Genomic DNA, 72089 nt, shown 5'->3' with positions numbered 1-72089 from the left:
AACATGGATTTCCAGAAGATAGCATACAAGAAATTGTGCGGAAGATTATAAGTCATGGTACAATAGGCACGGGCAACATGGATACAACATTAACTGAGTGATAGGAAAGAGAGAGGTAATGGTCAGTGGATATTTTTCTGGCTGGAGGAAGATTTGGAGTGGAGTTCCCAATGGGTCAATATTGGGACCGGCATGTTCTAGTAAGGAGAAAGAATAAGGATAGCAAGGTAAGGGAACCTTGGATAAAGAGGGAGGTTGTGAATTTACTCAAAAAGAAAAAAAGCAAATGGAGGGTTTAGGAAGCTAAAATTGGACAAGGACTGTAAAGAATATAAAGAAAGCAAGAAAGAATTCAAGCAGGGAATTAGTAGACCAAGACATTTGTATCTTCACTAGCCACTGGAGAGGTACTGGAGGACTGGCAAGAACCTAATGTTGTTCCTCTGTTCAAGACTGCAATTAGGGATAATCCAGGAAGTAATAAACTGGTGAGTCTTTCATCAGTTGTTGGGAAGCTATTGATAGAATTCTCCAGGATCGGGTTGAAGCACATTTGGAAAAGCACTGCCTAATTAGGGGCAGTGAGCATGGCTTTGTGTAGGGCAGGTCATGTCGTACTAACTTGGTTGAATTGTTTGAGGAGGTGATCGATGAGGGTAGAGCAGGTGGATATTGTCTCCATGGATTTTAATAAGGTTTTTGACAAGGTCCCTCATGGTCGGCTCATCCAGAAGAGTATAATGCATGGGATCCACAGTAACGTGGCCACATGGATTCAGAATTGGTTTGCCCATAGAAGGCAGAAAGTAGTTGTGGAAGGGTGTTTTTCTGGCTGGAGAATGGTGACTACTGGTGTTCCGCAGGGAATCATACTGGGACCTCTGCTTTTGTAACAGATATAAATGACTTGGATGAAGTTGTAGATGGGTGGGTTAGTGAGTTTGTAGATGATGCAACGATCAGTAGAGTTGTGGATATTGTAGAAGGTTGTGAGAGGATGCAGCGGCATATAGATCAGTTGCAGATATGGGCGGAGAAATGGCAGATGGCGTTTAATCTGTCTAAGTGTGAGGTGCTCCTCTTTAGGAGATCAAATGTTAAGGAAAAATATATAGTTAAGGGCAGAACCCTGAACATATCAATGTACAGCGGGATATTAGGGTTCAAGTTTGTAGCTCCCTGAAAGTGGCCACGCATGTAGATAGCGTGTTAAGAAGGTGTGTGTCGTACTTTCAGTATTGGTCAGGACATTGAGTCCAAGAGTCAGGAAGTCATGTTGCAGTTTTATATTATGTTGGTTAAGCATACTTAGAATATTGCATTCGGTTTGAAGTTAAAAATCACACAACACCAGGTTATAGTCCAACAGGTTTACTTAGAAGCACTAGCCTTCGCAGTGCTTTTGATGGTCATAGAATATAAGATCGTAAGACACAGAATTTATAGCAAAAGTTTACAGTGCAATGTAACTGAAATGATATATTAAAAAAGACCTGTGTCTTATAATCTTATACTCCACAACCACCTGATGAAGGAGCAGCACTCCAAAAGCTAGTGCTTCCAAATAAACCTGGTGTTGTCTGATTTTTAACTTTCTCTTCCATCATTGTATAATTTGCTCTAGAAATAGACTTGCCTTACCTATGAGATAGTATGCTTTCTCGCATGACTCATGAACTGCCTTATCTGGAGACTGTCGCTAATCAGCATTTGAATACAGAGTATTGACACAAATCCTGAGAACAATGCACCATTAATACCCACTCTTGGCAAGGTCTCAACTCTGCTGCATGCAAGTGTAAATCAGCTATCTAGTGGCTAATTGTGGTACTGAGTCTAGTTAAGCAAATTGTCATTGGGCCATTTATAAATCCCCACTGAACCGGAGCTTTTCGACGCAGTCACGATCCATTTGTTTTATGGGCTGGCTGCTACCCATGACATATTATGAGATGTAATAAACTTGGTCAATTCCCAAAGTCTGCATGTGAGATTTTCTTCAACACCGTCCGATGAAGGAAAGCATGCCGTACGCCTTCTTGATCACTCGGTTGACCTGCATTGCCACCTTCAGGGCCTGAACACTCTATACGTCAATTTTCCCAAGGGCATTTCCATTTACCGTGTAGTTCGCTCACAAATTGGATCTTCCAAAATGCATCATCTCACATTTGCCCGGATTGAACTACATCTGCCATTTCTCTGCCCAACTCTCCAATCTGTTTATATCCTGCTGCATTCTCTGACAGTCCCTTTCATCATCTGCTAACCCACCAATCTCAATGTCATCTGCAAATCAGACCACCTGTACATCACTCCAGATCATTGATGTATATAACAAACAATAGTGGTCTCAACACAGATCCCTGTGGAGCACCACTAGTCACAGTTCTCCATTTTGAGAAACTCCCTTCATTGCTATTCTCTGTGTCCTGTTGCCAAGCCAGATCTCCATCCATCTCGCTAGTCCACCCTGGAGCCCCAACAACTTCACTTTCTCCATCAGCCTACCATGGGGAACCTTATCAAATGGGAAAAAGTGAGGACTGCAGATGCTGGAGATCAGAGCTGAAAATGTGTTGTTGGAAAAGCACAGCAGGTCAGGCAGCATCCAAGGAGCAGGAGAATCGACGTTCCGGGCATGAGCCCGAAGATTCCTGAAGAAGGGCTCATGCCCGAAACGTCGATTCTCCTGCTCCTTTGATGCTGCCTGACCTGCTGCGTTTTTCCAGCAACACATTTTCAGCTCGAACATTATCAAATGCCTTACTGAAGTCCATGAGTATGACATCTACAGCCCTTCCCTCATCAATCAGCTTTGTCACTTTATTTTTAGATTAGATTAGATTTCTCAAAGAATTGTCTTCAGTTTTAAAAAAAAGCCAAGTATTAAAATCCCTGTCACTCTTTCTTTCGTCAAAGCTTCCAATGGAAGTATTTCAAAATACGAACTATATTGCACCACTGTTACTTTAACTTGAAGTAGTTAAAACTCTCTTTGCTCAAAGTTTTTTGAAAAGGAACAAGCATTTGGAAAGGCCTTGGACATAAAGATGCAGGTTAGATGAAGATCTAAATGAAGACAGAATATACTCAAAATGAATTTCACTTCTGGTGAGAATCCAGAACTCATTCAAGAAGGGCACTGCAAAACATCATTTTTTTTTCCCAATCACTGCATAGTCAGTTGCTCAAAACAGAAGAGACCTTTGAGATGATATTGTAAAATCAGGCAGTCAGTGGAATGAAGAAGGGCTCATACCCGAAACATCGATTCTCCTGCTCCTTGGATGCTGCCTGACCTGCTGCGCTTTTCCAGCAACACATTTTCAGCATTTTTACATCATCCTCAGCTGCAAAGTGCAGTCCAATTACTGAGCATGGGGAGAAGGCAGAAAGGTTTCATATTTAGTATGATTTTTATTGCTTTTGTAGGATGTTTCAGACAAGCTGACCAACCAATTTAGTTTTAAAACCTGTTGTGTCTTATGAAAAGTTGTCGGAGTTGTAAGATGTTTACCTGTTTTAACGACGTTCCCAGAACAGCTCCAATTATCATGCTCTGCTCCCAAAGCAAAACGTTTATTTCCCTCTACAGGAACTAAATAGCGCATTTACAGACTGAGTTATAACATAGATTAGACAATCAATCCAAAATTGCACCTCATAAATCCATAATTTGAAGGTCTCTTATGGTAAAATCCGTGTGTCTTGTCAAGGAGGCCTAGGATCAAATCCCACCTGCTCCAGAGATGTGCAATAACTTTGAACATCGAACATATCTACAAACAATGCACCTGAAATGGAGCTCCATTTGTGTTGAGAGGTTATGGATACATGATTTTCCAGCAATCTTGTTTTTAACTTACAGTTTAGCAACAGGGCCAACACTAGCAAGGCTTGTCATTCCCTTCCATTGAGACAGTGCTGGTGAGTTGCTGACTTGAACAACTGGTCTATCCGGTGAAGATGTATCTATACTGATGTTAGGCAGGGACTTCCATGACTTTGATTCAGTGACAATGCAGGAATACCAATCTAGTTCCAAATTAAGGTAGGACACGAATGTGAATGCACCTGTCAACTTTATCTTTTTCAGTGATGGAGATTCCAGAATTGGAAGCAACAGCTTGACAAGTGGCTCCAGGATACAGTAAGGACAGGAGCTGCACATGGTGCTTAACATTGTACGGTCATCAGTAAATATTCTCACCTCTGACATTATGAAGGAGCAAATAGATGCAAAGATTACAATAAAGCAAAAGAGTTTCTCTCAATTTTGAAAAATCATTGGTTAAGTCCCAGTCCCACTGGGGTGGAAGCTGCTTGGAGGTTTCGCTACCATCGATCCCCTAAACGTTCTGTAATCAAAGCCTCCATTGGGACTTCGGGAAACCTCAGTGTTTCAGCAAATCGCAATGCCCCTCGGTCACTCAGCATCACATGATTGGTCTGGAACAGCAGCAGCTTCCAATCAGCATTTAATTAAACAAATCACAACATATCACCTACAAAAACAGAATTTGCTGGAAGACTTTAGCAAGTCTGGCAGTGGCTGTGGAGAGAAATCAAGATTTAACATTTTGGGTCCAGTGACTCTTCCACAGAGCTGCTAGTCACTAGGAAAGCGTTTTTTTATGCAGAAGATAGAGTGGGTTGGGGGTGGGGTAGGGAAGGAGTAAAGTGGAGATGGAGCCCAGAGAGAGAGATAAACAGTTGGGCAGACGGAGAAGTGGAGCAGCCTGGGAAATCAAATAGCTAATTGGGGGATAAATTAATGGCTAATAATGAGTTGTATGTAATACCAGACCATGCAAGGACAAGGCTTGGGGTTGGGGCAAGGAATGGGAGAAGGAGTTTCAAGTTCTAAAATTGTTGAACTCAGAGTCTAGAAGGCTCTAGAGCTCTCAAATAGAAAATGAGGCACTGTTCTGGAACAATGCAGCAAGCCTGACACAGTGATGTAGGCCAGAGAGCAAGATGGGATGCTGAAGTTTCAAGCAACTGGAAGCTCAGGGACATTTTTTTGCACACAGAACATGGATGTTCTGCAAAGCAGTCACTCAGTCTATGCTTTGTTTCCCCAGTGTAGTAGAGACCACATTTTGAGCAGGGATTGCAGTAAACAAAATCGAGTGAAGTATAGATTAAGCATGACTTCATCTAGAAGGTGTGTTTAGCCGCTGAGATATTGATGATGGAGGAGGTAAATGGGCAGATATTCCACCTTCTGGGGTTGCAGAATGAAGGAGGAGTGCACCAGAGTCTCCCAGAGAGAATGGTCCTTGCAGAAGGCTGACACGGGAGGAGAGGAGATGGGAGGACATATTTGTTGATGACATTTGGAGGTGGCAGAATTGGGGCTTATGGAGTGTAGAGAGACCTAACTCAGTTCTGCTTTTCTTCCCTTGTCCACATTCCCCACAAAGAGACAACATAACTGGGCTCTATGTGGGTATCCATGGCCACCTCTCTGACCTGAAGAAGGTGAGTGCCATTAAGAGAAGCTGTTCAGGTGAGGATAAGCTCAGCGAGGTGGAGGAGGGTGGAGGTGGGTAGGGCCCATCGGGCCATTTTTCCAGGAAGAAGCAGAGAGCCCTGAGACCACCCTGATGGGGAGGGATGGGGAAAGGGTTGCTTGTCCACGGTAAAGGGGAGGTGGCTAGAGCCTGCAAACTGAAAATTCTGAAACTGACGTAAAATATCAGAGAAATTATAGATGTAAGTGGGAAGGGACTGGTCAATGGAAGAAAACCAGAATTGAGTTAGGTATCTCTACACTGCATAAGCTCCATTTCTGCCACCTCCAAACGCCATCAACAAACTGTTCCGTAACTGTTTGTGTGGATTTTGCACGTTCTCCTTGTGTCTGTGTGGGTTTCTTCAGAATGCTCCAGTTTCCTCCCACATTCCAAAGATGTGCAGGTTCGGTGAACTGGCCAAGCCTCCCATGAGAGGAAACATTCTCCCTGCATTTTCCCTGTCAAAGCCTATGTTTCAATGAGATCACGTCTCATTCTTCTGAATCCCAGTGAGTACAGTCCCAAACTGTTTAATGTTTGTTCAATAGACAATCCATCCATTCTCGGGACCATCCAAGCGAATCTTTACTGAACTGCCTGCAATGGAATGATGCCTTTCCTGAAATAAAGGGACTGAAACTGTTCACAGTACTCCAGATGTAGTCTCACCAGCACCTTGTACAGTTACAGGAAGACTTCCCTACTCTTATACTCCAACCTCCTTGAAATAAGGGCCAACAATCACAATTGCCTTTTTTTTCCAGAATCCCTACAATGTGGAAACAAAACCTTCAGCCCAACAAGTCCACACTAAACCTCTGAAGAGTAACCCATCCAGACCCATTCCCCTACCCTACTACTCTCCATTTACCCCAGTCTAATGCACCTAACTTGCACAGCCCTGAACACTATGAGGTTTAGCTCAGTTGGCAGGGCAGCTGGCTTGTAATACTAATAGCAGAATTCAAATGGCACCCTAGCTGAGGTTACCAAGAAGGGCTCTCCTTCTCAACCTTTCCCTTTGTCTGAGATGTCATGATCTTCAGGTTAAACCACCACCTGTGACCTCTGTCTAGATCAGGACTATGGTCACTTTGCCTTTTCTGTTCTATATGATTTGAAATGGACTTTAATGGAATGTATTGCACATATTATTTCATAAAATGCTGCATACTTTTGCAACAAAAAAAAATCATTGATTCACATAAATTATCCAATTGTATTACTTAACAATTCAGTATCATCATATTCTACCTCATCAGTGTTCTGACGTGGATAGCTGCCAGAATTTGTTTACCCAAACTGTACACAAAATCTTTGAAAATGCTACAATCTGAATGTCTCTGTGGAGATTTCCAGAGAATATAGATAATTGGCTTCATTGACTCCAAGTTTAATTAAGTCGGGTTGTTCGAGGCAGAGTAATGCATTCAGAAAATGCACGGAATTATTCGCAATGTCAACAAAATATATGACACGATCCTGGCCATCATTGGTATTCCGGGTAAGTGGGTTTGTACAGAAACTGTGTAAATATGCTGGTTTTACTGTGGGACTGATAGTGGCTGACCGTCTTTCTGCAGATACCAGGTCACTTTTTATCATATATTTTCAAACTTGTCGGTTGGTATCAATTAACTCTGGAGTTTTGATTTCCTGCCTCGGATACAAGTGAGGTTCTGATTGTAGTTGGCATGACTTTAGTACAGTGATATCTAAACCAGCGATGCCTGTAAAAGAAAAATTGATATTATCAAATCAGAAACAGAAATTGCTGGAGAAACTCTGCAGGTTTGGCAGCATCTGTGTAGAGAAAACAAAGTCAACGTTTTGAGCCTGGTGACCCTTCTACAGAATTGAATCTGTTCCAAAAGCTTTGGTTTTGTTTCTATTTGCTTCATTGTCCCAGCTCATCTTGCTCTCCTGCTCCCACCCCTACCCAAATGGGGAATCCAGAGCAAACTGAGGTCCAGCTGCATTTGGTCCACTTTGGTGACTGAGGTCACTGCTCATGATATGATTCTTTGGCAACGTGTTTAAACTTTGGTCAGAAGACAACTCTTCCATACAGGGCTTCATCCTCGTATTTGGACCTGCTGTTACTCATCTGCAAGAGGCCACTCAACTCATCATCCAGAGGTGTGATGGGAAATGGGGTAACATGGTGGAATCTGGAGTGGAATTCTGGTCCAGGTAATGTCTAAAATTAGGAATGTCTGACCAAACTTAGATTGACCAAATCCCAGTACGATCTGAAGATACAACCGGAATGGGATCCGATCTTCAACATTGTGCAGCTTTAGCTTCTCGTGACTCTAAGTCAAAGAAAACCATTCCCATTTGTCCAGCCTGATAAGAAGTGTGCTTACATTTTCATTGATTCTGGGTTTGCCTCCCTTCAGCTTCCTGATTTCCCACACCAGGCTGGGAAATGCTCAAACTGTAAAGTCAGTTAAATCAAGGTTCAAAAATCTCATTAGAAACTTACAAAGATGTCAATCAGCTTTCAGGAAGTGGACGAAAGTTTATCCCATAAACTCTGTGTATTAAACCTTGGAATAGGCATGTCTGAGATTAAATGAGATCACAGTTGTGATGTTTAACCTTATGCTTAATTCAAAGTCCATGTCTTTTTGTATCAAAATACAGATATGACAGCCTGGACTCGGACAGTATACTTGCTTCAAACTATTTTAGTCTATTTTCTTTTCTCTCCCTAGCAACAGTTAATTTAGTTGCACTTAATATTTTATCTCTGTAAAGAGTGGCCTGTCTTCCTGCACCTCTTGCTACCTGGTGGCCATGGCAGCAACTGATCTGATGGTTGTTATCACTGAGGTCATACTGAGGCAGATCAATGTTTATTATTTCCCTTTATCTTTCTTGGATAAAACTCCTGTGTGAAGCATAAACTATGTCCTGTCAATAATAGCCACTTCTTGCTCTGTCTGGTTCATTGTCATTTTCAGCTTTGATCGTTTTGTCACTATTTGCTTCCAGAAAATGAAAAACTAAATATTGCACAAAGAGAAATGCTGTTGTAGTTCTAACAACAACCTACCGTGGTTTTGTATTTCAAAGCCGAGCTACTATAGTGAATCCCAGCTGGGTGGGATTTAAATGGTTCCTTACAGTTATTAATGCATTGTTGCCATTTGATCTAATTCTGCTGCACAACGCTCTGACAGTCAGAAACATATGAGTAACCAGTCGAGTCCGTAAGGGAGAGGGGTCAGAACAAAGAAGAGAATCACAGTGATCCAGAGATGGAGAGCAGAAGGAGGTCTATAATATTACTCTCTACCATTTCTGGCAGCTTTGTTATTTTGTGATCCATATATGTGATAAATTTCATTTACAATACAATTCCTCGAACTGATCCCATCGATGGAAATCATTTTTTTTTATTTCAAAATAAACTTTATTCATGTAAATAAATCTTTGGTACTTGTACAATTTTCCATGTTGTTCATAGTTATATACATTGCATGTCTTAACATTACAAAGAACAAATTGAATTAATCGAATTCACAGTTATCCTATTAACAGTTACCTTTATTAACTATCCAGTCTCTTGGTATTTGGCTGTGGCTTCAGCGGAACCCACCTACTGAGTGGGTGCCCTGTTATATGAAAGCAAAGGAAACTTCTTTAACCCCCAGTTTATGGGGTTACCATTGTCCATATGACTGTCCTGTCTCTGGGGTAGCTTGTCTACATCCCCAAGGTAAGCACGAACTGCTGGACCTTCGCTGAGCTGAGGTAGCTGTCCAGCTCCTCACTGGGGTCATTTACCCACTCTGGTGTCATTGAGCCAAGGCAAGGGTCCTCACTGTCCAGTTCTGTGTCTGACAATGGGACTGTCAGAGGATCACAGCTCTCGGTTGCCTGTAGTTGTGGGGCAGTGGGTACCTCCTGGTTCTCACTGGGTGGAGGGTGGACTTCGGGGGGTCCGTTGTTTCCTGGTTGGGAGGAAATGCCTTCCTCTTTACTGATGGCGATCTGTCTCTTCTTCTGGTGGTGATGGCCTTCTGTGCGCCCATCTTCCCCCTCCGAAGAGCTGGCCGTTCCTCCCTCGTGCAGCTGTCTTTTCCCCCTTTGCTGGGAGGCTTTGGGGGCCTGGCAAGATTTCCTCTTCCTGTTTTTAACAGGTATCCACTCCTCTGCCTGCTTAATTACCTCCTCCTCCATTTCTTCCATCTGCTCGGCTCGAGCTAGGATCAGCTGCTGAGTCTCCCCACTGGCTGCCGCCTCCTCCACTCCAGCCTGTTCTTCTTTCTGGGTGCCACCAGACTCCATTTCCCTGCTGTCCGGGTGGACCTTACTGGTCTTTGGGGGTCCACGGCTCACATTTCCACCTCCAGCCATCTGTGCGTAAGTGGGGCCCCCCCGTCTTGGGCAGGTCTTATACATATGGCCCGCCTCTCCGCACAGGTTGCAGCTCTTTTCTTCCTGACAGTCCTTAGTCAAGTGACCCACCTGTTTGCAGTTCCTGCAGATGGTCACCTTGCAATCCGCCGCCATGTGTCCCGACTTCCCGCAGGTTCGGCATACTTTCGGCTGCCCTGCAGATGTCAGGTAGCCTCTGCTCCCTCCAATTGCGAAGCTCGAGGGTGGGTGGAGGATGTTCCCACTATCATCGCCCCTCAGAGTTACCCTGACCTGCCACTTATTGGTCCAGGTCCCAAAGGGTTCGATCACATCAGTGGCTTCTCCCTCAACTTGGACGTACCTTCCCAGGAAGGTCAGGACATCAGCCGCTGGAACGTAGGGGTTGTACATATGGATTGTAACAACCCGATTCCTCTGTGTAGGAAGCACACACAATGGGGTCGCCGACAAGATGGAAAACAGCGGCTCCCCTTCCTTCTCCTTGAAGGCCTTCAGGAGCTGTTCGCACTGCTTCACGCTTCTGAAGGTCACATCAAAGTAGCCTGCCCCAGGGAAATCCTGCAGGCAGTACACGTCCTTTTTTTTTATTTCAAAAATATACTTTATTCATAAAATGATTTGATGATCTGTACATTTGGTCATGCCATACATATGTCCACATTTACAAACACAGATTCGAATTTATCCTTGTCATATACAGGTATGTGCATTTTTCAATCTTGTATATATACATATATTTGGCTGAGGCATCAGCAGAGCCCAAAAAAACATCCGCATGGGCCCCCTGTTCTTCTTTAGGCAGGCCGATCTTACACGGTGGTCTTTCCCCACCGCGCCTTGGCGGCAGCTGCCCCAAGCTTCAGCGCGTCCCTCAACACGTAGTCTTGGACCTTGGAATGTGCCAGTCTGCAACACTCGGTCGGGGTCAACTCCTTCAGCTGGAAGATCAACAGGTTTTGGACCGTCCAGAGAGCGTCCTTCACCGAGTTGATGATCCTCCAGGCGCAGTTAATGTTCGTCTCGGTGTGAGTCCCGGGGAACAGGCCGTAGAGCACGGAGTCCCGCGTCACGGCACTGCTCGGGACGAACCTCGACAAGCACCACTGCATTCCTCTCCAGACTTCCTCTGCGTAGGCACATTCCAGAAGGAGGTGTGTGACAGTCTCGTCCTCCCCGCAGCCACTTCGAGGGCAGCGTGCGGTGCGGCAGAGAGTCCTGGCGTGCATGAAGGATCTCACAGGCAGAGCCCTTCTCACCACCAGCCAAGCCACATCTTGGTGCTTGTTGGAAAGTTCTGGCGATGAGGCATTCTGCCAAATGGCTTTGACAGTCTGCTCAGGGAACCGCTCGACAGGATCCGCCCTCTCCTTTTCCCGAAGGGTCTCAAGGACGCTACGTGCTGACCACTTCCTGATGGACTTGTGGTCAAAGGTGTTTTTCCTCATAAATTTCTCCACGAAGGACAGGTGATACAGAACGGTCCAACTACTCGGAGCGTTCCGCGGCAGCGAGGCCAGGCCCATCCTTCGCAACACCGGGGACAGGTAGAACCTCAGTACGTAGTGACACTTGGTGTTTGCGTACCGGGGATCCACGCACAGCTTGATGCAGCCACACACAAAGGTGGCCATCAGGGTGAGGGTGGCATTGGGCGTGTTTTTTCCCCCATTGCACCGGTCTTTGTACATTGAGTCTCTTCGGACCCGGTCCATCTTTGCTCTCCAAATGAACTGGAAGATGGCCCGGGTGACTGCAGTGGCACAGGTCCTGGGGATAGGCCAGACCTGTGCCACATATAGCAATACTGAGAGTACCTCACACCTGATGACCAGGTTTTTTCCCGTGATGGAGAGCGACCGTTGCCCCCATCTGCCTAGTTTCTGTCTCATCTTCCTGATCCGCTCCTCCCAGGTCTTGGCGCACGCCCCAGCCCCCCCGAACCAAATGGTCAGTCCTGACGGTGAAGGGGATAGAGGATTGGTCGGCCCAGTTCCCGAAGAGCGTGGCCTCGCTCTTGCCTCGGTTTACCTTGGCCCCCGAGGCCCGTTCGAACTGGTCACAGATGCACACGAGTCTGTGCACGGACAGCGGATCCGAGCAGAAAACAGCGACGTCATCCATGTACAGGGAGGCCTTAACCTGCAGGCCCCCGCTGCCAGGAATAGTCACCCCTCTCAGGCTCGCATCCTTCCTGATGGATTCGGCAAATGGCTCTATGCAACACACAAACAAGGCGGGTGAGAGGGGGCATCCCTGCCTGACTCCAGATCTTACAGGGAAGCTATCTGATTCCCACCCATTGATTGAGACTGCACTGACAATGTTGGTGTAGAACAGTCTGATCCAATTTCCGATTCCCTCCCCAAAGCCCATTTTGGAGAGGACATCCCTCATATATGTATGCGATATCCTGTCAAAGGCTTTCTCCTGGTCCAGGCTGATGAGGCAGGTGTCCACCCCCCTGTCCTGCACGTAGGCGATCGCATCCCTGAGGAGTGCGAGACTCTCAGAGATCTTCCTGCCCGGTACAGCACAGGTTTGGTCCGGGTGGATCACCGATCCCAGAGCAGACCTGACCCGGTTGGCGATGACATTTGACAAGATTTTGTAGTCTGCATTTAACAGTGAGATCGGTCTCCAATTTCTAATTTCCTCCCTCTCCCCCTTCCGCTTGTAGATGAGGGTGATGATGCCTTTCCTCATGGATTCACTCATGGTACCTGCCCGAAGCATACTGACATACACCTCCAGCAGGTCCTGGCCGATCAAGTCCCAAAGAGCGGAATAAATCTCGACCAGTAAGCCGTCACTTCCGGGAGTTTTATTCTTTTCAAAGGACTCGAGGGCCTTGGTCAGTTCATCCAGAGATAGCGACTGGTCCAGCCTCTCTCGTGTTCCGTCATTTAGGACCTCCGTGATAGAGGACAGGAACGACTGGGAGGCCGCGCTGTCGGTTGGCTTCGAGTCATACAGGCTGGCGTAGAAGGATTTGCTGATCCTCATGACGTCAGCCTGAGATGACGTTACCGAGCCATCTTCTTTCTTCAGGCTGCTGTTTGTGCACCTTCTGGAAGAAGAAACGTGTGCACGTCTCGTCCTGCTCCACCGAGCGGACCCTGGACCGGAAGATTATCCTGGAGGCCTCCGAGGCAAAGAGCGAGGCTTGCTGGCCCTTCACCTCCTTGAGGTCCTCCGTGACATCGAGCCCCATCGTCTGCAGCAGGAGCAGGTTCTGCATACTTTCCTGGAGCTGGGACAGTTTTCCCCGCCTCTCTCTCGCCTCCTGGACAGCTTTGAGGATAAAGAACCTCTTGATGTTCCCTTTTACCGTTTCCCACCAGTCTGCTGGAGACTCAAAGAGAGGCTTCACGGTTCTCCAACCTGCGTAATCCCTCTTGAGCTCTTCGATGTTTCCCGGGGTCAACAGCTTAGTGTTCAGTTTCCACGTTCCCTTGCCCGCCCGCTGTTCGTCCTGTAGGTGACAGTCGGCCAGCAGGAAGCAGTGGTCAGAGAAGAACACTGGCTTGACGTCGGTGGATCTGACCGAGAGCGTTCGGGACACAAATCTATCCTTGAGCGGATAGACCTGTCTGCCCGTGACCAGGTGTATCTACGCTGCGCTCCATCTGCAGGGATGCTGAAGATGTCGTGCAGCTTGGCGTCTTTGACCGTTTCCATCAGGGCTCTGGACATAGCGTCTGGTTTACTGTCCCCCCCGCCGGATCGTCCATCTGCATCAATGATGCAGTTGAAGTCTCCGGCCAGAATGACCGGCCTGGACGTAGCCAGCAGCAGTGGAAGCTGTTGCAGGACGGCCAACCGTTCACTCTTACCCACTGGGCCGTACACATTGATTAGTCTCACGGGAGCATTTCTGTATTTAACGTCCAGGCAGTATACATCCGCAGCAGCAAACCCACACCATCCCAACACTACCTTCTTAATAAACAAGGTGTGGTCGAGTGGTGTATGATCCTCAATCTTCTTCACAGTCACCCTGACTGTATTTCGAACCCCCTGCCCAGGGCTGCGGGCAAATGTCGAGGCCATAGCTCTGATGTTGGCTGGTCCCTGAATTGGCGTTAGGCTGAAGCCAGCATGAAGATCCACGAAGAGCAGGTCAGCACAACCAAACGATCCTCCAGCGTCCAATCACGATCCAGCGATGATCTCTTCACTAGCTCTGAAGATTCGCAACTCGACACCTGTCCTGATAAGAACAGATACTTGATCCTAGATGATCTCTTCACTAGCTCTGATAATTCGCAACCTGTTCTGATAAGAACAGATACTTGATCCTAACCTCGTCCTGGGAGAACCACCTTGGTGATCATGGTATCTCCCCTGCCAGGTAAGTATGGAAATCATTCTTTACACGTATTTGAACAAGTCGGGGTTATTTTGCTGAATTGAAGTGGTTGCACAAATGCATTTATTTGTGGGGCAACACAGTCCAAATTCAGGCACCAGATCAAGAAAGCAGTGAAATGTTCTTTTACATAAATCAGCATTGTAATGAACAAATAGAACAGCATAGAGTGTCCAAATACCGTTCCTAGTGTTTACAAAGCATGGAAGGTTTATTAATATCTTAACTTGACATTTGCATATCTCTAGTGGCTGATTTTGTGGGTGGATGAATGAGATGCTGCTGGGGAACGGTGTGTGGGGGGATGCAGGTAGTGTTGTAGATGGTAAAATAATTGTGATTCTGAAAAAAACTGCACAGAGCTGGTATCCCATTATCAGGTCACCTTTTATCTACATGTGCACAGTACACTGGCTGTGGGTAGCCAGCTCAGAATCAATCCCTGAAGTGAGGAGACCGAATTTCCTATTTTTTTTTCTTTTCTCTTAAACTATTTCAGATGGTGGTAATTCTGTGTGAAATTGTGCTCTGTTATTATCCTTATGCAGCCTGTTTTGGAAGTCAATTGCTCATTCATTCTCTTTGCCCAATCTGTCTAAATCATAGAAACCCTACAATGCAGAAGGTGGTGATTTGGACCATTGGGTCTGCCCTAACCCTTCAAACAGCATCCCACCTAAACTCAGTGCATCACCTTAACACTGTAACCCCAATTTACCATGGTCAATTCACCTAGCATTGCACATCCCTGGACACTACTGCATAGTGAATCCACCTAACCTGTACACCTTTGGACTGAAGGAGGAAACCCATATGGACACAGGGAGAACATGCAAACTCTACTCAGACAGGGGGCGGAATTGAACCCAGGTCCCTGACACTGTGAAGCAGAGATGCTAATCACTGAGCCACCATGCCAACTTTCCCACAGATGGAAGAAACTGGAACCAAATCAATGAAAACAGAGGAGTAGTTGTGGCTATATCTTCACCCCAATATTGTATAATGTTGCAGAACCATTGGCATTACCTCAGTGTTCCTTAGCTTGTTGTCAAGGAAGAGCTGAATCTCATGGTCATTTTTACAATGAACAGACTTGTATAACAAATCTGTGTAATCACTGGATGGCTGTCTGTGAAAAGGATTGATGTTTACCCTCAGAAACTCAATCAAAAAGTAAAACTTGCTGACTTTACAGGTTCATGTCAGTCTCATTCATACCTTGTGTTGATCCCGTGGGAATTGTGTGAAATAATTGCTGGAATAGGGAAAGTTCCAGCAATTCCTTTCCCTCCAGCTCAGTCTGAACAGCATCAAGAAGCTGTGACTCTGGGACTGGAACAGATCTGCAGCAATCTCGGTTGGTTCTAACAAGTCAGTCTGACAGAGAGAGAGAGGTTTATGTGTGGATGTGGGGATGTCACGGGCTGGATCCTGGTCACTGGATATCCCACACTTAGTCTAGGTTCAACCCTCCCTGTTCCACTAAACTGCCATCACCTGACTGGTCGCACTGTATACTGCAAAGATTGTGCATCCTGACAACATCAGTCTCTAAAAATTGTCACATGCCTAATAAAGGTGTGCCAGTACAGCTACAGTGCTGGCGTGGAATACAATGTCTACAGTATGAGATAACTGATGTATGGACAGTCCACAGTGTGCAACATATGTAATGTCTACAGTAATACAATATCTACAGGAATGCAACATCTATAATTTTTGATAACTAATATACGGACACTCTGTAGTGTGCAAAGTGTGAACTTCCAACAGTGATTGCTGTCTACTGTGTGTGACAATGACATGTGGACAGTTAGCAGAGTGCACATTTGTATTGTCTACAGTAATACATAGTCAACAGTGTGGGAGAGTGATATTTGAATATTTAGCTGAGTGTAGCCTGCATTGAACACATGGGTGCACAATGAGATGCTGGGTCCTTTCCAGTCTTTACCATTGGATGATGCACCATTTGTTGAAGTCGAAGACTGAATGGAGCCTTGTGGAGATCTGTGTTAGAGGCAAATATTTAACAGACAAATCAACAAAATTGCCTTTGGACTCTGACAAGTTGACCCGACCCTGCAACCAGACATGAGATAGGGACCAGAGATAGTCAAAGTGAATGCAGTGGGAGCATCAAAAAACGGCCTTTTAGGGACTGGGAGGTAGATTACTTAATTAATTTTCCCTTACAAATGTGATTTCTTTCAGAGTTTTGTTAGCGGGATTTCTGCAAGTGTCGGGGTCTCTAGTGTATTTGATGAGAGTGGGACAGGCACACATTGTGCAGATGGTCACTGGTTCCAAACTACGACCTGATCCTGGCTGATTTTACACACACTGTTGATGCAGACCCTGTCATTCCCACAGGGGAACAGTTACAGCGCTGACCAATCTCTGACCCAGTATTTACACATCCTGTTGATGCAGACCCTATCATTCCCACAGGGGAACAGCTACAGCGCTGACCAATCTCTGACCCAGTATCAAACACAGACTGTCCACTTTGGTGGCAAGAACAGGAAGGCAGATTACTACCTTAATGGAATCAATTTAGGTAAAGTGGCAGTACAGAGAGATCTGAGTGTTCTTGTACACCAGTCAATGAAGGCAAGCATGCAGGTACAGCAGGTAGTGAAGAAGGCTAATAGCATGCTGGCCTTCATAACAAGAGGAATTGAGTATAGAAGCAAAGAGATGCTTCTGCAGCTGTACAGGGGCCTGGTGAGACCACACCTGGAATATTGTGTGCAGTTCTGGTCTCCAAATTTGAGGAAAGACATTCTGGCTATTGAGGGAGTGCAGCGTAGGTTCACGAGGTCAATTCCTGGAATGGCGGGATTACCTTACACTGAAAGACTGAAGCGACTGGGCTTGTATACCCTTGAGTTTAGAAGACTGAGAGGGGATCTGATTGAGACATATAAGATTATGAAAGGATTGGACATTCTGGCAGCAGGAAACACGAGGACCAGAGGACACAGCTTAAAAATACGGGTTAGACCATTTAGGACAGAGATGAGGAGAAACTTCTTCACCCAAAGAGTGGTGGCTGTGTGGAATGCTCTGCCCCAGAGGGCAGTGGAGGCCCAGTCTCTGGATTCATTTAAGAAAGAGTTAGATAGAGCTCTCAAAGATAGTGGAATCAAGGGTTATGGAGATAAGGCAGGAAGAGGATACTGATTAGGAATGATCAGCCATGATCTTATTGAATGGCGGTGCAGGCTCGAAGGGCTGAATGGCCTACTCCTGCACCTATTGTCTAATGTCTAAAGTCTAACGCTGGGAATAATTACACACTTGAACATATGGTTGTTTGTGTAATAAACATATGTTTAAGACAAATTGAATATAGCTTTATGTACAACTGAAGACAGGTAATAATAAGAAATAATTAATAACAAACAGGTTTATTGTTTATTGAACAAATTGCAGAGCATGGAGTACAGGTGTTGGAATGCCTTGTTGCAGGCGTACAAGAGTTCTTTGAAGAAGTAACAAAGAGGATTGATGAGGACAGAGCAGTAGATGTGATCTATATGGACTTCAGTAAGGTTTTGACAAGGTTCCCCATGGGAGACTAATTAGCAAGGCTAGATCTCATGGAATAGTGGAAGAACTAGCCATTTGGATACAGAACTGGCTCAAAGGTAGAAGACAGAGACTGGTGGTGGTGGAGGCTTGTTTTTCCGACTGGAGGCCTGTGACCACTGGAGTGCCACAAGGATCCTCTACTTTTTGTCATTTACATAAATGATTTGGATGTGAGCATAAGAGGTACAGTTAGTAAGCTTGCAAATGACACCAAAATTGAAGGTGCAGTGGACAGCGAAGAGGGTTACCTCAGATTACAACTGGATCTGGACCAGATAGGCTAATGGGCTGAGAAGTGGCAGATGGAATTTAATTCAGACAAATGCGAGGTGCTGCATTTTGGGAAAGCAAATCTTAGCAGGACTTATATACTTCATGATAAGGTCCCAGGGAGTGTTGCTGAACAAGGAGACCTTGGAGTGCAGGTTCATAGCTCCTTGAAAGTGGAGTCGCAGGTAGATAGGATAATGAAGAAGGCGTTTGGTATGCTTTCCTTTATTGGTCAGAGTATCGGAGTTGGGAGGTCATGTTGCAACCACTGTTGGAATATTGCATGCAATTGTAGTCTCCTTCCTATTGGAAAGATGTTGTGAAACTTGAAAGGGTTAAGAAAAGATTTACAAGGATGTTGCCTGGATTGGAGGATTTGAGCTATAGGGAGAGACTGAACAGGCTCGGGCTGTTTTCCTTGGAGCGTCGGAGGCTGAGGGTTTACCTTATAGAGGTTTACAAAATTATGAGGGGCATGGATAGGGTAAATAGGCAAAGTATTTTCCCTGGGGTTGGGGAGTCCAGAACTAGAGGGCATAGGTTTAGGATGAGACGGGAAAGATATAAAAGAGACCTAAGGGGCAACTATTTCATGCAGAGGGTGATACGCGTATGGAATGAGCTGCCAGAGGAAGTGGTGGAGGATAGTACAATTGCAACATTTAAGAGGTATTTGGATGGTTATATGAACAGGAAGCGTTTGGAGGGATATGGGCCGGGTGCTGGCAGGTGGGACTAGATTGGGTTGGGATATCTGCTTGGCATGGACAGGTTGGACTGAAGGGTCTGTTTCCATGCTGTATGACTCTATGACATGAGTGAGGTCACATTTGGAATACTGTACGCAGTTCTAGACGCTCTACTATAGAAAGTAACTATTAAACTAGAAAGAGGGCAGTAAGGATTTACTAGGATGTTACCTGGACTGGAAGGTTTGAGCTACAAGAAGAGATGAGATAGGATGGCACATTTTCCCCTGGAGCGCAGGAGATTTAGGGGTGACCTTATACAGAAGTATAAAATCATAAGAGGCGTAGATAAGGTAGGTAGCCAGCAGCTTTTCCCCAAGGGAGTCTAAAACTCTGGGGCATATGTTTAAGGTGAGAGGGGAGAGATACAAAAGGGTATAGAGAGGCAGTTTTCTTTACACTGAGGATGGTGAGTGTCTGGAATGGGCTGCCAGAGGTGGTGGAAGTGAGTGCAATTTCATCGTTTAAGAAACATTTAGACAGGTGCATGGATGGTTAGATACGGGGGGGTACATGGACCAAACACAGGCAAAAGGGACTAGTTTAACGGTGAAAACTGGATAGCATAGTCACGCTGGCCGAAAGGCCTGTTTCTATGATGGCGATCTCTCGGACTCTTTTATAAAAGCTTCACAGTCACAGCTCCATCTCCCTGTGCTCGACGGTGAATATCACCCACACACCGACACTCACCAACTGCTACTGAAAGTTTCTACTGAATACTCCACATCGTTCCCATTCTATTTCACAATTCCAGGAATTGTTTTTCTTGAGTCAATGTAATATCTCATGTGTTTCACTTGATGGAGGTGAGAGAAATACACCTCTCAGTAATATCAAGTCCAAATAGTTAGCAATTTCTTGATCCTTTGATCACACAAATACTCGGACAACAGCCCTGCATTCTCTCAGTGATCGGAGCTGCTTCTTTCCATCTGAACTGAACTGATTCCTCCATAATCTAAGAAAGAAATTAATGATTAATAACCAACCAATTAATAAAGTTCAAATGACAGAATCATTCATAATTTTCCAATTGAAACACACATTTTGAAATCAAACTTTGAGCAGCTACACATTAACAAATGGGTGTAAGTGGTGGGGGAGAGAGAATCGAATGAGCTGTTGCACACACAGACAGTGCGGTAAGAAACTAAGGTGTTGATATTTGGGGAATGATGTAAATTGAGGATGTAGTTGGACTGGGGGAAATCACATTGGACTTGTAATGCAGTGACCTAGAGTACAAATACCAGCAACTGTCTGAATTTTATCTCAAATAATTAATCCATCTGGAATTGAAAGTTAGTTTCATAGTCACCATTGTAGAACCTAATCAGTGATTGCTGTAAATACACATCTGCTTCACTCATGTCCATCACCAAAGGGAATCTGGGAATCTTACCTGGTCTGGCCCAGAGGTATTTTCAGAAGATATTAAATAGTTCTGACTGATACATAATGTGTGGTTAAAGATGTATGTTTCAGATATGAATATGGAATGAAAATGGGATGGATATCTGGTTTCAACTTCGGCACTAAAAAGTTTACAACACACATAATTAACACGGTAATGACTCCTTCCTAACGACTGGTATCAAGACAGATATGGGCAAGGATTTTTATTTTGCTGATTTTTCATCATTTCACACTGAAATGTTGATTGCACTTTGAACACCACCTCAAAGACGTGCTTCAAATGGCAAATGGCAAAGACTGGGGAGCATCAGATTCTCAGTAGCAACACAAGGGACCAAATTCGTTAATTCGTGAGGACATTGTCAACCAGACTAGACCTGAAACTCACGCAAAGGGAACCAATAAGAAATAACAACTTGTTTCAACTTAATGAGATGGGAATCGCGGAGGCCATGGGGCTCAGCAGGTGGAAGAGCATCCACCAGAGGGTGGTAGTGAGAAGTGAATGAGGAAAATTCTGGGAGTTGAATCACTAGAACAGGGAAGGAGATTGCTGACTGTTCAGTGTCAAAGAACAGCTGGATTAACCCCTGGAAAGGGAGGGTGAACAGCAGTGTGTGTGATTCAGGTGGGAACTAACAATCAACAACTTTAAGGCAGAGCAAAGAGTGTCTTTCAGCAAGGTGACGGTCCTCCAGGAGCAGTTGATGTTTGTCTCAGTGTGCGTCCCGGGGAATAGACTGTAGAACACAGAGTCTTGCGTCATGGAGCTACTCAGGACAAACCTTGACAAAGGCCACTGCATCTTTCTCCAGACTTCTTTTGCAAAGACAAATTCCAGAAGGAGATGTGTGACAGTCTCTCTCCCTCCCACAACCCCTTAGAGAGTAGCATGCTGAGGCGAAGAGAGTCCGGGTGTGAGAGAGGCGCAGAGAGAGAGAGAGAGAGAGAGAGAGAGAGAGAGAGAGAGAGAGAGAGAGAGAGAGACAGATAGACAGAGGCAGAGAGAGAGAGACAGAAAAAGCGAAAAAAAAGGGAAGAGGATTCAACGACATGAGCAGGGCTGTCTAGTTGCCTACATGCAGTTGCCTTGGTGAGACCACACCTGAAGTCATGTGTATAGTTTTTGTCCCTTATCTAAGGAAGGACATTCATGCATAGAAGGAATGCAACAAAGGTTTCCCAGACGGATCGTGGGATCGCAGGACTGATGAATGAAGAGTGACTGGATCAGTTAGGACTATTTCCACTGTAGGTTAGAATAATATGGGGTACCTTTTAGAAACCTACAAAATTCTAACAGGAAAGGTCAGGGTAAACACAGGAAGGATGTTCCCAAGGTCCAGAACAAAGGGTCAATGTCTAAGGATCTGGGGTAGGCTATTTCGAGCTGAGATGAGGATAAATTTCTTCACTCAGGTTGAGGTGAGGCTGTGATATTCACTGTCAGAGAGAATGTTTGTTGGCTAAAACACTGAATGGTTGGAAAGAAAAAGTTAAATATTGTTCTCAAAAAGAACAGAAATTTCTGGTGAAACACAGCAGGTTTACAGATAGAGAAACAGAGTCAGCTGTGATGAAGGATCACTGGACTCGAAACATTAACTTTACTTTCTCTTCACAGATGCTGTCAGGCTTGTTGAGTTTCTTCAGCAGTTTTGGCTTTTGTTTCAGGTTTCTACTATCTGTATTTCTTTGCTTTAGTATGTCATGTTGTGGCTGTGCAGGCCATTGCTTTGGCCACTTTTGAAATGCTGCATGCAGCTCTGGGCTTCTTGCTATAGGAAGGATGTTGTGAAAATTGAAATGGTTCAGAAAGGATTTACAAGGATGTTGCTGGGGTTGGAGGGTTTGATCTAGAGGGAGAGGCTGAATATGCTGGGGTTGTTACCCTTGAAGCATGGGAGGCTGAGGGGTGACCTTATTGAGGTTTATAAAACAATGAGGAGCATGGGTAGGGCAAATAGACAAGATGTTTTCCCCAGGGTTGGGGGAGACCAAAACTAGAGGGCATAGGGTTAAGTTGAGGGGGCAAGATTTAAAAGGGTCCTAAGGGGCAACTTTTTCACACAGTGGGATGGTATGAGATTGGAATGAGCTGCCAAAGGAAGTAGTGGAGGCTGGTACAATTACAGCATATAAAAGGCATCTGGATGGGTTTATGAATGCGAAGGGTTGAGGGGGATTAGGGCCAGATGCTGTCAAATAGAGTCTGTGATGATGATGCTCCTTTAACAAGGTTCTGTTGCACTTGGTTTTGTTCCCCCCAGAGAGATCGTAAAAGACACAGGTTCCAAAAGGTTTGGGTTTCAAAGGGTTTTCGGGCCAGTTTGATTATAACTACAGATACTGCCTCCAGCAAAAAGTTTTATTTTTAAAAGAATTTGTGCAATGAAAGGGGAATGGTCACTTACCCCAGCTCAGCTTTTCTCTGGTTTGATTTGGTTTGGTTTTTGGACGTCTGGCTATTCACTGAAAGCAGACAGGGAGTGTTTTGAGGCTGCTGATCCAAGAAACAGTTACGTGAAAGAAGCAGGTTCGTGCTGATCCTCTCTGTCTGACATCTCTCTCCTGTAAGACCCGGTGTTTGATGCTACCTTTTGCGCCACAAGGTGTTTATGGGGATTGTTGCAAGTATAGGGAACAACAGGTAAAGTCTGTTTGGTTTTTGGATAGGTGAGGTTATTCTGCATTCAGTTCTCTTTGCTTCTATTTCATTGGGTAATCTTGTAAATAAATTTGGTTTTGTTGAAAACGAAGTGGATTGGCCAATGGCACCTCTCCTGGAATATCCACTTTACACTTTCTTAAAACAACGAGCAAAGTTAGGGTCTAGGCTACTTTCTTGAAATGTTTTGAGGGGGTCTGGCTTGGTCCATAACAAGTCAGAGACATGTACAGCACAGAAACAGATCCTTCGGTCCAACTTGTCCATGCTGACCAGATATCCGAACCTAATCCAAAAATCATTCAACACCAGGTTATAGTCCAACAGGTTTAATTGGAAGCACTAGCTTTTGGAGCACTGCTCCTTCATCAGGTGGTTCTCCGGAGCAGCGCTCCGAAAGCTAGTGCTCCCAATTAAACCCGTTGGACTATAACCTGGTGTTGAGTGATTTTTAAACTTTGTATACCCCAGTCCAACACTGGCAGCTCCACATCCTAACCTAATCTACTTCCATTTGCCAGCGCTTGTCCCATTTCCTTCCTATTCTTGTGCCCACCCAGATGCCTTTTAAACATCATAATTGTACCAGCCTCCACCATTTCGCTGGTTGCTCATTCCATACAAGCACCACCCTCTGCATGAAGAGGTTGCCCCTTAGGTCCCTTTTCAATGTTTCCCCTCTCACCCTAAACCTATGCCCTCTAGTTCTGGACTCCCCCATCCCAGAGAAAGACCTCGTCTATTTACCCTAACCATGGGACTCATTATTTTATAAACCTCTATAAGGTCACCCCTCAACCTCCGACGATCCAGAGAAAACAGAGTTTATTCAGCCTCTCCGTACAGCTCAAAGCCTCCAACACTGACAATAACTTTGTAAATCTTTTCTGAACCCTTCCAAGTTTCACAACATCCTTCCTCTCGGAGAGACACCAGAATTGCGCAGAATATTCCAAAAGTGGCCTAACCAATGTCATGTACAGCTTCAACATGACCTCCCAACTCCTATACTCAGTCCTCTGACCAATAAAGGAAAGCATACCAAATGCCTTCTTCACTATCCTATCTACCTGTGAGTCCACTTGCAAGGAACTATGAACCTGCACTTCAAGGTCTCTTTGTTCAGCACAGTCCCCAGGACCTTCCCATTAAGTGTATAAGTCATGCCCTGATTTGCCTTTCCAAAATGTAGCACCTCACATTTATCTAAATTAAACTCCATCTGAACTAGATTAATTTGGGGTATCTGTTCAACATGGACAGTTAGACAAAAAAGCCTGTTTCTGTGTTGAACATCTCTATAACACCAGGCAGATAAAGTTCTTCAGGGTTAAAGGGGTCAAGGATATCAAGGAGAAAACAGGAATAGGGTTTAAAGTTGGATAATCATTCATGGTATATGTAATGATAGATCAGGGTCTATGGGCTGAATGGCCTGCTGCTGCTCTGATTTTGTATGTTCCGGTGAATTAATATGTTAAGCACCCCTGAAGAACTTGCTGTGGACATGATTTAAGGAAATTATTGTTTACAATACAATGGAAATGTTTAATGTTTTAACATATGCACTCACTGAATCAGCTCCAAATTCTTGCAGTTAATGATGAAGTTTCTCATTTTTGGAATGCAATCATCTGTGAATTTATTTCCATCCAGGAAAAGCATTGACAATGATTCGCTCTGACTAAATGCCATCCTCAGGTCTTCAATGCAAGCAAATGTCAGATTGTTATCCTGCAAACTAAAGATTGATAATTACAAATCAGTTTTCAATACAGCTTGAAAAGATAAATGAAATTCCACTGAGAAGGAAGAGCAATAATTGGATCAGCATAACAAAGTGAGAAAGCTTTTGAACCATCAGCCTCCTTTTCATTTTATTTGACTCAGTAATGATGAACTAATAATCAATTAACTTTAATGCTTTTAGTCTTTAACACTATTATTCCTTAATTGAAAGGCATTACTCTTAATTTTGAAAAGAATATGCGTTCCTACAGCCTCACAGAATCAAACAGGGTACAGTGAAGGAGGAGGTGATTCGAGGTTCCGAATGAGCAATTCACTTCCTGCCACTCTGTATCCCGTATCCCTGTGCACTGGGCCTTTCCATACCAAAGTTTAATTCCTTTTTGAACGCTTCAGTTGAACCAGCCTCTGCCATGATGTCAGTCAGGCACAACATTCCAACCTTAACCAGTCACTGTGCAGAAAAGATGATCTCACATTGTTCTTGCTTCTTTTGGCAATTTCTTGAATTTTTGTGCTGATATACTTGATCATTTCATGGCAGTGAACAGTTTATTGCTATCGACTCTTTCCACTGAAATTATCATTTTTACTACTTCATTTAAATTACATCACAGCTTCCTTTCCTTAATGGAGACAGATCCAATGTTTGCAATCTATCTTCAGACCTTATGTTCATGATCCATGAAATCCTTTCCATGAGTCATTTCTTCCTTTCTCCGATGCCCTGCATCTCTCCTCAAGCATTGTAACAACATGGGATGTAAACACATCAGCTTAGGCTAAATTGTATTAATTGAACAAAACAAATTAACTTTTTTACTTTCATCTCTGAATCTTAACAACTCTTTTTGTTGAGAATCTGAAAATTGTGCTTCTCTAGTTGGAAGAAGTGTGGTTTGAACTGGCTCCTGAATGATGGCTGAACTGTAACTTTAAAATAATGCTCTTTCCTCGATCTTTTAGCTAACGACCCAGTCCCATCATTCAACATTTTAAACATCTCCATTGGTTACCATGTGACCATAATTTCCACAAAAAGATTCTGATTCAATTTCTCCTTAATATCTTCCTGTTGAAATTTGATTGAAGTCTAATATATACTTGTTGTGCAGAACAGAACAGAATACTCCAGGTGCAGTCTAGCAAGATCGAAGAATGTGGTGCTGGAAAAGCACAGTCGGTCAGGCAGCATCCGAGAAGCAGGAAAATCGACATTCCGAACATAAAGCCTTCATCAGGAGTCCTAATGAAGGGTTTATGTTCAAAACATCGATTTTCCTGCTCTTCGGATGCTGCCGGACTGGCTGTGCTTTTCCAGCACCACACTCTTGACTCTAATCTCCAGCATCTGCAGTCCTCACCTTCCCCTATATATTCAACAGTGGTCATGCCAAAGATACAGCAAATTCCCAACTTGCCACAAATCATTGCACATAAAATTTGGGGTTAATGTTGGGAAGATTACCTACTCCAATCGCTTTGTTTTGCATTCCAAATGCGCCAATGATGCAGACAAAATGTTGACTCCTGTATCTCCAATGTTATTGTCATTCAGCCTAACAGCCAAGAAGAAAAAAACAATCTCTCTGATTAACATAGCATAAACTTCACCTTAAGAAACTCCATCCAATTGTTTCATACTGAGGCATGGGCAGATAGAACAGTGTTGTGCAGTATTAGAAAACAGATTGAAATCTTGCATAACTATTCTGACTGAATTAGTTGGTGACCAGTGAACACATATTTCAAACAGTAGATTAATTGCTTGAATGGTGAAAAATGAGGTGTACAGTTCTTGTCATATATTTTACTCAGTAAATTGCTGTTACTCGTTCACTGACTGAAAGGCTATTGACAGTACAACCCTGCACAATTCTGAAAAGACGAATTTGATATATACCTGAAGGAGAAAACATGTGATAGCTTTAAGGGAAGAGGAGGGGAAAAGGATGAAGTGTGTAGGCCATTTAAGGAGCCAGTGCAGACATAATTGACCAGATGGCCTTATTAGGTACTACCCATTTTATGACCTGGAAATAGAATATATATTTTAACCCAAAACTGGACACATGGGATTCACGGAGAGCTTGCCAACTGGATACAAAATTGGCTTAACAGCAGGAGACAAAGTGGAGGGTTGTTTTTCAGACTTGGAGGCCCGTCACCACCGATGTTCCACGGGGATCGGTTCTGGCTTTTGTTTGTCACTTATAGAAACAATTTGGATGAAAATACAGAAGGCATGGTTAGTAAGTTTGCAAATGATATCAAAATTGGTGGCATAGAAAAGAAGAGGATTTTCTAAGGGATTTTGACAAAATGGGTCAATGGGTTGAGAAACGGCAGATGGAGTTCAATCTAGATAAATGCATTTTGATACAACAAACTTGGGGAGAAGTTAATCAGTTAATGGGAGGGCTTTGGGCAGTGTTCTACAACAGAGGGAGCTAAGGATTCAGGAACATAACTCTTTGAAGTTTGCATTGGTGAGGCCTCTTCTGGAATACTGTGTCCAGTTATAGTCACTTCGGTAAAAGAAGAATATTATTAAGGTGGAGAAAGTTCAGAAAAGGTTTACCAGGAAGCTGTTGATATGGAAGGTTTGAGTTATAAGGAGAGACTGGATAGACTGGGATTTTTTCCCACTGGAGCATAAGAGGTTGAGAAGTGACCTCAGAGGATTATAAAATCATCAGCGGTATAAAAAGGCTGAAAGGTAGGTGTCTTTTCCCGAGGATGGGGATTTCAAGACTAGGGGCACATTTTTAAGGTGAGAAGAGACAGAGTTAAAAAAGTCACAAGAAGAATTTTTTTTAAAACTCAGGGTAGTTCCTGAGGAAGTGGTGGATATGGGTGCAATTAGTGGCAGATGTAGTTTAATTCAGATAAATGCAAGTTGCTGCATTTTGGGAAAGCAAATGTTAGCAGGACTTATACACTTAATGTTAAGGTCCTAGGGAATGTTGCTGAACAAAGAGACCTTGGAGTGCAGGTTCATAGCTCCTTTAAAGTGGAGTCACAGGTAGATAGGATAGTGAAGAAGGTATGGTATGCTTTCCTTCTTTGGTCAGAGTATTGAGTACAGGAGTTGGGAGGTCATGTTGTGGCTGTACCAGACATTGGTTAGGCCACTGTTGGAATATTGTGTGTAATTCTAGTCTCCATCCTATTGGAAAGATGTTCTGAACTTGAAAGGGTTCAGAAAAGATTTACAAAGATCTTGCCAGGGCTGGAGGATTTGAGCTATAGGGAGAGGCTGAACAGGCTGGGGCTGCTTTCCCTGGAGCATCGGAGGCTGTGGGGTGACCTTATAGAGGTTTACAAAATTATGAGGGGCATGGATAAGCTAAATAGACAAAGTCTTTTCCCTGGGGTTGTGTAGTCCAGAACTAGAGAGCATAGGTTTAGGGTGAGAGGGGAAAGATATAAAAGAGACCTAAGGGGCAACTTTTTCACGCAGAGGGTGGTACGTGTATGGAATGAGCTGCCAAAGGATGTGGTGGAGGCTGGTACAATTGCAACATTTAAGAGGCATTTAGATGGGTATATGAATACGAAGGGTTTGGAGGGATATGGGCTGGGTGCTGGCAGGTGGGACTAGGTTGGGTTGGGATATCTGATCGGCGTGGACAGGTTGGACCGAAGGGTCTGTTTCCGTGCTGTACATCTCTATGACTCTAAAAGATATTTTGATAAATACATGAGAAGGAAAGGTTCGGAGGGATATGGGCCTGGAGCAGGCAGGTGGGACGAGTTTAGTTTGGGATTACGTTCAGCATGGACTGGAAAGGGTCTGTTTCCATGTTATTTGACTCTGACAAGTTGAACGCAAGACAGAAAATTGATTGTCTTATATCCAATTTTTTTAAACATTTGTGCAATTTTATTCCATTGAACTCATCCATATGTAATCCAGCAAAGAGTAAAAGCAATGGTTAATTGTGAGGCATTATTGCCCTGCTTGGATAACACAACAAAGAAAAAGACTTATAGACATCAATCAATCAATAAATTCCTGCATCTCTATTGTATTTAACAATACACAAGCCATGTTTTCAGTTCCAAGCAGAATGGATAATAGTTCATCCCAACAGTCATGTAAAATATGTGGTGATGAGCTGCCCAATCTCCCTGCTGCTGGGGTGAATGGTGAATTTTGTGCTACCACAAAGGGCAGATCATGCCTCCTGTAAATCACAGACTGTTGAGCCTCTATTTCAAACCCACCCTGACCCTCACCCGTAACAGTTTCAGATACATGAATGGCAGCCTTGCTGTGTTAGCAACGTATTCTGCATTGAACTAGGTACAGCATTCACTTACTATTTATCGAGTGAATGGTTGGGTCAAATACAATACCAGATTAGCTTTGGTTTGTAAAAGTAAACTACAAAGGATGATATTCATCTCTGCAATGGCACACAATTGGTAACAGAGATTGGGTTTAACAGTTTGATTTGCCACCTGATCTCCATTGCTATTCTCTGTCAGTGAACTGTGTTCAGTCACACACCAGGTCTGTTCATTTAATTGAGGGCCTCTTAGGATTAGTGTTCAAACCTTCGCCAACTTTTCGTTTAATTTATTATTTCATCAATTTTGATTTGTAGCAGTGAACTGCAATGAGCTGGAAATGATCTTTGGATTGTGGACAGCAACTTGTGTTTCAACAAAACAAACAAACAAGCTGCTGTTTGTTCGCGAGGTGGGGCCTCACAGTTAATGGCAGGTTAGCTCTTGATCAATAGGATCCTGTAGATGTTTCAGCACGGTGGGAGAGCAGCACATTGAACCAGATAAGAAATGTTTGGGAATTGATCAGGCCAGTACCTGGGAATTGTTGTGAACAAGCCTGGGATAGAACATAAAATCAAAAGAATTGTGGATACTGGACATAAGAAACAAAAACAAAAATTGAGGGAAAAGCGCAGCAGGTCTGGCAGCATCTGTGGATAGATATATTTTGGTCCAATGAGCTTTCCTCAGAACACCAATTTCCATTTGTTTCTGGGAGAGAACGAGATGGTCAAACATAGGCATAGATCACGGTTTAGGTCGGTTTTTGGGACTGTGCTTTTGAGAGAATGAACTTAGCTATTGACGTTACAGCATGAAGATTTAAATGCTCCCTGCCTAACCTTGTACTTTATTTCAGAATTTCAGTCCTCAGAGTGAATTCAAAGGTGGCACAGATCAATATCTTCAGAAAATTAACAAAGAAACCATCAAATATACATTGAGAATAAGATATGAAAACCACTTAATCTGGCCAGTTTTGTTACTTTATTTTAATTATCCCTTCACTGTGTTTATTTGTCTGTTTGTCTGTCTTTTGTGTGAATTGCCCTGAAAACAAGGTTATTGGTTTCAAACTTTGTTGTTTAATTTTGCTCTGCTAAAGTTCCTATATTGGTAATAGATTGCTTTTTTTTTGTTGTTTCAGTTATTAACCCACCATCTAGGTTTCATTATCAACAGAGTCTGTGATTGGTTATAAAGTCTGGTTAGGAATTGTTGAGGTTAAAATCTTTGAAGGTTTTAATTTTACTCTGTTGTGAACATAGAGGTACGATGATTTGGCTCGGTTCTTTGTTTCCTTGTCATAGCACTAGTTAAAGACTCTGCCAGACTCCTTGTGGGTTTTGAATGTCTCACAATGTAAGACCAATTAAGTTAGCCTGGTGCTAACTTAATTGGTCTTACAATTAATAGTTTTCACTCAGTATCAAGGTCAATGCAGTAGTAGCATTAAAAATAAATAAAAAGCATGGAAAACTCCTTGACTCTCAGAAAAAAAACGAATAGTAATTGTGATTCAGCTACTATAGTGACAAGTGGCTCAACAGTTAGCACTGTTTCCTCACAGCACCAGGGATCTGGGTTTGATTCCACCCCTGGGTGACTGTCTGTGTGGGGTTTGCACATTCGCCCAGTGTCTGCGGGGGTTGCCTCTGGGTACTCTGGTTTCCTCCCACAGTCAACTATGTGCAGGTTAGATGGACTGATCGTGCTAAATTGCCCATAGTTTCCAGGGATGTGCAGACTAGATGGGTTATAGAGTCATAGAGATGTACAACAAGGAAACAGACCCTTTGGTCCAATTCGTCCATGCCGACCAGATATCCTTAATTAATCTAATCAAATTTGCCAGCATTTTGCCCATATCCCTCTAAATGATTCCTATTCATATACCCATCCAGATGCCTTTTAAATGTTGTAATTGCACCAGCCTCCACCACTTCCCCTGGCAGCTCATTCCATACCCACACCATCCTGTGTGAAGAAGTTGCCCCTTAAGTACCCTTTAAATCTTTCCCCTCTCACTCCCAGATCCCAAGGAAAAGACCTTGCCTATTTACCCTAAACATGTTCCTCATGACTTTATAAACTCTATATATAAGGTCACCCTCAGCCTTCAATGCTCCAGGGAAAACAGTCCCAGTCCATTCAGCCTCTCCCTAAGGTCAAACGCTCCAACCCTGGCAACATCCTTCTAAATCTTTTCTGTAGCCTTTCATGTCCCTTGGGAAATGCAGGGATAGGCGAGAGGTCTGGATGGGATGCACTTCAGAGGGTTGAAGCAGACGAGATGGTCCAAATGACCGTTTTCTGCTCTGTAGAGATTCTATGATCCTATGAAATTCATATCAGTTGGAATTTATAAGAGAAAATCAATGGGTCATTGCTGACATGTTATCTAATTTCACTCGGATCAAACATACCTTAGAACTTTGCACTTGTGGATTGCAGGGGCCAATCGTTTGATCCCCTCCTCCTGAATATAACATTTCTCCAAATTCAACTCCATCACTGATTCACAAAGTTGTACAACATGAGACATTACAAAACAGTCCATTGGGTTCAATCTCAGTGCATTCTTTGGATTGGGGTCCCCAAAGTTCAAACGTTCCACTGATCCAATGGTCTTCTGAACTAAAGCTCTATTCTGAGACTCCGACAAATAATGGAGTGTGTTCAGCAGTTTCCTCTTTCCAGTGACTCTGTCCATGTTTTTGATTTCTGCCTGAACATTGGCCTGCAGCCAGTCTATCACCTGACAGGTCGTGTGATGAGACAGCGGACCCAGGAATGGTTCCAGATTTCGGGATGAAGTGGGTGTTGAAAGACCAACTAAAAATCGAATAAAAATCTCAAACCGACCATCATCCTTCTTAAAAGCACAGTGAAGCATTTCCACCACGTTCTGATGCTTTGGACTCAAATACTGAGCCAGGGCGGCCAAGAATTCCTGGATGGTAAGGTGGAGAAATGTGTACACAATGTTTTTAGCTGTGTCATCCCTTTCCAAGATCTCCATCATGAATCCTGAAATGAATTTGCTGGACTCCAGCTGATGCTGAATGAAGTGATTCTCATTAAAAACAATTCTCCTTTTCGAAACTCCCTGGTAAGCCAACTCCCCGAGTCGCTGTAAAACCATCCGCTGGTCCTCAACATCTCGCTTGTGGTTGTCCAAGAGATTGGAAAGGTAGATGGAGAAAAGTTGAGTGATGGTTTTGGGAAGAGGTTGCTTGCACTTCAGCTGTGTAAAGAGCGGGCCTAAGGTTGAGCAAATGATCCAGCAATATGAAGGGTTGTAGCACATGGTGTACAGGATCTCATTCTCCTCGACGTGTTTGAAGACATTGGTAGCGAGTTGCTCACTGCCAAAAAACTTTCTGAAAAACTCTTTTCTTTCATCAGCAAGAAAGCCCAGGATCTCAGCCCAAAGGTTGACATTGGCCTTTTCCAATGAGTCAAGGGCAGTCGGCCGGCTGGTAACCAGCACAGAACAACCTCTGAGCAGCTGTTGCTGTACCAGGGAGTGCACCATTTCAAAAACTTCACATCTGCAGTCAGGCGCAACACAGTGATTCACAGAGACATCACCAGCCACGTGGCCAGTGAAATCAATCTGGTGTTTGTACTCATCTAATCCATCAAAAACCAAGAGAAGATATTCAGGTTTCATCCAGATATCTTCAATTATCTTTTCTAAATAAGGGTACTGATCCAATACCATTTCAGTCAGAGAAACGGCTCTGTTGATGGCATTAAGATTTCGAAATGTGAAATGTAGAACAAATTGGAACTGAGGATAGATGTTTCCTGCTGCCCGTTCATGGACCATCCTCTGCACCATTGTTGTCTTACCAATGCCAGCCACTCCGCTAACCACCGTGGTGCCAGACAGGCTGGAGTGACCAAAACTGCTCCTGAATAATTGATCAATCCGGATTTTTTCGAGTTCACTGGTGACGTACTTCCGCTGCCATTCTTCATGTTCTCTGCCTCTGGAAAGGAGCTTATGTTCCACTCGTCTCCGTTCACGCAGAGTGGAAATAATGATAAGCTCTGTATATCGATCAGTGAGGGAAATGGTCGTTATTTTGCTGTCTCCTTTGATGGTGTGTTTGACCACATGCTCGGTTTGATGGAGGAGGTGTTGCTTGTGTTGATCTTGTATACCTTTCATGACAATGATCAAAATTATGTTGGCATTGTTCTTATTTGTTAATTAACTACATTAAAACAATTAACGCGAAGCAAGGAGATTGAGTTGGGTAGCAATACAGAATATGTGAGTCAAATCCAAATTTTACTACGCTGTGCTAGAAATTAATCTTGCCGAATAAATACTGAATTATAGTAGATTTTACATTATAACAGACAAGCCCCTCCACTCTATCGTCATCTCCATCTCCATTTGAGGAGAATTTAACATTGGAACATCTGAGAAGCCAAATATTATCACATTGTTCACTTATTATTATTTACTGTATTCATTTTTGTTTTGTCTGTTGTCCCTAGTGGAGATAGTATCAGAGTGTTTATAAGATTGATGTCTGCTTCAATCTCAGACAATTTATACCTAATGTAAACATATGGCCCACTGGCTGAATACGGACTGTGCATAATGCTTTTTCAATGCTTACTGTTGGGAACAGGATGACAAACCAGTGATACAATTAAATGTGCTATGTGAACCATAATTATAAAATAACACTGTCGATGTATAAGGATCACATTGAGATCTTCCACCAATTTTATCAAGTCATTGTCCATTTCAGTGCGAAAGCTGAAGCCTCTCATTGTACAGTCTAAGATTGTATGTGAATGGACTCCCTATCTATTCTGATTCTTCGTGTGAATCTACCTATACCCAGCTTGACCCCATATTTGATTTCATGTTTTAACAAGTCCGAGACATAGATGAAGCAAATCTTATCTCGATATGAGCCTAAATATGTTTCCAAGTCAACTAATTGCCTAGCCAGACAATTGAGTACAGTCTTTGACACAGCCACTTGACGTCAGTAAGATTTCAGCAAATATGGGCTCTTCACAAATCCAATGTTTCAGCACTGTGTGTAGAAATGTGTTTCTGGGGTATGTGACTTATTGAAAAACAATTCCTTATCTAGTCCTGGTTGATCAATTAGGTCAAGCTAATATCATTGTAGCCCTATTTGTGCCTTTATTCAATGCCCAAACAACATGTGTGCAATCTGATACATGTTGAACTCTACTACATATACAGTTGGTAGAAATATGACACTTGGATGTTTAAAGATTCTGTTTCTATACGTGACCTATATCCTCACCTTCTTTAGGTCAATGTGTGTTTCAAGTCATTGCCCAGGGTCGAGCCGACATATGAATCAAGACCTTCTTCAACCAGTACATACATATCAGTTCAGTCTGTCCACACTATGGGACCACACTCTAACTTCTGTATTCACCAGATCTGACTTCATCAGTAACTAGTCTAGAACCAAATGTGATCCGATAAATGACATCATCTTTACTCAGTCTGTCATGTATTTGATTCAAGCTTTAACTGGGTCTGGAGTTCTATGTGACTCCAGCCCAATATAGACATTGTAGACTCTGAGTCTCTGGTGATATTGAGGTTTACATTTGCATAAAGGCACCCTAAGGCCAAGTATTGACAGTAAAAGCAAGACTTCTTTTCAGACCCGGATGTGACTGAAGGGAAAATAAATAATGGCCTGACAAAGTACCAGGGAAGATTTTGAAACCAACTGACTTGCAAAACTGATTGTGACCTTGTGGTTCAGCATCTAAAACTGGAAAGTTGGGCTCAGTCTGCTCCAGAGCAGCTGGGAAAATCAAAATGAGCATTCAGCAATTTCCAACAAAGCTCAATATCACACATGTGGCATATAATTTGTGGCAGATAGAACACTGTCCATGCCCAAGTTCCAGTTCATTTGCTTCGTGTTGTAACTTTGATCGCATTTTATAGAAACAGTTCATGGTAATAATTTGGAGGGTTTGTTTCCTTTCAGTGATGAAATGTGAGACACAAATAAAATGTTAGAACTTAATTAATGCAGTACATTTTTATGATTAACGATTACTTTTATTTTGACTTACCTTTGAGGTGATCTGATAGCTCTCCTTCCATCTCTCCGATGCGTGCATTATAAAGCAAGTCAAAACCTGGGAAACATGTTTCATTTCATTAGTAGTGTGTGGCAGCCTCACCCATTAAAGAGGCAATCATGTTTGATTGCTAGAAATACTTGGACTGTACAATACCTCTGCTCTGAATTTCTTTCAGAATGAGTTTCAGTTTTGGCTTTGATTCTTGCATTTTCACCAATGTTTCCCAAAATATTCGTTCTCTGCAGCCATTGGTTTTGGTCACTGTGTTCAGAAGATGTTTTGCTGCTTCCTTTCTCTGTTGATGCTCTGACAGATTACGGATATACTGGAATAAAATAGAAGAACAGGTAAAATAGAAAGGGAAACGGGAAAAGGGAAACAATAGATGAAGGAACGGAATGGAAGAATTAATTGATGGAGGAAATGAGGGAAAAAGATGGGAAAGAAAGAAACAAAGGAAGAACAATGGAATAAACCAGAAAAAGAAGAAATAGAAAGGAAAACAATGAAAGAGACAAAATGATAAACAGCAGTGTCGGAATTGTGAAAAGCTGTTACATTAATGATGTTCCATTGGTGAAGAATATTCATCTCAGCACACTGATGAGACTTTCCCTCTCCTTGTGAAGAAGTACTATGAGGGAGACATTAGTAGTAGGCAAAAACAAGGGCTGCAGATGCTGGAAACCAGATTCTAGATTAGAGTGGTGCTGGAAAAGCACAGCAGTTCAGGCAGCATCCGAGAAGCAGGAAAATCGATGTTTTGGGCAAAAGCCCTTCATCAGGAATAGAGGAATCTATTGGATATGACATGAAACTTGCAGTTAACAAGTTATGTGATAAACAAAACCAGACTCTACAATATTGGAAGTGGAAGTTTTGGGGTTTGGGTTTGAATCCATAACACTTGAACTATGATGCAAACATGAGATCCATGTTGTCACTTTAATAGCTAGAACCACAACACTTTCATTGAATTTCCTACATTAAAAGTGGACTAGTTTCACTGCTATATCCAAAGAAACAAAAAGGAAATCCAAAACAATAAATTAGAAATTTTGTAGGAAACATTGAAAAGTTTGTAATTACCAGGATTTTATTGCAGTAAGAATTGAAAGGATATCAACGGTCATTATGGTATTTGGGACAATTTGGGTAACTCGTTCTGATAACATCATGAAACTCCAATAATTGAAGTCATAAATATCCTTCAGTTCACCAATAGATACAATATTAACATCACTGCAACTGCATGAAGTGTTGCCTTTTCAACACGTGTGCTTACAAAGAACGAAGAACAAAGAGAATTTACAGTCCAGGAACAGGCCCTTCAGCCCTCCAAGCCTAAGCCTATCCAAATGTACTGTCTTAACCTGTTGCCCAATTCCTAAGCATCTGTATCCCTCTGCTCCCCACCTACTCATGCATCTGCCCAGACGCATCTTAAATAAATCTACTGTGCCTGCCTCTACCACCTCTGCTGGCAACGCACTCCAGACACCCACCACCCTCTGTGTGAAGTACTTGCCGCGTGTATCCCCCTTAACTCTTCCATCTCTCACCTTGAAAGCATGACCTCTTGTTATTGAATCCTTCACCCTGGGTAAAAGCTTATCTCTATCCACCCTGTCGATATCCTTTATGATTTTGTGAACCTCAATCAGGATCCCCCTCAATCTCCTTTTTTCTAATGAAAATAAACCTAACCTACTCAACCTCCCTTCATAGCTAGCACCTTCCAGACCAGACAACACCCTCGTAAACCTTCTCTGCAACCTCTCCAAAGCGTCCACATCCTTTTGGTAATGTGGCGACCAGAACTGTACACAGTATTCTAAATGTGGCCGAACCAATGTCTTGTACAATTTTAACATGACTTGCCAGCTCTTATATTCAATACCCCGTCCAATGAAGGCAAGCATACTGTATGTCTTCTTGACCAGTCTTTCCACCTGTGCAGCAAACTTCAGGGTACAATGGACCTGCACTCCCAGATCTCTCTGCTCATCAACTTTTCCCAAGGCTCCTCCATTTATTGTATAATTCACTCTTGAATTAGTCTCGCCTAAATGCATCACCACACATTTGTCTGGATTGAAAACCATCTGCCACTTTTCCGCCCAACTCTCCAGTCTATCTATACCCTCCTGTATTCTCTGACAGTCCCTTATGCTTTCTGCTACTCCACCAATCTTCGTGTCATCTGCAAACTTGCTGATCATACCAACCTTCCAGATCATTTATGTATATCACAAACAACAGTGGCCCCAACACTGACCCCTGTGGACTACCACTGGTTACCTTTCTCCATTTCAAGAAACTCCCTTCAACTACTACTCTCTGTCTCCTGTTGCTCAACCAGTTCTTTATCCACCTAGCGAGAACACCCTGCACACCATGTGACTTCACTTTCTCCGTTAGTCTACAATGGGGAACCTTATCAAATGCCTTACTAAAGTCCGTGCATGCATCAACAGCCCTTCCTTCATCCATCAACTTGGTCACTTCCTCGAAGAACTCTAATAAGTTAGTAAGGCATGATCTCCCCCGCACAAAACCATGTTGTCTATCACTGATAAGCCCATTATTTTCCAAATATAAATAGATCCTATCCCTCAGTACCTTCTCCAGCAACTTTCCCACCACTTTTGCCAGGCTCACTGGTCTGTAGTTACCCGCAATATCCCTACTACCCTTCTTGTAAAGGGGGACAACATGAGCAGCCTTCCAGTCCTCCGGCACCTCACCTGTATTTAAGGATGAGCTGAAAATTGTTGCTGGAAAAGCGTAGGTCAGGCAGCATCCAAGGAACAGGAGAATCGACGTTTCGGGCATAAGCCCTTCTTCAGGGTTACTCTTCGGAGGGTCCGTATGGACTTGTTGGGCTGAAGCGCCTGTTTCCACACTGTAAGGAATCTAATCTAATCTACCAACTCAAGAAAACTTCACAAGGGGTTGTAATTCCTCACTTTCGATGATCTGGACAGGACACTTCTTCAAGAGTCCCTCAACATTACCTGCCTCAGTGACATGAGTGGCACCTTACTGGTACTTCAACTTGAACTTCATAAGGTGACCTGTTTAAAACTTGACAACATATTTATTATAGATTTCCTACAGAGTTCAAATGGGCCCTTTGAAGAGTAACCTACCCAGACCCATTTCCCTCTGACTAACGCACCTAACCTATGGGCAATTTAACATGGCCAACTCACCTGACCTGCACATCTTTGGACTGTGGGAGGAAACCAGAGCACCCAGAGGAAAACAACGCAGACATGGGGAGAAATGTGCAAACTCCACACAGGCAGTTGCCTGAGGCTGGAATTGAACCTGGGACCTTGGCGCTGTGAGGCAGCAATGCTAACCACTGAACCACCGTGCCGCCGGTGACAACGTTTCACTTATTTCTAGGTCGATCCAAACTTAGCTCTCTCAGTTCTAAGTGACACAATGACCATAGTGTAAGGGCTTAAACCAAAAGCTGCATACAACATAAACTGAAGAATTCCATCATAATCGATTTGGAAACTGAACTCACTGGGTATTCCAGCGTCTCCCTTAAAACCGCTGACACCAATCCCTCCCCACCATGGTATTTTTATTTGTGCTCTCTGCTCGAACCTTGTTGCTTGCAGAGCACACACAAGCTATTCTTCCCAGTGAAATATTCATCATGGCATTTCTTCCATCTCGCTAAAACTGATCTGTTATCCTGACATTCTCTGTCATGTGGTTTTCATCATCACATGATTTCATCCACTAACCACTAAGCCATGGGGTCCCACCTCACTAATTTCCATTTTGCTCTCAGTTCATTATCGGTCCTTCAAGTAAACAACTTTTCATTATTTTTTTTTCTTTGAAAATAATATTGTTTCAGTATTTTCTATTTTCTGGTGCTTTTTTTATTTTTGTACCCCTGACCCTTACTTTTACGGTTTTTCATATCATTAACGAGATGCACAACCTTGTTACTTTTCCTTAAATTTCCAAAGGTTCCTTCAAATACATGCCCACTTCAATCATTTTACTGATTAATAATAGAATAATGGAAAAATTCTATAATATAACTTACAGCATAATTTCCATTGCTCAATGAATCAGTTGCTGTTAATGTTAGGGCAATGCTCTCCACCAAGTCTAATATTGCATCCTCCAATCTCTCACAGTAGAATCGGGTAATCAGGTTTAACTCTCTGTCACTGTAACTATTGAGCAATTGACTAATTCCTTTTCCATCATCGTCTGTCAGAAGAAAGTGAACAAAACATGCAATTAAAAAATCTGATGTAAAAAGCTAAAGAAATATCACACCGAAAACCTTCTACTTTCAACCATTGATACAAAATATTAATTTGCAATAAATAATTGTGCGATTTTACTTGCAGACTCTTCCTGTCTTTATGTAGCATTTTCACAAGGATTAATGGTCTCTTTCTCCTCCTACATGACAGAGTCAAAAACCTAAATTGTTTCAGTTCTCATTAGTTATTTCTAATCACTCTGCCCATAGATATTACACATTTAGGGTAGCAGGCTGAACTTGAACACACTTAAGAATTCTAACCCTGCACCATAGGAGCCCTTCATTGCTGTGTTTTATTAGTATATGTTTCTACCCAGAAGTGTTATCACACAAAAATGAGTTCTTTCCCACTGCAACTTCTTTTTTTTTGTATAATGAGCAGCCACCACCAGTAAAAACTCATGTGTATCCAATTGATGATTTACAAGCGCAGCCTTTTTTGGGCAATGCAATACCAAATATAAACGTGGCAGCGGACGTAGTAGGAAGAGAGGGAAGGGATAAAATCGAAATGGAGTTGGACGGGAAATAAAGCACTGTATGCCTTTGTGGTGCTCCATCCCTCTAAAGGCATTGAGAAGGACATTCTGCGCCCCATCTCCAAGGACACCCGGGCTTGAATGGAACCACAGAAGGACAGATAGTTACCTCCCTCCACAGCCACACTGCCAAGACCTGTTTACAACCAGCCTGACCATCCAATTGATGTTATGAGCTGGTTCAGTAAACTGAATTCTGTGTTTCCATGTAGCAGGATCGTGAGCCTAGATGATCTCTCCTGCTGCCACAGATCATGTATGAGGGGATAAAACAACTGTTTTTGTTCATAGATGGTCTGTCCAGTGGCCAAGCACCAAATACCATTCATCTGCAAGTTGTGCTCAGGCTATGCAGTCTCCTGAGATGCCTGCCATGCTGTTTCCCATTCTGATAGTAACAGTTACTTCTCAGCCTTTCCTGAAATTGTAACATTCTATCCTGGAGGGTCTGATACTCATCAGGGAATATTACCAGTAACACAGCTGATCTTTGAACTTTACCTTGTCCACTTCTTCCTTTCATTGAAGTACATTGTATTTGTCCCACATTTACTCCATCCGTCATAATTTTGCATTTGTTCACAAGCTAAACAAAAGAATATGTACCATTGTTGTTAGACTGATCAAAATGCTGGCGGAATTTTGTTGCTGCTGCTATTCAACAAATTGAAGCAAACTACATTCTAATAACAGCAAAATGATCGTGTTGATATCAAAATGCAATGACACTAAAAATATTTAACTGTAGTGATGAAGATGAAGAGTCATCTAGACTCGAAACGTCAGCTTGTTCTCCCTCTGTGAATGCTATCTGACCCGCTGTGATCTCCAGCATTTGTTGTTTTCAGTTCCGATTCCAGCGTCCGCAGTCATTTGTTCCCGCACCTTGATTAAGATCTCAGAGTGTTACCTTCTGGTTATATGATTGTCGTAGAGATCGACAGCACAGAAGAAGGTGATTCCGATTTAGCCCCTTTTTCACACCTCTCTCAGTGACAGGTTGAGCAGATTAATATTTAACCGACACTGTCAACACCCAGCACAGTCAAGGCTTCCTGTGACCCGGCATGAAACGGTCTCACTCAGTGGGAGCTTCCACATCAAATCCGAAGGAGCGGGCTCGGGTTTGAGGACACACCTTGAGGGGCTGAGGCAGCGGAAGTAGCTTCCGGGGCCAGACCTGGAGGGGAGTGACGTCACAATGCCAAAGTAACGTTTTGGACAGAAGGGCTGCTGATTGGTCAGTAACGGTCAGATGACTCACTCTGTTCTTACCTGAAACCACCATTCACCTTGCCCTCCCCATCAGGTTTAAGGGCAATGGGAGTCAGGCTGGTGGGGGAGCAGTACAGTCCTGGGATTAAGAGTGGGACCGAGACTGCTATTTCTAGAATTAATTGCATATTTAATGTTCTTTAATGAGATTCTAACTCTAGGGCCATCTAGTTTACTGTAAGTTAATTTTAATAGACATTAATTTTCAATGAAATAGTTGTGAGAAGATTAAAATGGCAGTTCACTGGGTAGTTTGCTTATCATGTTGAATGTGGGAAATGAGAGACAGTTTGAACAGTCATGCCAACCAAACCTGTGGGAACTGTCTAGTTGGAGCTTCTGTCAGATTACATGGGTCAGTTTGGGGACACACCTCGGGGCGTTCAGGAAAGTGTCATAGACAGGAGTTTTAGAGTCGTGGTCACTACCAAGGTTCAGGCAGGTAGCTGGAAGGGACAGGCAGTTGGACACTGGGACACCCCTGTGGCTAAACCATCTCCAACAAGTACACCGTTCTGGATATTGAGAGGAGAGGAGAGGAGTGGTGGGTAAGGCCCGATCAGGGGATAACAACAGCAGCTGCCAGAACAGTGCTACCACAGCTGGCACTGTTGTTCAACAGGCAGGATCAAATTACAGAAAACCAGTACTAATAGTGGTCTCCATAGGCATTTCTGTGGCTGCAAAAGGGACCAGGATGGTGCATGGCCTCCCTTGTTCCAGGGTCAAGGGTGTCTGTGAGTGGGCATAGAACATTGTCAAAAGGAACAATGAGTTGAAGCTGTACAGGACATTGGATTGTTTCAGAGAATATCTCTGGGACACTTTTGGAATATTGTGTGCAATTCTGGTCTCCCTCCTGTAGGAAGGATTTGTGAAACTTGAAACATTTCAGAAAAGATTTGCAGGAATGTTGCTAGGGTTGGAGGATTTGAGCTATGGGGAGAGGCTGAACAGGCTGGGGCTGTTTTCACTGGAGTGTCGGAGGCTGAGGGGTGATCTTATAGAAGTTTATAAAACCATGAAGGGGCATGGATGGGATCAATCGACAAAGTATCTTCCCTGGGGTGGGGGAGTCCAGAACTAGAGGGCATAGGTTTAGGGTGAGAGGGAAAAGATAAAAAAAGGGACCTAAGGGGTAGCGTTTTCACACAGGGTGGTGATTGCATGTAATGAGCTACCAGAGGAAGTGGTGGAGTCTGGTACAACGACAGCATTTAAAATGCATCTGGAATGGGTACATGAATAAAAAGGGTTCAGAAGGATATGGACCAAGGTGCTGGCAAGTGGGACTAGATTAGGTTAGGAAATCTGGTTGGCATAGATGAGTTGGACCAAAGGGTCTGTTTCCATGCTGTACATCTCTATGACTCTGAGTAGCCAAAGAGTGTGGTACAGGTTGGTATGAATAACATAGGCAACCCCTCTGGGGTTCACATCTCGGGATTACTCCATGAGCCAGTGAGGCGAGGAATAGGAAGACAGTGCAGTGAAAAACATTGCTAAAAGGCTGTCGGATGGAGGGCTTCCAATATGTGGATCGTTGGAATGTCTTCCAGGGCAATTGGGACCTCATCAAGAAGGAAGGATTTAACGCAAATTGGAGAGGCACCAATATCCTGGCAGGGAGGTTTGCTGGTGTCACTCGGTAGGTGTTTAAAGCAGGGTGGGAGAAAGGGAGGACTGCAGATGCTGGAGATCAGAGTCGACTGTGGTGCTGGAAAAGCACAGCAGGTCAGGTAGCATCTGAGGAGTAAGAGAGTCAACGTTTCAGTCATGGGCTCTTTATCAGGAATGAGGCTTGCGGGCCAGGGGTCTGAGAGATAAATGGGAGAAGGCTGGGGGGGGAAAGTAACTGGAAATGTGTTCGGTAGGTGAAAGTGGCAGGGAAAGGTGATAGGATGGAGTGGATAGGTGGGAAGGAAAATGGACAGGTCAAGAGGGTGGTGCTGAGTTGGAGGCATGGGACTGGGATAAGGTGGAGGGAGAGGAAACGAGGAAACTGATCCATATTGATCCTGTGTGGTTGCAGTGTCCCAAAGTGGAAGATGAGGTGTTCTTCCTCCAAGTGTCGGGTGGTTTGGGTTTGGTGATGGAGGAGGTCCAGGACCTGCTTGTCCTTGGTGGAGTGAGAGGGGGAGTTAAAGTGTTCGGGGGGAGGTGTACGTGGGATCGATGTGGATTTCATTTATCTCTCAGCCCCCCTGAACTACAAGCCTGATTCTTGATGGAGGGCTTTTGCCTGAAACATCGAGTCTCCTGCTCTTCGAATGCTGCCTGACCTGCTGTTCTTTTCCAGCAGCGCACTCTCAGTGAAGTAGAAGAACAGACAGGAAGAGGTTACTGAACACTGCAGGACTGGTGATCTGAAGTGAATTTGTTCTATTACAAGGATTATGGCACATTAAACAGATGAACTTAGGGCTTGGATTCATGCAAATAACTATGACATTGTAGCTATTACTTGGTTCAAAGGAAAAGAATGGTAGCTTAATGTTCTATATTTTGTCATGCAAAATAGAGAGGGATGTAAAAGATGTTTAGGATTATTGATTAGGGAGAATATCACAGGTTTACTGAGGGAGGACATCTTGGAGGGCTTATCCAGTGAGGTTATATGGGTAGAGCTCAGGAATAAGAGGGCTGCAAACCTTTCAGTGGGTTTGTATTACAGGCTTCCCAACAGCCAGTGGGAGACAGAGGAACATATCCATGGAGAGTCAATGGAAAAATGTGAAAACACCAGGGTTGTGGTGATGTGTGATTTTAACATTCTAGAACTTGACAAGGACTCTCTTAAGAAAAGGGGCTTTTGTGTGGCTGGGGGTAGAATGTGTTAATTGAGTCCAAGAGGATTTCTTGAAGCAATATGTCTCTCGTCCAATTGAGGAAGGGAAATACTTGACCCGGTATTAAGGAATGAGCCCAGTCACGTGATCAAAGTTTCAGTGGAAAAACATTTTGGGAACACTGACCATAATTCTGCAAGTTATACATTACTTATGTTGAGGATAAAAGTGGTTCCTGGCGAAATTGGGAGAAGCTAGCAATGGCGATATTAGTCACAAACTGGAGCATAGAGATGGGAGTAGCTGTTTGCGGATAATATGAGACTCTTTTAAAGGCTAGTGAATTCCAGACCAGCGTTTCCTGTGAAAGTGAAGGATAATAATGGCTAGATTCAAATGCTTTGGATGACAATTGGTTAAGCTACTTTTGGAATACTGTGTGCAATTCTGGTCTCTCTCAATGTGTTGTGAAACTTCAAAGGGTGCAGTAAAGAATTACAAGGATGTTGTCAGGGTTGGAGGCTTTGAGCTACAGGGAGAAGCTGAATAAATGGAAGCTATTTTCCCTCAAGCATTGGAGGCTGAGGGGTGACTTTATAGAGTTTTATGAAATCATGAGGTACATGTATAGGGTGAATAGTCAATGTCTTTTTCCCAGGGTATGAGAGTCCAATGTCAGAAGGCATCGGTTTAAGATGAGAGAGGAAAGGTATAAAAGGGACCTAAGGGGCAATGCTTTCACACAGAGATTGGTGCATGTCTGGAATGAACTGCCATTGGAAGGGATGGAGGATGGGACAATTACAACATTTAAAAGGCATCTGGATGGTCCATGTATAGGAAGGGTTTCGAGGGATATTGGCCAAAGCTGGAAAAGCGCAGCAAGTCAGGCAGTATCCAAGGAGCAGGAGAATCGATGTTTCGGGCATAAGCCCTTCTTCAGGAATGAGGAGGATGTGCCAAGCAGGCTAAGATAAAAAGTAGGGAGGAGAGACTTGGGGGAGGGAGGAGAGAATGCGATAGATGGAAGGAGGTTAAGGTGAGGGTGATAGGCCGGAGAGGGGGTGGGGGCAGAGAGGTCGGGAAGAAGATTGCAGGTCAAGAAGGTGGTGCTGAGTCCGAGGGTTGGGACTGAGATAAGGTGGGGGGGAGGGGAAATGAGAAAGCTGGAGAAATCTGCATTCATCCCTTGTGGTTGGAGGGTTCCTAGGTGAAAGATGAGGCACTCTTCCTCCAGGCATCTTGTTGCCATGGTCTGGCGATGGAGGAGGCCAAGGACCTGCATGTCCTTGGCGGAGTGGGAGAGGGAATTAAGGTGTTCAGCCACAGGGCAGTTGGGTTGGTTGGTGTGGGTGAGGGAAAAGCCAGGTCCAGTTGTGGACAAAGAAGGAAATTTCTGTACGAAGCCAGAGGATATGGGTGAGGACCTTAATGAATAATTTGCATGGGTATTCAAAAGAAATGGACCTGGTGAATAGTGAGTCTAGAAAAGGGTATGTCGATAATTCAAGGGCATGTCTATATAAAAAAAGGAGGAAGTGTTGGGCTTTTCAAAAAACCATGAGGTTACAAGTTCCCAGGAGCTGATGGTAGCTATTCTAGGGAGGAAATTGCTGGGGCCTTGTACAAAATCTTTAAATCCTCTTTAGTTACAGGAGAGGTCCAAGACGACTGGAGAATAGCCAATGTTGTTCCCTTGTTTCAGAAGGGCAACATGGATAATATGGGAAATCCAGTGAGCCTTATGTCAGTGGTAATTTAACATACCTGGTCAGTATGGATGGGTTGGACCGAAGGGCCTGTTTCCTTGCTGTACAACTCCATGACTCTATACCGCCAAGGCAAGAGATCTTGGAGAAGATTCTTAGGGCCAGGGTTTACTCACATTTGGGAAAAAAAGGACTAATTAGTGACAGGCAGCAAGGCTTTGTGTGGAGAAGGTCATGTCTCACAAACTTGATTGAGATTTTTGAGGAAGTGGCAAAGATGCCTGAAGACAGCAGAGTGGCAGATATTGTCTCACTGGACTTTAGCAAGGCCTTTGTCAAGGTCTGTCACGGTAAGTGGATACTGGGGGTGAAGTCATATGGCCATATGACCAGTGTTGGTGCACAGGGATCAGTATTGAGACCCCTCATTTGTTTATAAATAATTTGGAGGAGAATGTCCATCGTCTGATCAGTAAGTTTGCCGATAACACAAACATTGAGGGAGCTATGGATAATGTGGAGAATTGCCAGAGGATACAGCAGGATTATAGATAATCTGGAGATTTGGGTGAAGAAATGGCAGATGGACTTTAATCTGGAAAAATATGAGCTGATATATCTGGAAGGTCCAATGCATAAGGGAAGTTACACAATAATTGGCAGAACCCTTAGAAGCATTAAAGTACAGGGGCTTGAAGCATACAGGTCCACAGTTCCCAGAAAGGGACAATGTCAGTGGATGAGGTAGTCTAAAAGGCATATTGCATGCTTGCCTTCATTGTTTCGGACACAGAGTATAAAAATTGGCAAGCCATGTTGCAGAGCGTAAGCAAGGTGTACAGTTGGAATATTGTGTACAGTTCTGGTCATTGCATCATGACCAGAAACATGTGAGAGCATTGGAGAGGGTACAGAAAATGTTCTCCAGGATTTTGTCTGGTTTGGGAGGAATTATCTGTGAAGGAAATTGGACAAGATTGGTTTTTACTTGAACACCAGAGGCTGGAAGGCGGCCTGATAGAGATTTACAAAATTATGAAAGGCATGGATAGAATGCAGTTTTTTTTCCCCCAGGATAGAAATCTCAATTACTAGGGGACATAGATTTAAGGGTAAAGGGGGAATGATTAAAGGAGGTGAGAGGGGCAAATTCTTTTTCCACAGAGGCAACTTCCTGAGTAAGTGGTGGATGTGGGTTTAATTATAATGTTTAGAAAGAAATGAGAGAAGCACATGAATAGGAAAGGTTTGGAGAGTTGTAGGCCAGGAGCAGGCAGGTGAGACTAGTTCAGTTTGGGATTATGCTCGGCATGGACGGGTTGGACTGAAGGGTCTGTTTCCGTGCTGTATGACAATACGACTGACTCAATGTGCCTGGAATGCGCTTTCAGAGGAGGTGTTCGAAGCAGACACAATAGCAATGTCTCTTGGCATTTTGACAGACATGATTGGCAGGAAATAAAAGGATACAGACAATACAATATACAATACTGTTCACCTCCATCAACATCGACCTGGCAAAGGAAACACTTACCACACTTTTAGAAGAGACCATCACACACACCCCAACCACCATCCAATCACATTACCAATGAAAATATCATGAATCTAGTGGACATGTGCCTCACCACCCACTTCACCTTCAACAACATAATCTACAAACAAACCAACGGCACACCCATGGGATCTCTACTGTCAGGATTCATAGCGGAAGCGGTAATGCAAAGACTAAAACAAACAACCCTACCAACCATCAAACCAAAAATCTGGGTCCGCTACACAGATAACACCTTTGTCATCACAAAACGAAACAAGATAGAAGAGACATTTAACATCATCAACAACACCCTCACAGGAATAAAGTTCACCAAGGAGGAAGAAACCGACAACAAACTCGCATTCCTGAACGTCACAGTCGAAAGAAAGGACAACGGAGAACTACAAACCTGCGTATACAGAAAACCGATAAACACTGACCAAATACTTAACTACACCAGCAACCGTCCCAACACACACAAACGAAACTGTATCAGAACACTATTCCAATGAGCCACCACACACTGCAGCACAGACAAACTTTGGAAAACAATAGACAATAGATGCAGGAGTAGGCCATTCAGCCCTTCGAGCCTGCACCGCCATTCAATATGATCATGGCTGATCATTCCCAATCAGTATCCTGTTCCAGCCTTATCTCCATAACCCTTGACTCCACTATCTTTAAGAGCTCTATCCAATTCTTTCTTAAATGAATCCAGAGACTGGGCCTGCACTGCCCTCTGGGGCAGAGCATTCCACACAGCCACCACTCTCTGGGTGAAGTAGTTTCTCCTCATCTCTGTCCTAAATGGTCTACCCTGTATTTTTAAGTTGTGTCCTCTGGTTCGGCACTCCCCCATCAGCGGAAATATGTTTCCTCCTGCCAGAGTGTCCAATCCTTTCATAATCCTATACGTTTCAATCAGATCCCCTCTCAGTCTTCTAAACTCAAGGGTATACAAGCCCAGTCGCTTCAGTCTTTCCGTGTAAGGCAATCCTGCCATTCCAGGAATTGACCTCGTGAACCTACGCTGCACTCCCTCAATAGCCAGAATGTCTTTCCTCAAATTTGGAGGCCAGAACTGTACACAGTACTCCAGGTGTGGTCTCACCAGGGCCCTGTACAGCTGCTGAAGCACCTCTTTGCTTCTATACTCAATTCCTCTTGTTATGAAGGCCAGCATGCTATAAGCCTTTACTTCACGACCTGCTGTACCTGCATGCTTGCCTTCATTGACTGGTGGACAAGAACATCCAGATCTCTCTGAACAGCCCCTTTACCTAATTTGATACCATTGAGGTAGTAATCTGCCTTCCTGTTCCTGCCACCAAAGTGGATAACCAGACATTTATCCACATTAAACTGCATCTGCCATGCATCTGCCCACTCACCTAACTTGTCCAGGTCACCCTGAAATCTCCTAACATCCTCATCACATTCCACCCTACCACCCAGCTTTGTATCATCAGCAAATTTGCTAATGTTATTGCTGATACCATCTTCTATATCATTTACATATATTGTAAAAAGCTGCGGTCCCAGCACAGATCCCTGCGGTACCCCATTGGTCACTGCCTGCCATTCCGAAATGGAGCCGTTAATCACTACCCTTTGTTTCCTATTAGCCAACCAATTCTCTATCCAATCTAGTACTTTGCCCCCAATACCGTGCGCCCTAATTTTACTCATTAATCTCTTGTGTGGGACTTTATCAAAAGCTTTCTGAAAGTCCAGGTACACTACATCCACTGGATCTCCCTCATCCATCTTCCGAGTTACATCCTCAAAAAATTCAAGAAGATTAGTCAAGCATGATTTCCCCTTCATAAATCCATGCTGACTCTGTCCTATCCTGTTACTATTATCCAGATGTGCCATAATTTCATCCTTTATAATAGACTCCAGCATCTTTCCCACCACTGAGGTCAGACTAACTGGTTTATAATTTCCTGCTTTCTCCCGCCCACCCTTCTTAAAAAGTGGCACACATTAGCCGTCCTCCAATCCTCAGGAACCGACCCCGATTCTATTGAACTCTGGAAAATAATCACCAGCGCATCCACGATTTCCCGAGCCTCTTCCTTCAGTACCCTGGGATGCAGGCCATCAGGTCCCGGAGACTTATCAACCTGCAGACCTAACAGTCTCTCCAACACCAAATCCTGGCAAATATAAATTCCCTTAAGTTCAGGTCCTTCAGCCACTGTTACCTCAGGGAAATTGCTTGTGTCTTCTCCAGTGAACACAGATCTGAAGTACCCATTTAATTCCTCTGCCATTTCTTTGTTCCCAGTAATATATTCCCCTGTTTCTGTCTTCAAGGGCCCAATACCTCCGATAGTGCACCCTCAATACCTCAGAAAGTGCTTCCTCAGTACCACAGAATGTGCTCCCTCAGTACATCAGATAATGCTCCCTCAGTATGTCAGATAATGCTCCCTCAGTGCCTCACATAGTGCTTCCTCAATTTTTGTCCTAACCATTTTTTTGCCTTGGACATACCTAAAAAAGCTTTTACTATCCTCCTTTATATTCTTGGCCAGTTTACCTTCGTACCTCATAGGAGAACCACCTATACAACGCATTCAAGAAGAACGGATACTCAAAAAATACAGTCCGCAGATTCCTCAAGAACAAACCACGACAAGCAGACCAAACACACCCAGAAACCCTAACCACCTTACCATACATCAAAGAAGTTTCAGATATGACAGCCAGACTACTTAAGACCCTTCGGAATCCTAGTAGCACACAAACCCACCAACACTCTCAAACAAAAACTAACAAACTTAAAAGACCCAGTACAACCCATGGACAAAACCAACATCATCTACAAAATTCCATGCAAGGACTGTCACAAACACTACGTAGGATAAACAGGAAGAAAGTTAGCCACCAGGATCCACGAACACCAGCTAGCCACAAAAAGACACGACCCTCTCTCCCTCGTAACCCTACACATGGGTGAAAAAAACCACCAATTCGACTGGGACAACACATCTATCCTGGGACAGGCTAAGCAAAGACATGCCAGAGAATTCCGAGAAGCCACTCCAACCACAACACCATAAACAAACACATCGATCTAGGTGCCATCTATCAACCCCTCAGAAAAAGAACAGGAAATGACATCAACACAAACCTCAGGGACCCCATCCAGGACAAACATATAAATAGAAAGCAGGAGACAACAGCTTCGCTTCACTTGGAGGTCACCACTGATGATGTTACCTAGCCAGGTAATGAAACGTCTGGATATCAAACCTACAGCTCAGTGAGCAAACCTACACCCTAAACCTCAACCTGAGCTACAAACCTTCACAAACCTTGCACATACAATACTAGTCCGATTAAAACACCCCGATTAAGATTTACAAAAAAAAAACCTCTTATCTCAAAACCAGGCAGCTTTTGTTCTTCTCTGTATTTCAGTCTTCTTTCCTTCTCCTTGAGGATATTGTGTCACAAGTTACTGATCGATAAAGGGACCTTTTTTAAGAGAGCTATTTTGCTGGGCAGTGTGCAGATGCTGTTGCAGTTGAGAAGATGCTCCTCCCAACTGTTCAAATTTCCCTGGTCTTATACCCCTAAAGCACTGGATTGTATCATTTTAAGATCGTCAATAAAGCAAATTCAAACTGGATTGGAGTTCGGTATTTTTTGGGGTATAATTTAAACTGATTGGCCTAATTCAATTCTGTTTTGTCGTTTCCCGGCAACCAGCTACCCTAGCTACACCAGTAGCTGGGGCACGTTACATTATCTTTTTTTTTCTGTCTGTTAGTTCTGTAGCTTTTAACTCTCTTAAAAGTACAGTACACCCCACATCTTCACAACACTCACCCAAAATTAACTTGTAGGATAAATTAATTTTGTACTTATGGATGCTTCTTAAACTCACATTCAGATACGTTGTGGCACAGCTCTGAAGTAGATGGGGTTTAAACAGAGGCCTTTGGGCTAGGGGAAGCAATGGCCTAGTGCTATTGTCACTAAACTGTTAATCCAGAGATGCTGGTCATGAGCCTGGTCCCCAAGTTCAAATTCCACCGTGGCAGCTGGTGGAGTTTGCATTCTATTCAAAATCAGGAATGAAGAGTCTCAAAATGACCATGAATCCTTTGTTGACTTTTGGGAAAAGCCCTCCTGGTTCACTGAAGTTCTTTAGGGAAGGAAACTGCCATCCTTTCCTGGTTTGGCCTACATGTGACTCCAGACCACCTAGTCAATGTGACTCAATCACAACTGGCCTCTGGGCAATTAGGGATGTGAATTAAATGCTTCCTGAGCCAGCAAAGCCTTTCTCCTGTGAATGAATATAAAAACCCAGCCACAAGAGTCTCTAAATATTTCAATCAATCTGTTCAGACCCATCTTTGGAGAAGCTGGGTCTTGAACCCAGGACTCTTGGGCCAGAGATAGAAGCACTGCAAGAGCCCAATTTTGCTCCCGTGTTGAATATTTAGGAATTCGAAGCAGCTGAAATCACTTTGCAACTAATGAGGAATAATGTTTGGCTGTGAATGAATGCATTGGCCAGATTTGTGAATCAAACATATTCAAACCATATTGTCGAGTGGGACAATTATATTCCTGCCAGTAATTGGATATTATTGCAAACATTGTGACTGCCACTTCGGAGTAGCAATCTAAATTTTTCACAAGTACTTAAAGGTTGCGGTGCAATGTTACTAAGCGTAATGTGCCTTCAGAGTCACATTGTGCAGTGGTAATGTCCCCATCTCTGAGTCAGGTGGCCAGAGTCCGAGTCTTGCCTGCTCCAGAGGTACGCAATAACATTTCTGAACAAGTTGCTTTGCGGAAAATAAAATGAACAGAATAGTTAGTTTTCAACCATCATTTATTGGTGCACTGTTGCTCAGAATTTGAAATGCCCATTTTTCGGATAGTGCTTTTACCTCCAAGGCAGAAACATATGGGATCCTGCTCCCAAGACCTGCTCCAGGTGGATGCTTGTTGCATAATAATAATGGAAAGTTACTCATCATCTGTGACATTCTCTGGTGTAAATTTAAAACTCCATTACAAGAGCCAGAAAACATCACACCACTGCTAGTTCAGTTTGGGAAAGCTGGGCGGCATGGACAAGTTGAACCCAAAGGTCTGTTTCTGTGCTGTATGATTCGAGGACTGCAAGATTAGAAGAATTTTGAGCTGAGTTCTGTTCCTCAACTAACAACCCAGAGGTCACAGACATTTCATGTGATGTCTCTTTATAAAGTTAGAAGTTTAAGCGGTAATCTGATCAAACTCTTTGGGATATTAACAGGAAAAGACAGGGTAGATAGGGATCAACTCTTTTCACTGATTCAAGAACTAGGTGATATAGTCTGTGTATAGGACAAAAGGTGTTAGGAAGCACATCTATGCATAAGACAGGTAGATATTTAACATCCCCTTCTACAAAGAGCTGTGGATGCTGTATCAGTTCTAATTTCAAATCTGAGGTTGATAATTTTTTGTTAAGCAGAGATATTAAGGGATCTGCGTCAAAAGCAAGTAAATGAGGTTAGGCCACAGATCAGCCATGATCGCAGTGAATGGCAGAAGAGTCTTGAGGGGTTGATTGGCCTATTCCTGTTCCTATGTTTCCTTTCATTTTAGTGTTTATTGGGTTGTCAGTGAAACTGTTGTCAATTTGCCCACCTCTTGACTTCAGCAGGCTTGTGAAGCATGGCAGAGAGTATTTACCAGTCAATCACACTGTGGGTCTGCCAAAACAAAATGGGATGGCAGATTTTCTTCCCAAATGGAAGTTGCTGAAAAAATAATCAGCTTTGATGGAAATAGCTGTTACATTCACTGTCACTGAGGTATTCCACGTTTATTCATAGATTTCAAATTCAATCAGCCAACACAGCAGAATTGGTACACTGTCTAGAGCTTTCATCCTATTAGTTCAAGAACTACAATACAACAATACTGCCTCTGTGCGAAATAAATGTTCTTTACGTCTATTCGTTTCAATAATGTGAAAGGATTTCAAAGTCTGTGAGAAGATTTGTAGCTCATGTGCTCGTTGTTGTGATTCTGTTCACCGAGCTGTGAATTTGTGTTGCAGACGTTTCGTCCCCTGTCTAGGTGACATCCTCAGTGCTTGGGATCCTCCTGTGAAGCACTTCTGTGATCTTTCCTCTGGCATTTGTAGTGGTTTGAATCTGCCGCTTCCAATTGTCAGTTCCAGATGTCCGCTGCTGCAGTGGTCGGTATATTGGATCCAGGTCGATGTGCTTATTGATTGAATCTGTGGATGAGTGCCATGCCTCTAGGAATTCCCTGGCTGTTCTCTGTTTGGCTTGTCCTATAATAGAAGTGTTGTCCCAGTCGAATTCATGTTGTTTGTCATCTGCGTGTGTGGCTACTAAGGATAGCTGGTCGTGTCGTTTCGTGGCTAGTTGGTGTTCATGGATACAGATCGTTAGCTGTCTTCCTGTTTGTCCTATGTAGTGTTTTGTGCAGTCCATGCATGGGATTTTGTACACTACATAGACAGCTAATGATCCGCATCCATGAACACCAACTAGCCACAAAACGACACAACCAGCTATCCTTTGTAGCCACACACGCAGATGACAAGCAACTTGAATTCGACTGGGACAACACTACTATTATAGGACAAGCCAAACAGAGAACAGCCAGGGAATTCCTAGAGGCATGGCACTCATCCACAGATTCAAACAATAAGCACATCGACCTGGACCCAATATACCGGCCACTGCAGCGGACAGCTGGAACTGACAACCGGAAGCGGCAGATTCAAACCACTACAAATGCCGGAGGAAAGATCACAGAAGCGCTTCACAGGAGGCTCCCAAGCACTGAGGATGTCACCTAGACAGGGGACGAAACGTCTGCAACACAAATTCCCAGCTCGGCAAACAGAACCACAATAATGTGAAAGGATACTCATACAGTGTCGTGTTTAGGGATGACAAAAGATTAGGTATAGCAGCTTAGGAATTGGGTTTTGTTTGGCTTATCAACAAATAGAAGTGCCGTGGCAATGTATCCTCCAAGTGCAGTCATGCTTATAGTTGTTTGAAGTAGTCACGATCAAATAACAATTGAAAGAACTAGGGATGCTGGAAATCAGAAACAAAAACAGAAATTGCTGGAAAAGCTGAGCAGGCCTGGTCACATCTGTGGAGAGAAATCAGAGTTAACGTTTGGGATTCAGTGACCTGTCCTCAGAACTATTCTCTACTTCTCTTTGTTACAATAATTTCAAAAGGTTCCCTTATACAGTGTAAATCATTCTGAGGAAGGATCACTAGACCCGAGCCGTTAACTCTGATTTCTCTGCACAGTTGTTTCCAGACCTGCTGAGCTTTTCCAGCAATTTCTGTTTGATTCAGTCACTATCAAATATCCTCCATTTAACACTGAGACTCCGGTAATAGCTGCAGATTCAACCACATCAATATCTGGCTTGGGAAATTAATGTGATCAATTTTCCATCTTCTCTGCTGAGCTTTTTCTGACAACTTGCTTCGGAAGGAGGCTGCAAAGAGCAGAGCACAAGTCTGACCGTCTGTGAAAATACCCGGAATAGATAACACTCTCATTTATTCTTATTTAGAAACAAAGTGACGCAGTAATCAGACTGATGCCTCAGGCTGTTGTTTTTTTACTCAAATTAGTGGGACAAGTAGAGTTTTACTGGAATCATGGTGTTTAGAGCCATGCTTCATTGATTGATTTTGTTCCTACCTCATAACGAGCACTGTGCAAAGTGACACAATTGGATGTATACAGTATCATATTAACCACACAGCCTAACCAAAGTTCACTGATTGAGAGTCTTCTTCCCGTCCTTACAGTCAATTTGTCCCACTCCCTGGTCAAAGTTGAGACTCCGATTACAATTACCAAGGGTGACTCAATCTGATAAGCACTAGTTTTTATTGATTTGTAATTATACTTGTTGATAGGGAGCCATCAATTTATGATCTATCATTGCAAGTCCCGAACAAAGGTTACACAAACGGGCTTCAATCTTTCAACTTTGAGGGCAGGATACATGCAAAGGAAAAAGAATAATGATTGATCAGATCCACGTGAGAAGGTTGTGATGACAACTATTTTTCTGCAGTCAAGAATTATTTCTAGATGCCTGTAACGGTTACGGACAGTTAAAAACAAATGTTTCTGTGGCAGCAATCGAGACACCAAAGTGGTGTGTTGCCTTCCTGGTGCCAGGCTCAGGGACATCCCTGAGTGGTTGCATGAAATTCTTAAGGGGAGGGTGAGCAGTCATTGTACATATTGGGACCAACTGCATGGTTAGGAAAAGGGATTAGGTCCTGAACAGTGATAGTAGGGAGTTAGGCAGAAGGTTAAAATGTGGGACCTCGAGGGCAGTAATTTCTGGACTATTTCCGGTGCCATGTGGAAGCGAGAGTAGGAATAGGAGGATTTGGCTGATGAGTGCGTGGCTTGAGAGATGGGGCAGGTATTCAGGTACTTGGATCATTGGGATCTCTCCTGGCATAGAGATGATCGGAACTGGAGGTTGGGAGACCTGCTATAACCACAAGAGATGGATGAGATCCTAAATGAATATGTCTTGTCAGTATTTACTGTTGAGAAAGGCATGGATGCGAGGGAATTTGGGGAAATAAATTGTGATGTCCAAAGTACAGAAGATTAGGTGCTCGAAGTCTTAACGTGAATTAGGGTTCAATCCCTAGGACCTGATGAAATGTCTTCCTGGACTGTGAGAGGCTAGGGAGGATACTGAGAGGTCCCTGATGGAGATATTTGTATCATCGACTGCCAGGGATGGAATGCCCAAAGATTGAAGAGTGACTAATGTTGTACCATTATTTAAGAAAGGCTGCAGGGAAATGCGTGGGAACTTTCCACCATTGAGCCTACTCTCTGTGGTAGGTAAGTTGTTACAGGGGATTCTGAGAGACAGGATTGAAGGTATTTGGAAAGGCAACGATAGTCTGGGATAGTCAGCATAGCTTTTTGCATAGGAAATCGTGTCTCATGAATTTGACTGAGTATTCGAAGAGGTGAACAAGAAAGTAGATGAGGGCAATGTAGGAGATGTTGTCCATATGGACTTTAGTGAGGCTTTTGACAAGGTACCACCTGGTAGATTGTTGAGTAAGGTTAAAGCTCATGCGATTCAGGGAGAGCTAGCCAACTAGATCCAAAATTGGTTTGACAGATGGTGGTGGAGGTTGTGTGTCCACTGTTATTCATCATTTATTTAAATGATTTGGATGTGAATTTAGTAGGAATGATTAATCAATTTGTGAATAAGACCAATATCGATGGTATAGTGAATGGTAAAGAATGTTATCTGGGAATACAGCGAGATCTTGATGAACTGGTCCACTGGGCTGAGGAATGGCAGATGGAGTTTAATTTAGACAGGTGCAAGATGTTGCATCTTGGTCGGGCAAACCGGGGCAGGAGTTACAGTCATAGGCCTCTGGGCAGCGTTATACAACAACGGGATCTGGGGATACGGGTTCATAGTTCCTTGAAAGTGGAGTCACAGGTAGACAGGGTGGTAAAGAAGGCTTTCGACATGCTAGCTTTCATTGGTCAGAACACTGAATACAGGGATTGGGGCTTTTTATTGCAGCTGTACATTGGTGAGGCCACATTTGGAGTACTCCATGCAGTTCTGGTCACCCTGCTATAGAAAGGATATTATTAAACTAGAAAGAGTGCAGAAAAGATTTAGGAGGATGCGACCGGGACTGGAAAGTTTGAGTTATACAGAAAGACTGGATAAGCTCAAACATTTCCTTGGGGCGTCAGAGAAGGAGGGGTCCTCTCTATAAAATGAGAGGCACAGATAAGGTGGATAGCCAACTGCTTTTCCTCACTGTTGGGGAGTCTAACACTAGACAATATAAGTATAAGGTGAGAGGGGAGAGGTACTAAAGGATCCAGCGGGGCAATTTTTTATCACACCGAGGATGGTGTCTGGAAGGAGCTGTCAGAGGTTGTGGTGGAAGTGAGGGCAATTTCATTATTTGTAAAACATTTGGGCAGGTACGTGAATGGGATAGGTATGGAGGGATATGGACTAAACGGCCTGTTTCTATGCTGTAAAAACTCAGTGACTAGGAATGGCTGATGTGCACAATTTCCTCATGACTTTTCCTAACCATCCCATATTTTTTCCATCTGACTACTAGCTTTATCCCAAATAATTGTTCCCCAGAATTAAACTGACAAGGTTGTAATTGCCAGGATTAGCCTTAGGTTTTCAACCCTTTTTAAAACAAAGCTGTAATGCTGGCAACCCTCCTGACACTTCCTCCCAGTCCAGGGGAGACTGTAATGTTATAATGTTTATGGGCGGCATGGTAGCACAGTGGTTAGCACTGCTGCCTCACAGTGCCAGTGTCAATTCCCGCCTCAAGCGACTGACTGTGTGGAGTTTGCACATTCTCCCCGTGTCTGCGTGGGTTTCCTCCGGGTGCTCCGGTTTCCTCCCACAGTCCAAAAATGTTCAGGTTCGGTGAATTGGCCATGTTAAATTGCCTGTAGTGTTAAGGGCAGGGGTAAATGTAGGGGAATGGGTCTGGGTGGATTGCGCTTCGGCGGGTCAGTGTGGACTTGTTGGGCCGAAGGGCCTGTTTCCACACTGAAAGTAATCTAATCTAACCATAAGAAGTAGGAGTGGAAGTAAGGCCATTCGGCTCATCGAGGCCACTCTGCCATTCATTCATGGCTGATGGGCATTTCAACGCCACTTACCCGCACCCTCCCTGTATCCCTAATTCCCTGCGAGATTAACAATTTATCAGTCTCTGTCTTGAAGACATTTAACGTCCCGGCCTCCACTGTGCTCCGTGGCAATGAATTCCACAGGCCCATCACTCTCTGGCTGAAGAAATGTCTCCTCATTTCTGTTCTAAATTGACCTTCTCTAATTTTAAGGCAGTGCCCATGAGTCCTAGTATCCCCGCCTGACAGACACATTTTCCCAGCATCTGCCCTTTCTAAGCCATGCATTATTTTGTAAGTTTTCATTAGATCTCCCTTCAACCTTCTAAACGCTAATGAATACAATCCCAGAATCCTCACCCATTCGTCGTACATTAGGCCTACCATTCCAGGGATTGTCTGTGTGAATCTCCACTGGACACGCTGCAGTGCCAGTATCTCTTTCCTGAGGTGTGGGGCCCAAACTTGGACACAGTATTTTAAATCGGGCCTAACCAGAGCTTTATAAAGTCTCAGTAGCACATCACTGCTTTTACATTCCAACCCTCTTGAGATAAATGACAACATTACATATGCTTTCTTAACCACGGACTCAACCTGCAAGTCAACCTTTAGAGAATCCTGCACTCGCACTCTCAGACCCCTTTGTACTTTGGCTTTATGAATTTTCTCACTGTTTAGAAAATAGTCCATGCCTGTGTTCTTTTTCCCAAAGTGCCTCACATTTGCTCAGATTGAATTTCATCAGCCATTTCTTGGACCATTCACCTAAACTGTCTAAATCTTTCTGTAGCCTCCCCACCTCCTCAGAACTACCTGACTGTCCACCTATCTTCATATCATCGGCAAACTTCACCAGAATGCCCCCAGTCTCTCTGTCTGCATCACTTATGTAGAAAGTGAACAGTTATAGCCCCAGTACTGAACCCTGCGGGACACCACTTGTTACCGGCTGCCATTCTGAAAAAGAACCTTTTATCCCAACTCTCTGCCTTCTGTCAGACAGTCAATCCTCAATCCATGCCAGTACCTCACCTTGAACACCATGGGCCCTCACCTTACTCAGCAGCCTCCTGTGAGGCACCTTATCAAAGGTCTTTTGGAAGTCTAGGCAGATAACATCCACTGGGTTTCCCTGGTCTAACCTGCTTGTTACCTCTTCAAAGAATTCTAACAGGTTTGTCAGGCATGACCTCCCCTTCCTAAATCCATGCTGACTTGTTCTAATCGATACTACACTTCCATGAATTTAGAAATCTCATCCTTAACGATGGATTCTAGAATTTTACCTACAACCATAGTTAGGCTAATCATCTATAATTTTCCATCTTTGTCTTGATCCTTTCTTGAACAAGGTGGTTACAACAGCGATTTTCCATTCACCTGGGGACTTTCTCTGACTCCAAAGATTATAACCAATGCCTCCACTATTTCTTCAGCCACCTCCCTCAGAACTCTAGGATGTAGCCCATCCGGGCCAGGAGATTTATCAGTTTTTAGACCTTTTAGCTTTTCAAGTATTTTCTCTTTTGTAATGGCTACCATACTCAACTCTGCCCTTTGACTATTGTTGGGATATTACTCATGTCTTCCACTGTGAAGACTGACACTAAGTATTTATGAGGTTCTTCAGCTATTTCCTTATCTCCCAGCACTCGCCTTCCTGCATCAATTTGGAGCAGCCCGATCTCTAATTTTGCCTCTCATTTGTTTCTTATGTATTGAAAGAAACTTTAATTAACATTTCTAATATTACTGGCGAGCTTACCTTCGTATTTGATCCTCTCCTTCCTTATCCTTCTCTTTGTTACCCTGTTTGTTTTTGTAGTCTTCCCAATCTTCTGATGTCCCCGTGCTCTCAGCCACTTTATAGGCTCTCTCTTTTTCTGAGTTCCTTCATCAGCCATGGATGTCTAATGTTGAGGGCAGAGATGCAGGACATGGCTGAGATGCATTGGAGAGCATTTTCAACCACGTGGAATGGGACATTACGGTCTTTAAAGAAGGAGGCCATCTGGTGTCTTCTCTGGTAGAACTGGTTTCTATTTCCCCTCCCGCCACCTCACTCCAGTTCCAACCTTCCAGTCAGCACTGTCCCCATGACCTGTCCCACCTGTCAATCTTCCTTCCCACCTACCTGCTATATCCTTCTCTCTGACCTATCACCTTTATCCTCACCTCCATCCACCCATTGCACTCTCAGCTACCCACCCCTCTTCCATTTATCTCTCCACCCCCAAGGCTCCCAGCCTCATTCCTGATGAAGGATTCCTGCTCGAAAGGTCGATTTGCCTGCTCCTCGGATGCTGCCTGACCTGCTGTGCTTTTCCAACACCACTCTAATCTTGACACCATGAGAGTCCTCAGGGCGAGCCTTGGTTCCCCATCACATTCTGATTGGTTAGAAAGTCTGTCCATCTCGAGCTTATAGTCAATAGGAAGTGTGGTCCCACCTTGGGAACGTCATTTGGATGTGAATGTGAATGAAAAGAGAAATCGCTTGAGAAACTCAGCAGGTTTGGCAGATTCTGTGGAGTTAAAGCAGAGTTAACATTTCAGATCCAGTGACCCTTCATCGTAACTGATAGGAGCTAGGAAAAGGTGCAGATGTGGGGGGTGAGTCATCTCACTGCTGCAATAGGTGGAGATGGAGCCCAGAAAGAGACAGAAAAGCAGTCAAACAGATAAAGGGGACCGATAATTGTGAGGCAGGGAGAAAGGAAAAGCTGATCACGGGGCGACAGATGAAAATGGAGTTGGCTGTGCCTCCATTTTGACAGAGCGGCGAGGAGAGAAGGTGGAGTGAAGCGAGGGCTGCTGGGAAGGTAAGGGCTTCATTTATATTTGGGCAGTGGCTAAACCCGAGATACGACATGTGTAGTATCTCCCTCCTGCAGACCCCCCCACCCCCCCACCTCGAACCGGGAGAAAAAGATTCTGTAAGATAAAGCTTTTATTTTTTTCTTTATCTTTCTTTTTCATATATTTAAGTGCATTGTTAGGTTTTAGTTAGTTGATATAAAGCTAAGCCTACAATGGCAGGGGACCTCAGACCAGGGGTTGATTGGAGTAGTTTGTTTGCAGGTAAAGGGACCTCCAGCAAGAGGGAGGCCTTGTTAGCGAGAGTTCAGGATTGATATGTTCCTGTGAGGAGGAAAGGGCAAGATTAGTAGGAATAGGGAGCCATGGATAAAAAGAGATATTCAGGCTTTGACCAGCACCAAGAAAGAGGTGTGGGTCACATACAGGCAACTGGGGTTATTACAAAGGATATAGGAGTTTACTGCATATGGAAATCAGACGGGTGAAATGAGGGCTGAGAAGATTAGGGTAATTCAAAATCGGTTCCTTTAGTATAATAAAGGAAAAAGAATAACTAGAAAGGGAATAGGGCCCCTCAGGGATGAAAGCGGACATGTATGTGTAGAACCGCAGTAGATGGGCAAGGTCCTCAATGGATATTTCTCCTCTGTGTTTACTCTGGGGAAAGACATGAAGACTGGGAACTGAAGGAAGTCAGTGGTCATATCCTGGGCTCAGTCCATAATCACAGGAGAGAAGGTGCTGGGTATATTAGAATGTATGAAGGTGGATAAATTTCCTGGTTCTTACCAGATATATCCAAGATCACTGCAAGAGGCTGGATGATACTTTTGGGGATGTTGGACAAACTGAGACTTTTTTCTATCAAGCACAGGAGACAGAGCGGGATTTCTTGCTGGAGTGTAAAAGAGTACAAGATCATGAGATGTATGTATGGGGAGAAAGCACTCAGTCTTTTTCTCAGAGTTGGGGAATCAAGGACTGGAGGGGAAAGAATAAAAGGGGACCTGAGGGGCAACCTTTTTTACACAGAGGTTGATATCCATATGGAATGAGCTGCCAGCAGGAGTTATTCAGGCAGGTACCTGAACAACATTTAAAAGGCAATTGGACAAATACATGAACAGGAAAGGTTTAGAAAGACATGGGCCACATCCTGGGAAATGGGGTGAGTGCGGATGAATATTTTGGATGACATGGACCAGTTTGGTACAAAGGCCTTTCTCCATGCTGTCAGCATCTATGATTCTGCGACTTCTCCATGTCAAAGATGTGGTTCTGTCAACCTGCACAGGTCCCAGTTGTATCGGTGTCTTTTTGGATTTTATGGATATTCCTTGGTCAAGTTTTATTTGGGGCTGTACCCTATGGTGCTATTCCTGCTCTTGCCAGAATTTTAAAAAACACATTAATTTCTAATTTCTATCCTTCTCTCATTGCCACCTGATCTTTCCTTGACCTCTGTGTTTCCATTTCTGGAGAAAGATTGAACACCAATATCCATTACAAACCCACCGACTCCCACAGTTACCTGGAATACACTTCCTCACAGCCTGATTCCTGTAAAGATTCCACTCCATTCTCCCTGTAACTCCATCTTTAGCTGTTCTGGTGGTGTCACCTTCCACCCCCATGTATCCAACATGAGCTTCTTGATCCTTAACTGAGGATTCCCCTCCTCCACTCTGGTTAACAGGGACCTCACTGATATACTCAATGGATCAACAAAAGAGGCAATAAGTGTTCAGCTGAGAACTTTCAAAAAGGTGGCAGACACACTTCTTGTGGTTTATTGTCGATAACCAAATCCTCTGAGAAAAACCGAGTAGCAGTATGTCAGACATTTCTAAATGTTAAACAATAGAGCAGGAATAGTTGGGGATTTTATCTCTCAACTATCAATTTGGGAGAGAAACAGTGTGCAAGGCACTCAGAGCACAAAATCCTTGTATTATATTTCATTAACCTCTTTTGCACACAGTGAGAGGGAGAGCAATTCTCGATTTAATCTTCTGAAATGAAGTTGGTCTTGTGAATGAATTGCCAGGGAGGGACTATCTTTGAGTGGGTGACATTACTTCAGGTATATTTCGTGTAAGCATGGGACGCAATAAAGATAAGAGAGGGTAAAGCTTTGATGGTTGATGGCGACAAATCTTTAAACTCACTGAGATATGTTAATTTGGTTTTATGAAAGCTTATGAACTGATGGGCTAAAATATTTCATATAAGACCCTGTTAGATCCAAGATTACAAGTTTCCTATTAATAATCCCAGGATTGTACCTCGTTAGCAGGTGCAGACATGATGGATTCAGCGTTCTCCTGCTGTTCCTTAAAAATCCTGTCATATTCTGCGCCAATATAGCAGGCTGGTCTATAAAGATAAACTCATGAGCTCCATGGGACAGTTCCAGGCTGGATTGAAACTGAGTGCAAAAACTACTCACACTATCCAATCACTATTTAATGGATTTGATCGACCGTCAACTCTGCTCTGAAAATACATGCAGTTTCATTATATAAGGAACAAATCAAGCCTCCCGTTATCTCCCAATTGAATTGTTGCTTGGTGCTGGCAATGATGGTTTTCCATGATCTATCATGTGGGGCTGGGTCAGAATTGTTCTGATTCTCTGAATATTGTTCCTGTGCTGCTTCCCATTTTTTATTAAATTATTGATTCCTGTATAGGGGCTGTTCTGTTGTTCTAACAGCGAGATACTGCTCACACTGGGAAGCTTAAATAAATAGATGAGTATTTCCAATTCAGTTACAACATTTCAGAGGATTCTGCATGGGAACATGAACAGGAAGGAGTTAGAGGGTTAGGGGCCAAATGCTTGCAAATGGGACTGCAATAGATCAGTTTAAGTTATCTGTTCAGAATGGATAAGTTGGGCCAAAGGGTCAGTTTCTCTGATGATTGAGTCTATGACTCTAAAAGCTGCTGTGGAGACAGGCTGAGGGAAGATTAAAATATCAGATCTATAAAAGCTTAACATATGGCTACTCAATCTGGAGCTTTGAAATAGCCAAAACACCCGAGTTTCTCGTTTGTATTTAAAATTAATACTTACATACCGTCCAAACTAATGTTCAGAGTTTTCTGTTGTGCAAATATTGCGCAATCTTGAGTAACATATAACAGGGCAAGTTCACAAATATCCAAACACCATTCTTCATTATATATAATAGATTGTTTTGTTTGTAAATCGAAAAGTATACCAGTCTGAGTGTGGAGAGGACAAACAGAACCTGTTTGTTCACGTGAGCAGCCTCGTTACCCCTGACAGCTTCTGAGCATTTCTGCAGTTTGGTTGCAGTTCCCACTTGTGGCCAGTAGCGGTCAGTAACCTGCGAAACAGTGAAGCTCCAGGATCAGAGAGATGGAGGCAACAGACAACAATTATTCCCCTTGTGTTGGACAGTGTGAGGGAGAAATAACAAGGGTGGGGACCAGGTGCTATTACATTTCCAGGGCCAGGAAAATGAATGGAAAATAACTCTGAAAGACATTATAAATGACCATTTACAGTGGGTGCCTTTTTACTTTCATAAATGTACTTTATTCATTAAAAAATCTGCATATATACATAGCCACAAAAGCAGTCTGGTTCTGTATAGGAGCATATGAGGAAACAAACAAGCATTGGAGTTTGAGTCTATCCAACAAACAAACCAAAGGCATCTCTTACTTGTACAAAAGTATATTTACATGCATTGGAGGCATCAGGAAGTTCTGATAACTGCACGGTCCCGAATTTAACTTTGGCAGGAAGACGTCTGACAGTGGGAGAGATTAATCCAGGACCTTCAATATGCATTTGTTAAGGGACAATTGTATCTGATGAACATGACTGACTTTTTTTAGCAGGAACTAGATGATCACATTGATCTGATTTTGATGTGGAGCAAATGGATTTTGGAAAGGTTGTTGGGTGTGATTGGCAGAAACAGCTTAGCTGGGTGAACATTTGACTGGGAAATTCTAAAGATCCCTCGTTCAGTCCTGGGATTGAGCAAGAATTGTTGTTGCTTTACTGTTGCCAGAACGGTGAGTGTCAAGGCCTCTTTCTGTGTTGTACATTTTCCATGATTTCTGCTCCAATATGACAGGCTGGTCAATAATTTAACAAATCATCTGAGTAAAGGCGAAGTGACAGGTTGTTTGCAAAATAAGATTGAAGCCTGGAATACCTGGAATGAGATTGAAAAAAAGACAATGGGAGAAGTGTGTTTGTATGATTGGAAGCTTGTTTCCAAAAAGCTTCCTTTGAATTGCGAATTGGTATCTTTTTTCCCTGTTATATACACCACTGATATGGAATTGGATGTAGGAGATGCGATTTACAGATGACATAAAAATTAGCCGAATCATTAGCAGTGAATAAGAAGTCTGTAGACTGCAGGATGATTTAAATCAAATGGTCATTTGATCAGAAAAGTGACAAATAGAACTCAGTCTGGAGAAGTGTGAAGGAATGTATTTGGGAAGGGAATAGACAATATGTATTGAGACTGTGCGAGAGGGGGCCAGTACAAAATTGTAGGGCAGTGCAAGATTTATTTGGGCAAGTAGCATGCAACACAGAGAGAAAGAGATCCAAAATGAGGGAAATGAGATTAAGGGTAAAGTGAGTCATAAAGACTAAGAGACGATGTTAGACATGCTTCTTTAGAGGTAGAGGAGAGGAGATAAAGACAGAGAGAAACACAGTGTGAGGAAGGCGAAAGGGATATGGAGAGAGAGTGTGGAACAGATACCTTCACAGATTGGTAAAGGATGTGAGACAAAAATGAAGAGAGAGAGAGAGATAGAGACATAGAGGCAGAAATAAGGGGAAAACATCAGACACAGAGAAAAAAATAAGGTGCGGTTGGACATGGAGAGATTAGGATTAAAGAAGTGAAACTGACCATTCTAGCTGGTCTGTGCTCTCTCGATAGTCCCTCACATTTCCTCTCTCCCATCAGAGACAGTCCATGTTCCAGGGTGTTCAGGATGGACTTAAGTGATCAAACATGTGTCTGAGATTCAAGCACTACTCACTCTCTCTCAGACACAGAGACAGAAACACACAGATACATGGTCAGTCCACACAGAAAGAGACAAATTGGCTGCCAGAGCCAGAGTAATGTAATCCCTGCGCTGTCATTCAAAGCCACTCACCACCAAATCCCATTTCATCCAATCAACTCCTAGCACCTTCTACCTGGAGCACACCTCCCCTATGGGTGGAATACATCAAGTGTTTTTATTTACATAGAACAAAAAATGCTACAGCACAGTACAGGCCTTTTGGAACTTGATGTGGTGCTGACCTGTGAAAACAATCCAATGCCTGTCTAACGTACCCATTCTATTATTATCCATATGTATGTCCAATGCCCATTTACATGCCCTTAACGTCAGTGAGTCTACTACTGTTGCAGGCAGGCCATTCCATGCCCCATTACTCTCTGAATGATGAAGTTACCCTGATATCTGTCCTAAATCTATCACGTCTCAATTTAAAGCTTTGTCCCCTCGTGTTTGCCTCCACCATCCAAGGAAAAACGTTCTCACTGTCCACCCTATCTAATCTTCTGATTATCTTTGATTAAGTCACCTCTCAATCTTCTTCTCTCCAACGAAAACAGCCTCAGTTCCCTCAGCCATTTCTCCTGGGACCTTCCCTTCATACCAGGCAACATCCTAGTAAATCTCCTCTGAACCCTTTCCAAAACTCCAACATCCTGCCTATCCTGCCAGAACTGCACGCAATACTCTAGGTGCAGCCTTGCCAGTGTGGTGTACAGCTGAAGTGTGACCTTGTGGCTCTGAAACACAATCCTCCTACCAATCAACACTAACATACCATATGCCTTCCTAACAACCCCATCAATCTGGGTGGCAACTTTCAGGGATTTACGCCCCAGGACACCGAGATCTCTCTGTTCATTTACACTGCCAAGAGTTTTACTATTAGCCCATACTCTGAATTCCAGTTACTTCTTCTGAAGTAAACTACTTCACCCTTTTCTGCATTAAACTCCATTTGCCACTTCACAGCCCAGCTCTGCATCTGATCTATGTCCCTCTGTAACCCACAACATCCTCTGGCATTATCCACAACTCTGCCTACCTTAGTGTTATCCACAAGTTTACTAACCTATCCACCTAAACCCACATCCAGATCATTTATAAAAATGGTAAACACCAGTGGCCCCAAAACAGATCATTGTGGCAGACCATTGGTAACTGAGCTCCAGGATGTACATTCCCCATCAACCACCACTCTCTGTCTTATTTCAACTAGCCAATTTCTGATCCAAACTGCTAAATCACCCTCAATCCCATGCTTCCATATGTTGCGCATTAGTCTACCATGTGGAACCTTCTCAAACACCTTACTAAAGTCCACCTGTTTTGTCACCTTCTCAAAGAATTCAATAAGGTTGGTGAGGCACAAACTACCCTTCACAAAATCGTGTTGACTATCCCTAATCAAATTATTCCTTTCCAGATGATTATAAATCCTATTCTTAGAATCTTTTCCAATACCTTACCCACAACTAAAGTAAGGCTCCTGGCCTATGATTATCAGGGTTGTCCCAACTCCCCTTTTGTTAAGATTTGATAACATTTGTTATCCTCCAATCTTCTGGCACTACTCCTATTGACAATGATGACTTAAAGATTGAAGCCAAAGGCTCTGCAATCTCCTCCCTGGCTTCCCAGAGAATACTAAGATAAATCCAATTCAGCCCAGGGGTCTCATCTATTTTCAGATCTTCCAGAATTGCTGAAACCTCCTCTTTGTCAACCTCAATCTTGTAACCTGTATCTCTGTGTTCTCACTAACATTGGCCTTTTGCAAGATGAATACTGACTAAAAGTATTCATTAAGCGCTTCCTCTATGTCCTCAGATTCCACATACAACTTTTCACTGCTATCTTTGATTGGCCTTAATCTTACTCCAGTTATTGTTTTAGTCCTGATAAACCTGTGGAAGGTTTCAGGGTTTTCCTTGATCCTATTCACCAACATCTTATGTCCCCTCTTGGCTCTTCTTAGCCCTCTCATTAGATCTTTTCTGTCTAACTTATATCTCTCAAGCCCCCTAATAGAGCCTTCAAGCTTCATCCTCTTGACAAGCGCTTCAACTTCTTTCGTAAACCATAGCTCCCTCTCTCGACAACTATCTCCCTGCCGAATAGGCTGTTCCTTGAATAAGCTCCACATTTCAAGCGTATCCATCCCCTGCAGTGTATCCATCCTTCCCCATCCTATGCATCCTAAATCTTGCCTAATCACATCATTGTTGCCTTTCCTCCAGTTGTACCTCTTTCCCTGCGGTATATACCTATCCCTGATCATTGCAGTATTCCAATCAATATTGGGGAAGTTAAAGTCCACAGTTTGAGTGGGCCTAGAGGGATTGAGGGAAGAAACAGCAGAAAAATGGTTTATCCCAGGCTGCCTCTTTCTGCCCTTCACATTCCTCCCTATCCCCCTCACGGACACTGACTTGCTATACACCCAGATATAAAGCTGCAGTTTCAAATCTTTCGCAGACAAAGCACACATAGAGTCATAGAGATGTACAGCATGGAAACAGACCCTTTGGTCCAACCCGTCCATGCTGACCAGATATCCCAACCTAATCTAGTCCCACCTGCCAGCACCCAGCCCATATCCCTCCATACCCTTCCTATTCATATGAACCTCCACTCCAAGGTCTCGTTGTTCAGCAACACTCCCTAGGACCTTACCATTAAGTGTATAAGTCCTGCTAAGATTTGCTTTCTCACACAAATCAACACAAGCTTTCACACAACTCATGACAGGTTGTTAAAAGCACACACGCAGTGACACTGAAGGAATAGTGATGTATCTGTAAGTCATGAGGCTGAGTGGTTTTGAGAGGAACTTGCGAAGGGTGGGGTTCCCAAATACCTACTGCCCTTGTCCCTCTTGATGATGTGGTCACAGATTTGGAAGGTGGTGTTGAAGGAGCGAGGTTGATTTTCAACATTGCATCTTGAACGTGAAATGCACAGCTGCTACTGAGCATTGGTGCTGGAGAGACTGGATGGTCTACCCCTTATTCTGGGCTTCATCTAATGGTTTTCAATCATGGTGGAAATCTCGAATATAAACCTTCTCACAATACTAACCATGGAATGATCATGGAATGTGTTAATAAAATCCAGTTGTTCATTAATTAATTTGTGACTTGACTTCAGTGTGAATCCAGACCCTGAGTGGGTTATGGGAGGCTGGAAGAGCCATATGCAAGAACAGAGCAAACCAGTCAGTGATAGAATTAAGAATGTGTCCAGAATGCTGCTCCTTCCTTAATGACGTGATCAATATCGGAAGACACAAACGGAATAAAGGGACAGAAGCATGTTCAAAAATAAGCAAAGACCTTTTTCTTTCTTGCTGACTTCAAGGACAGGTATGCAGATAATCACAAACTCATCTGAGTACATATTGTGGTTCTTTGTTTTGTCAGAATTGGAAGTCTGACAATGCTGCTCCTTTAGCAAGGTTATGCTGTCCTTGGCTTGTTTTTTGTCAGAGAGGTCATAAAAGCATCAATTCTGAAAAGTCTAAGTTTGAAGGGTTTGAGGGCAAATGTGATTGTAGCTTACAGATACTGCTTCAGGGAAAAGGTTAAAAAAAACACTTGTACAATGAAAGGGGAGTAGCCAGTTCTCCCAGTTCAGCTTTAGTTTGGTTTGATTTGGCTTGGGTTTTAGCAGTTTGGCTGTTTACTGAAAGCAGTCAGTCGGTTTGAGACTGCTGGTCCAAGAAACAGCTACATGGAAGAAAGTATTCCATGCCAAATCCCTCTGCTCTCTCTCTCTCTCTCTCCTATAAGACCCTGTGTTTTATTTTACCTGTTTTTGTGCCAAGGTGTATTTATGAGGATTTTTGCATGAATTTGGAACAGCGCCATTAAATTGGGATAATCTGTTGGGTTTTTGGATATGTTAAGTTATTCCATATTCTGTTCTTTTTTATTTGTGATTCATTCAGTAATATTGCAAATAAATTCTGTTTTGTTTAAACTAAGTGATTTGACGAGCTGCATCCCTCCTGGAATATCCACCTATGCCTACTTAAAACAACTCACAAAGTTAGGGTCTGGGCTACTTTCTTGAAATGTTTTGAGGGGTCTGGCCTGGTCCGTAACAGAAGTGACATTGCCACTTGTATCATAACATCTCCTGTCCCGTGCTTCCCCACCATCACAGACATTCTGAAGATTCTGCAATGCTCACTATATTTCCAGCTTCCATCAGTTGTGATGAACAGTCATCAGCTTGAACCGTTCATTCTGTTTGTTTACACCTATTCACTCTCACATGCTGTGTGTATCCAGCTATTAGTGTGGTCACTGACAGGCAGAGTACACTGAGAGGATTTCTGATATGGGTCATTCAGTGAGACATATCTTTAAACAGCAGAAGTGGGAATCCTCCACCTAGAAAATGTGAGGCTGGCAAATAGGAATATGAGAGAGAGAGAGAAACAACAGGGAATTATAGGCCAATTTGTCTGATACCAGTTGTGGGGAAAATGCTGGGGTCAATCATTAAGGATGTCATAACTGAGCATTTGGAAGATGGTGACAGAATCGGTGCTAGTCAGCATGGATTCATTAAAGGGAAACAGTGCTTGATAAATCTGCTGGAAATCTTTGAGGATGTGACCAGTAGAGTAGATAATGGTGAATCAGTGGATGTTGTGTATCTGGACTTTCAAAAGGCTTTTGACAAGGCTTCACACAAGAGATTAGTCAGGAAAATTAAAGCTTATGGTATCAGAGGCAGTGTGTTGACATGGCTGGAGAACTGGATGGCAGACAAGAAGCAGAGAGTTGGAATAAACATGTTCTTTTCAGAATGGCAGATAGTGACAATAGCTGTTAACAATATACATTAACAATTTGTACAAAGCATTGAAGACAGTGTCTCCAAATGTGCAGATGATGGCACGGTGGCACAGTGGTTAGCACTGCTGCCTCACAGCGCCAGAGACCCAGGTTCAATTCCCGCCTCGGGCGACTGCCTGTGTGGAGTTTGCACATTCTCCCCATGTCTACGTGGATTTCCTCCGGGTGCTCCGGTTTCCTCCCACAGTCCAAAAATGTGCAGGTTAGGTGGATTGGCCTCGCTGAATTGCCCGTAGTGTTAGGTGCAGGGGTAAATGTGGGGGAATGGGTCTGGGTGGGTGCACTTCAGCAGGTCGGTGTGGACTTGTTGGGCCGAAGGGCCTGTTTCCACACTGTAAATAATCTAATCTAATCTAATGACTCCAAGCTGGGTGGCAGTGTGTGTGTTGTGAGGAGGATGCTCAGAGGATGCAGGATGGATTGGCTGAGTGGGCAAATACTCGATAAAGGCAAAATAATGTGGTCACAAAAATAATAGGCCTGTTATCTGAATAATGGCAGATTAGGAAAAAGGTGAGGTGCAACAAGATCTGGGTGTCACTGTGGGACACAGAGGTGCAACAGGCAATGAGGGAAGTTAATGGCATGCTAAGCTTCACAGTGAGAGGATTTGAGTGCTGGAGTAAGGATGTCTTACTGCAGTTATACAGGACCTTGGTGAGGCCACACCTTGAACACTGTGTGCAGTTTAGGTCTCCTAGTCTGAGGAAGGACATTCTTGCTATTGAGGGAGTTCAGTGAAGCATCTGTGTAGGGAGAAACAGAGTTAATGTTTTGAGTCTGTAACCTTTCATTAGAACAGGGAAAAGTCGGAGATGCAACAGGTTTTGAGGAAGGACTGGGTGTGAAAAGGTCAAAAGGAAGGTTTGTGATCGGGGTAAAGACAAGAAAGATTGAATGACAGAAGAGTGAGTCTTCCTGGCTCAAGGGAATGATGATGGACCAGACAAGAAACGCAAATGTATGGAATGAGCTGCCAGAGGAAGTGGTGGAGGTTGGTACAATTGCAACATTGAAGAGGCATTTGGATGGGTATATGAATAGGAAGGGTTTGGAGGGATATAGGCTGGGTGCTGGCAGGTGGGACTAGATTGGGTTGGTTTATCTGGTCGGCATGGACAGGTTGGACTGAAGGGTCTGTTTCCATGCTGTACATGTCTATGACCCTATAAAAACTAACGATGTGCATGGAGTAGGTGTGCTGCTGACGGAAGGAAATCAAACAGAAACAAACAAAGAAATGGAAACAAATGGAGACAAAGTTTCTGTCAAAATGCAGAAC

The 72089-nt window shown here is 43.5% G+C and overlaps 1 protein-coding gene across 1 annotated transcript; it reads right to left on the bottom strand.

Moving 5' to 3' along the window:
- Positions 1-19402: 19402 nt before the first annotated feature.
- LOC140454405 (NACHT, LRR and PYD domains-containing protein 3-like) lies at positions 19403-41098 on the bottom strand. The gene is made up of 9 exons (XM_072549099.1): positions 40913-41098; positions 40504-40588; positions 39233-39402; positions 35308-35479; positions 35143-35208; positions 31464-33210; positions 26211-26297; positions 24563-24730; positions 19403-19863 (listed from the first exon to the last, which is right to left on the bottom strand). Exons 2-9 carry the CDS (start codon positions 40565-40567, stop codon positions 19776-19778), a joined length of 2562 nt encoding a protein of 853 aa, XP_072405200.1. The 5' UTR covers positions 40568-40588; positions 40913-41098; the 3' UTR covers positions 19403-19775.
- Positions 41099-72089: the final 30991 nt, after the last annotated feature.

Source organism: Chiloscyllium punctatum, chromosome 29 (assembly GCF_047496795.1).
Source record: "Chiloscyllium punctatum isolate Juve2018m chromosome 29, sChiPun1.3, whole genome shotgun sequence".
NCBI lineage: Eukaryota > Metazoa > Chordata > Chondrichthyes > Orectolobiformes > Hemiscylliidae > Chiloscyllium > Chiloscyllium punctatum.
The sequence above is the reverse complement of the archived record's forward strand: the minus strand, read 5'-3'. Positions and strand labels throughout refer to the sequence as shown.

Excerpts from the sequence above, each read along its gene's own strand:
- LOC140454405 (XM_072549099.1), bottom strand. The coding sequence starts at position 40,567 with ATGACGGATGGAGTAAATGTGGGACAAATACAATGTACTTCAATGAAA. Across the intron at positions 33,211-35,142 it reads GCTATCAGATCACCTCAAAG|GTATACAAGATCAACACAAG; the intron begins GTAAGTCAAAAT and ends TTGTCATGAAAG. Across the intron at positions 24,731-26,210 it reads TGCAAAACAAAGCGATTGGA|TTTGCAGGATAACAATCTGA; the intron begins GTAGGTAATCTT and ends ATCAATCTTTAG.